Source organism: Salmo salar, chromosome 29 (genome assembly GCF_965601325.2).
Source record: "Salmo salar chromosome 29, fSalSal1, whole genome shotgun sequence".
Classification (NCBI taxonomy): domain Eukaryota; kingdom Metazoa; phylum Chordata; class Actinopteri; order Salmoniformes; family Salmonidae; genus Salmo; species Salmo salar.
In genome coordinates this window covers 25,103,595-25,175,683 of record NC_138319.1, presented here as the reverse complement: position 1 = coordinate 25,175,683, position 72,089 = coordinate 25,103,595, and the positions used below count along the sequence as shown (strand labels likewise).

Below are 72,089 nucleotides of genomic sequence, written 5' to 3'. Positions count from 1 at the left end.
CATTCTAATTGGTAGGAAAAGATACACTGCGCATTTCTTGTTGACCATGACAGGTTGGGAATTCATAGTGACAGAAACATGTGAGTTATGTGTGCAGACAAGGATCTGGAAGCGCAAACCTCAAAGCCACTTTGTCATGTCAGCGTTTGTGAGTGAACAGTGTTCACACATACAGTGGCTTGCGAAAGTATTCACCCCCTTGGCATTTTTCTTATTTTGTTGCTTTACAACCTGGAATTAAAATCGATTTTTGGGGTGTTTGTATCATTTGATTTACACAACATGCCTACCACTTTGAAGAAGCAAAATATTTTATATTGTGAAACAAACAAGAAATAAGACAGCAAAACCTGAAAACTTGAGCGTGCATGACTATATATATATATATATATATATATATATATATATTCTTAATCCATTCCTTACTTAGATTTATGTGTATTTTGGGTATATGTTGTGAAACTGTTAAATATCACTTGTTAGATATTACTGCACTGTCAGAGCTAGAACCCTAACCCAATGTCAATACTTTGTAGAGCCACCTTTTGTAGCAATTACAGCTGCAAGTCTCTTGGGATATGTCTCAATAAGCTTGGCACATCTAACCACTGGGATTTTTGCCCATTCTTCAAGGCAAAACTGCTCCAGCTCCTTCAAGTTGGATGGGTTCCGCTGGTGTACAGCAATCTTTAAGTCATACCACAGATTCTCAATTGGATTGAGGTCTGGGCTTTGACTAGGCCATTCCAAGACATTTAAATGTTTCCCCTTGAACCACTAGAGTGTTGCTTCATATATGCTTAGTGTCATTGTCCTGCTGGAAGGTGAACCTCAGTCCCAGTCTCAAATCTCTTGAAGACTGAAACAGGTTTCCCTAAAGAATTTCCCTGTATTTAGCGCCATCAATAATTTCTTCAATTCTGACCAGTTTCCTAGTCCCTGCCAATGAAAAGCATCCCCACAGAATGGTGTTGCCACCACCATGATTCACTGTGGGGATGGTGTCCTCGGGGTGATGAGAGGGGTTGGGTTTGCGCCAGACATAGCATTTCCTTGATTGCCATAAAACTCAATTTTAGTCTCATCTGACCAGAGTACCTTCTTCCATATGCTTGGGGAGTCTCCCACATGCCTTTTGGCGAACACCAAACGTGTTTGCTTATTTTTTCTTAAGCAATGTCTTTTTTCTGGCCACTCTTCCGTAAAGCCCAGCTCTGTGGAGTGTACGGCTTAAAGTGTTCCTAAGGACAGATACTCCAATCTCTGCTGTGGAGCTTTGCAGATCTTTCAGGGTTATCCTTGTTCTCTTTGTTGCCTCTCTGATTAATCCCCTCCTTGCCTGGTCCGTGAGTTTTGGTGGGCAGCCCTCTCTTGGCAGGTTTGTTGTGGTGCCATATTCTTTCAATTTTTTAATAATGGATTTAATGATGCTTCGTGGGATGTTCAAAGTTTCGGATATTTTTTTTATAACCTAACACTGATCTATACTTCTCCATAACTTTGTCCCTGACCTGTTTGGAGAGCTCCTTGGTCTTCATGGTGCTGCTTGGTTGGTGGTGCCCCTTGCTTAGGGGTGTTGCAGACTCTGGGGCCTTTCAGAACAGGTGAGATCATGTGACAGATCATGTGACACTTAGATTGCACACAGGTGGACTTTTTTAACTAATTATGTGACTTCTGAAGGTAATTGGTTGCACCAGATCTTATTTATGGGCTTCATAGCAAAGGGGGTGAATACATATGCATGCACCACTTTTCCGTTGTAAATTTCTTTACATTTTTTGAAAGTATTTTTTTTATTTCACTTCACCAATTTGGACTATTTTGTGTATGTCCATTACATGAAATCCAAATAAAAATCAATTGAAATTGAATTCCATGTTTGTCACGTCCTGACCAGTAAAAGGGGTTATTTGTTATTGTAGTTTGGTCAGGGCGTGGCAGGGGGTGTTTGTTTTGTGTGTTTCGGGGTTTTTGATTTATGCTCTATATTTTCTATTTCTATGTTTATTCTAGTTTTCTATTTCTATGTTGTGTTTTTCAATGACCTCCAATTAGAGGCAGCTGGTTGTCGTTGTCTCTAATTGGAGGCCATATTTAAGTGTGTTCGGTTTTCACTTGTGTTTGTGGGTGGTTGTTTCCAGTATAGTCTTATTGGACAGTTTTTGTCGTTTGTTTTGTTTAAGTGTCTTCTCTGTAGTAAAGTAAAGAAGATGATCAATATACCCGCTGCATTTTGGTCCACTCCTTACGACGCCCGTGACAGAACCACCCACCAAAAGAGGACCAAGCAGTGGAAGAAGGAGCAGCAGGATAAATATTTGGAGTCGTGGACATGGAAGGAAATATTAGATGGAAAGGGACCCTGGAGGCAGGCTGGGGAGTATCGGCGACCGAAGGAGGAATTGGAGGCAGCAAAGGCAGAACAACGGAGGTATGAGGCATTATATCCTCCATTTCAGGAGGTGAGGAGGCAGCCCCAAAAACATTTTTTTGGGGGGGGGGGCACACGGGGAGTTTGGGTAAGTCAGGCAATAGACCTGAGCCAACTCCTCGTGCTTATTATGGGGAGGGTTTGGCGTGGAGAGCACTGTGCTATGCTCACAGTCTCGCCAATCCGCACGCACAGTCCGGTGTGGTCGATACCAGCCCCCCGCAAGTGCTGTGCTAGAGTGGGCATCCAGCCAGGAAGTAGTATGCCTGCTCAGCATATCTGGCCACCAGTGCGTCTCCTAGGCCCAGGCTACCCTGCACCTGCTCTATGCACGGCAACCATCATTCCTCAGCACAGCCCAGTTCGCCCTGTGCCAGCAGTCCGCCCGTGCAGGGCTACAGTGACAACTCAGCCAGGACGGGTTGTGCAGGCTGTGCGCTCCAGACCTCCAGTGCATCTTCAAGACCCAGTGTATCCTGTTCCTGCTCCTCGCACTAGCTTGTGGTGCGTGTTACTGTTCTGGCGGCTCCAAAGCCAGCCCCACGCATCAGGCCTCTAGTGCGCCTGCCCAGTCCAGTACGTCCTGTTCCTGCTCCTTCCACTAGACCTGAGGTGCGTGTCAATAGTCTGGCGCCTCCAAAGCCAGCTCCACGCATCAGGCCTTCAGTGCGCAGTCCCAGTCCAGAGCTTCCGGCGACAGTTCTCCGTCCAGAGCTTCCGGCGACAGTTCCCCGTCCAGTGCTTCCAGCGATGTCCTACAGTCCGGAACCGACAGAGACGGCCTACAGTCCGGAACCGACAGAGACGGCCTACGGTCTGGAACCGGCAGAGACGGCCTACGGTCCGGAACCTGCAGAGACGGCCTACAGTCCGGAACCGACAGAGACGGCCTACAGTCCAGAACCGGCAGAGACAGCCTACAGTCCGGAACCTGCAGAGACGGCCTACAGTCCGGAGCCTGCAGAGACGGCCTACAGTCCGGAGCCTGCAGAGACGGCCTACAGTCCGGAGCCTGCAGAGACGGCCCACAGTCCGGAGCCTGCAGAGACGGCCCACAGCCCGAGGTCTACAGCGACACACCTCATCCCAGAGCCTTCAGCAGTGGTCTACTGCCCTGAGCTTTCAGCGGGGGTGGGCAGGTTAGAATGGGGACTAAGGCCAGAGCCAGAGCCACCTCCATAGTTGGAGGATTGGGGGGGGGGGTGTAGCACGGGAGCCATTGTTGATGGTGGCCACCCTCCCTTCCCTCCCTTTAAGTTTGGGGTTAATTTTTGTGGGGTTTTTGTTTTGAGGTGCATTCGGGGTCTGCACCTTTGGGGGGGGGGGTACTGTCACGTCCTGACCAGTAAAAGGGGTTATTTGTTATTGTAGTTTGGTCAGGGCGTGGCAGGGGGTGTTTGTTTTGTGTGTTTCGGGGTTTTTGATTTATTTTCTATATTTTCTATTTCTATGTTTATTATAGTTTTCTATTTCTATGTTGTGTTTTTCAATGACCTCCAATTAGAGGCAGCTGGTTGTCATTGACTCTAATTGGAGGCCATATTTAAGTGTGTTCGATTTTCACTTGTGTTTGTGGGTGGTTGTTTCCAGTATAGTCTACACCTTATTGGACTGTTTTCGTCATTTGTTTTGTTTAAGTGTCTTCCCTGTAATAAAGTAAAGAAGATGATCAATATACCCGCTGCATTTTGGTCCACTCCTTACGACGCCCGTGACAAGGTTGTAATGCAACAAAATAGGATAACCGCCAAGTGGGATGAATACTTTGCAAGGCACTGTATAGGGTACGTACAGCCATTAAAATGGGCAAATTGTCATTCACAATGGATATTCTCATGCACTGGACACAGACAAGGGATGAGAGGGGCTTTAATTATCAAAGAATGATTGAGTTGCTGTGGTAAGATATTTCAACATCACTGCCTTGACTGTGCTATATGTTACAGTCATAAGAGTTGTCTCCGAGATAACCACTCTTTGTGACCTACTAGTGTCACGTCCTGACCAGCAGAGGGAGTAATTGCATTAGTTTTGGTCAGGACGTGGCAGAGGGTTTGTGTTTTGTATGTTTTCTACGTTCTGTCTAGTTTTGTTTTTCTATGTTTAGGTTTGGGTGGTGGACTCTCAATTGGAGGCAGGTGTTGCTAGTTGCCTCTGATTGAGAGTCCTATATATAGGTGTGTGTTTGGTTGTTTGGTATTTTGCACTGTTAGTTATAGCCTGTGAAACTGTCATTCGTTGTTCTTTCTTGTTTTTTGTGTATGCTGCTTTCTATCTAATTAAAAGATGAGCATCCACATTCCTGCTGCGTATTGGTCCTCCCTTCAACAAAACGACAACTGTGACAGAACTACCCACCATACCAGGACCAAGCAGCGGAGGATATCTGGCGAGGACTAGGGAACACGGCTGGTAAGGGAACCCGAGAGGCAGCCCCAATACTTTTTTTGGGGGGGCACAAGGGCAGTTTGGCGGGGCGAGGATGGAGCCCCAGGCCAGCTCCCCGCACTAGCCCTGAGGTGCGTCAGCCCAGTCTGACTCAGCCTGTTCCCGCTCCCCGCACTAGCCCTAAGGTGCGTGTGCCCAGACTGGCACATCCAGTACCAGCCCCACGCATCAGGCATCTAGTGCGTCAGCCCAGCCTCGCCAGTCTGGTGCCACCAGAGCCGCTCGCCAGTCAGGAGTCGCCAGAGCTGCCCGCCAGTCAGGAGTCGCCAGAGCTGCCCGCCAGTCAGGAGTCGCCAGAGTGGCCCGCCAGTCAGGAGTCGCCAGAGTGGCCCGTCTTCCCGGAGATGCCAGAGTGGCCCGTCTGCCCGGAGATGCCAGAGTGGCCCGTCTGCCCGGAGATGCCAGAGTGGCCCGTCTGCCCGGATCAGCCAGAGTGGCCCGTCTGCCCGGATCAGCCAGAGTGGCCCGTCTGCCCGGATCAGCCAGAGTGGCCCGTCTGCCCGGAGCTGCCAGAGTGGCCCGTCTGCCCGGAGCTGCCAGAGTGGCCCGCCGTTCCTGATCTGCTAGAGTGGCCCGCCAGCCGGGCGCAGCCATCGCCGCCCGCCAGCCGGGCGCAGCCAGGGGCGCCACCTAAGTGGGCGACGCCGAAGGTGGAGCGAGGTCCACGTCCCGCACCTGAGCCGCCTCCTATATAGGTGGGTTGGGGAGGGGGGGTGTAGCACAGTGCCCGTCGTTGACGGCAGCCACCCTTCCTTCCCTCCATTTAGTTTAGGGGGATATTTTTTGTTGTTTGGGGGTTTTTGTCTTTTCTTTTAGGTGCATTTGGGGTCTGCACCTTTAGGGGGGGGGGGGGTACTGTCACGTCCTGACCAGCAAAGGGAGTAATTGTAGTAGTTTTGGTCAGGACGTGGCAGAGGGTTTGTGTTTTGTATGTTTTCTACGTTCTGTCTAGTTTTGTTTTTCTATGTTTAGGTTTGGGTGGTGGACTCTCAATTGGAGGCAGGTGTTGCTAGTTGCCTCTGATTGTGAGTCCTATATATAGGTGTGTGTTTGGTTTGGGTTTTTGTGGGTAGTTGTATTTTGCACTGTTAGTTATAGCCTGCGAAACTGTCATTCGTTGTTCTTTCTTGTTTTTTGTGTATGCTGCTTTTTATCTAATTAAAAGATGAGCATCCACATTCCTGCTGCGTATTGGTCCTCCCTTCAACATAACGACAACTGTGACAATTAGAGCAAAGTTTCTGTTCAATCTCCTGAAACTAATACTCAGGGTAATTAAAATGAATTCGAATGTTGTAATTTACTGAAGGCCAGAATGAAACATGCCTTAGCCTGTTGGGGATAGGGGGCAGTATTTGCACGGCCGGATAAAAAACGTACCCGATTTAATCTGGTTACTACTCCTGCCCAGTAACTAGAACATGCATATAATTATTGGCTTTGGATAGAAAACAACCTAAAATTTCTAAAACTGTTTGAATGGTGTCTGTGAGTATAACAGAACTCATATGGCAGGCAAAAACCTGAGAAGATTTCATGCAGGAAGTGGCCCGTCTGACAAGGTGTCGTTCTTCTTGTCTCTGTTTATTGAAGAGTGAGGATCTTAGCTGTACCGTGACACTTCCTACGGCTGCCATAGGCTCTCAGAAGGCGGCAAAATGCTGAATCGTGGCTTTGCAGGCTCTGGCTGAAACAAAGTAGCGCGTTTGGGTAGTGGCTGGTTACAGTACTGTGAGAGTCAGGCTCGTGCCCGCGTCGCCCGAAAGCTTTGTTTTCTTTCCTCTGTTTAGCTAAATGGAGATTCCTGGTCAGAATATTATCGCTTTTTTACAAGAAAAATTGCATAAAAATGGATTTTAAACAGCGGTTGACATGCTTCGAAGTACGGTAATGGAATATTTCGATTTTTTTTGTCACGAATTGCGCCAATGCGCACGACCCTGATTTACCATTTCGGATAGTTTCTGGAACGCACGAACAAAACGCTGCTATTCGGATATAACGATGGATTATTTTGGACCAAACCAACATTTGTTATTGAAGTAGCAGTCCTGGGAGTGCATTCTGACGAAGACAACAAAATGACTAAAATGTAAATGTAAATGTAAAAGGTAATCAAACTTTTATAATAGTAAATCTGATATTGGTGAGTGCTAAACTTGCCGGGTGTCTAAATAGCTAGCCCGTGATGGCTGGGCTATGTACTTAGAATATTGCAAAATCTGCTTTCACCAAAAAGCTATTTTAAAATCGGACATATCGAGTGCATAGAGGAGTTCTGTATCTATAATTCTTAAAATAATTGTTTTGCTTTTTGTGAACGTTTATCGTGAGTAATTTAGTAAATTGTTAGTGAATTCGCCGGAAGTTTGCGGGGGGTATGCTAGTTCTGAACGTCACATGCTAATGTAAAAAGCTGGTTTTTGATATAAATATGAACTTGATTGAACAAAACATGCATGTATTGTATAACATAATGTCCTAGGGTTGTCACCTGATGAAGATCATCAAAGGTTAGTGCCGCATTTAGCTGTCTTCTGGGTTTTTGTGACATTATATGCTAGCTTGAAAAATGGATGTCTGATTATTTCTGGCTTGGTACTCTGCTGACGTAATCTAATGTTTTGCTTTCGTTGTAAAGCCTTTTTGAAATCGGACAGTGTGGTTAGATTAACGAGAGTCTTGTCTTTAAATAGCTGTAAAATAGTCATATGTTTGAGAAATTGAAGTAATAGCATTTCTAAGGTATTTGAAAATCGCGCCACTGGATTAGACTGGCTGTTGCGTAGGTGGGACGAATTCGTCCCGCCTAGCCCAGAGAGGTTAATCAATAGAGGGCTTGCTAATCTAATATGTATGATATTATTCACAGTTGATTAAAGTTCCCACACAGTTTGTCAGGTGTGAGTTGTATTGGGTTGACAGTGTCTCCCGTATAACTGTACAATGATCTTATTGGAGCCAATTTTCTACAACAGAAAAAATTATCCTGCAGCAACAGGAAATGTAAATTATTATGTGGATTATAATTAATAGACATTTTTTGTAGAGGTTGATACATTTTTTGTTTGGGCAAAAAAGGTTGGACATTTTAAAATGGAAATTACCAACTTTAGAAGCCTTTTTAAACCTTGAATACACTTCACGTTTGCATTTCCTGCCGTGCAGGAACAGTTTCGGCAATAAAAGAGTGATAAAATTAAGATCCTACATCCTACATCTGTACTGTTCTATACACTGCCTCATTTCAATGCAGCAATTCACAACGTTTCCGTGAGAAATTTTAAAGCATTGATTAACATATTGATTTATTTCTTAATTAAAATGCTTGTTAACCCATAACGGTACAGCAGTCCATTATTTCGCACCCCGAGAGAATTAGTATTTTCTTATAGTTGAAATTAACACAAATCAGTATGCTCTAATTAATTTGAAGGGTTTGTGTGCTTCCTGATGGCAGTTATTGTACAGATTGGTATTCAAGGGTTCCTGGTCGCTAATGGCAACATAATCTGTCACGATTAGACATCTGGGTCATAAAGCTTATAAAAAGTCAATGGCGAGAGAGTGGAAAAGAAACCCATCTGGTTATTATAACAATTGTATTTTTGTAAATGTCATATTCTGTTTGATATGAAATGGTGAGCATACTAAAACGTTGTTGAGAAGATGTATAGCCACTAAAGCATAAGCTACAAGATTTATGTACGAGTACTTAAGTTATGATGACTATATGATGTGATTGCAAATATGCCATGGCACCTGTCTTCACTATTCATGAGAATTAATGTATGTTCATGACGGATAGCTTCTTATTCTACATGTCACACAGAGGCGCATCGGAGTTGTGCGAATTGGAGGGACACACTCATACACATGCAATACGAATGCACAAACTGTCTTTGCTACTATTGGGGGGGGGGGGGGGGGGGGGGGTGTATGCAATGGATATTCCTCATGTACATCATAGTACATCACTTTCACACACTGTGGAACAGAATGCATCTGAAGAGATTACAGCTGTCTGTATCCTCCTGACTGGTGTTTTTTTTAATGAAACAAAATATGCTTCTGTGTATCTCTGAAAAAATCTGGGTAAAAGATTGAAAGGAATGTGAGTCTTTTTCAGTACATTCAGTTACTGATTGCTTTTCTAAAGTCTACCAACCTTGCCAGCAGACATGCCAGCTAAGATAGTTAGACAAGCTAGCTACTCTAACTTGATTGATAGCCTGAAAAGGCTTCTTGGTAGCTAGTAATGAGGTTGGGAGATTGGGAATCTATCTGGGCTAGCTACAGCCAACTTCATACAATTGCTAGGTGGCTAGTATTATTATAGAGAAATAACAACAGCAAAACACTTTTTTTAAAGGATAAATCTGAGGGTGCACGAGCCCCTGTGCCCGCTATGTGCATGATGCCTCTGGATATTTGATATCTTAAACTAAGAACTCATACAACCAGTACTAACCACTCTCTCTCTCTCTCTCCCTCTCCCTCTCTCTCTCTCTCTCTCTCTCTGCATCCCTCCTTCCCTCTCTCTAAGAAGTCTTCCTTCCACACTAAGTAAACTTCTTTCTTAACTGGATGCCATTGGATGGGTTTCAAATTGATGGATTATTTTTAGTCTGAAAGCCAAAATGCACAAGGGATTGGACAAACCCCATTTTAAAAGCTTTGCCTGAAGGTAATGCATTCAAGGGGGAGATAATGTCACTATATTATGTGGGAGGGATTTAGGCTGAGGCTTTTAGCTTGCTCTTATTTATAACTATGTAATGTCTAGCTCGAACTTGAACTTGAGGTTATAGGAAGTTATAACTAAAACAGTGACCCTACCCGCATAACCTAGTAAACTACAGTTTTGCTCAAGGCTTTGGATTTGTATTCCAGGTGCAGTAATGATTTGCTTGCCTCATGCAGAGCCCTGGGTATGTTCCAATGACGCTTTCTTACAGTCTCCTACAGATTCTGGCCTTTTGAGGAATTTTTACATAATATGACTCAAAACAGAAGGACATTAAAGCACAAAGACAATAAGGGGGACTATCCCCTTAACCCTTGGCTTTGTTTCTGATCAAATAGGTGTGATTACAATACACTGAACATAAAATAAAACCTACAAAATGTACTTTATTAGAGTATTTTTTATATCGTTTGTAAATGTTTCTTTGTTCATGTGTATAGCATAACATAATTGATCATTATCGCTGGGAAAAAGATCAGATATATGTAGATTTTCCAAGATGAACAATCTCCAGACTTACTTGCAGAAATTTAGGTTTTCGTCATGACATTATGTCATGGTGCTGGTAATATCTGCTGTTTAAAAAAATTATGTTTGACCATGACAAGCAATATCATAATAATGAGTTAATGAAAAATAATTTTGTTTTATGATAGGCACTATATCATGCTCATGACAGTGTTATGATGGTGACCTAAAGTCAAGTTTTAGTAATTGATTCAGATATTTATTTGGTTAGTTGAGGATCAATCCAAACAAACCTGGAAGTGAAATGAAGTGTTATAGATGAACATACAGTAGCTCTGAGAGAGTTCACTGTTTGTCACTTCCCTTTTAATGTCACCAACAATTCCTTCTTAATATCACCAACCACTTCCTTCTTAATGTCACCAACCACTTCCTTCTTTATGTCACCAACCACTTCCCTCTTAATATCACCAACCACTTCCTTCTTAATGTCACTAACCACTTCCTTCATAATGCCACCAACCACTTCCTTCTTAATGTCACCAGCCACTTCCCTCTCAATGTCACCAAGCACTTCCCTCTCAATGTCACCAACCATTTTCCTTCTTAATGTCACCAACCACTTCCCTCTCAATGTCACAACCACTTCCCTCTCAATGTCACCAACCACTTCCCTCTCAATGTCACCAACCACTTCCCTCTTAATATCACCAACCACTTCCTTTTTAATGTCACCAACCACTTCCTTCATAATGTCATCAACCACTTCCCTCTCAATGTCACCAACCACTTCCCTCTTAATATCACCAACCACTTCCCTCTTAATATCACCAACCACTTCCTTTTTAATGTCACCAACCACTTCCTTCATAATGTCATCAACCACTTCCCTCTCAATGTCACCAACCACTTCCCTCTTAATATCACCAACCACCTCTTAAGGATTGAACCCTTTTTTTTTTTAAATGTTCACCTAAAATGACATACCCAAATCTATCTGCCTGTAGCTCAGGACCTGAAGCAAGGATATGCATATTTTTGATGCCATTTCAAAGGAAACACTTTGACGTTTGTGGAAATGTGAAATGAATGTAGGAGAATATAACACAATAGATCTGGTAAAAGATAATACAAAGAAAAAATCATGCGTTTTTTTGTATTTCTTTTTTTCCATCATCTTTGAAATTAAAGATAAAGTCAGATAATTATCTGACTTAGGACTCTAGGCGCAATTTAGATTTTGGCCACTAGATGGCAGCAGTGTATGGGCAAAGCTTTAGACTGATCCAATGAACCATTGCATTTCTGTTGAAGATGTTGTATCAAGTCTGCCCAAATGTACCTAATTGGTCAATATGTACATAACTGTGCACTCTCCTCAAATAATAGCATGGTATGTTTTCACTGTAATAGCTACTGTAAATTGGACAGTGCAGTTAGACTAATAAGAATTTAAGCTTTCTGCCCATATAAGATATGTCTATGTCCTGGGAAATATTCTTGTTACTTACAACATCATGCTAATCACATTAGCGCACATTAGCTCAACCGTCCCGAGGGGGACACACCGATCTGTAGAGATCTTTAAGAGGCTAATATCATCAACCACTTCCCTCTCAATGTCACCAACCACTTCCCTCTTAATGTCAACAACCACTGCCCTCTCAATGTCACCAACCACTTCCCTTTTAATGTCACCAACCACTTCCCTTTTAATGTCATCAACCACCTCTTCCATCTCTCATACCTAAAGAGCCTCCAGGTGACAGGCAAACAAATGTAGGCCTACATGGCTACCAGATACCAAGGCTGCCCTTGGTGTTAAATATCAAAGAGGTGATGGGGGAAAGCTCTTCTTGGGATAAGTAGGAATGTAAATGAGATTGGAGAAAGAGCAAGTGACAGATTTGTGTCCTTGTCTCTGAAAGGCTTTTTCCCTCAAGATGTTTTCTACGTTGTGGCATGATGAATGTGCACGTGGCAAGACAGCACTGTGTTGTTGTGCTTTCTAAAGGGCAAAGGTCACGTATGGAATAAAGGGGAATTTTATAACCGAGGGGAAGTGTTCGTTTGGATACAGAGGATTTGATGAAACACCATTCAAGCACTGTTGAAGTGAGGAGAAGTGAATGTTAATATGCTAGTGCTCTATTTGGGTTCTTTGCAACAACCTTGGGACTGAGTGCACAGCAAATACCTAATCATAGCATGCTCCATTTACTGTAATTCTCATAGGCTTTAGCATGACTTGTAACTTGTTGGGTCTGTGCATATAAGCTCAGTGGAGGTGTCCTTAATCAAACTTGTTTTGAGGGCAGCTGTGCCTCGAGGGTAGAACGAATGTGATTGGTTGGATGAAAGCTTGATAGTCACTGACTGGCCGAGTGTACAACACCTGGTGAGAGTGAAAGAAGTTAAAGGCTTGCTAGTGGAGGGTGTAACACGTGGGTTGTCATATACAAGGTTGTTGGTTTGAGTCGCACCTCAACCCTTAAACTTGAAATGTTTTACATTTTACTCCTTTATCTGAGGCTCTTATCCAGAGCAACTTACAGGAGCAATTAGGGTTAAGTGCTTTGCTCAAGGGCACATTAACCGATCCGATTTCTAACCTAAACTTAACCCAACCCCAAACCGTAATCATACCAATTGGAATGACTTGCCTTAACTTAACCGTCTTTTCCCTCTAGGCAAAGCTATAAGGAAAACTCCAATCTGTGCATATAAAGACACAACCTTGTCCAATCCAATTATGTTGAATTCATTCTTCTCCCCACAGAGTCTCAGACTGTGTTTACAATCTACAACAGTGCTTGAGGCTTTTAGCCAGCAGATCATTTAAAAACAATCTCTGCTGCCTTTCAGGCAAATAACCCAAATGCCTTCATCAAATGACCCAAGTAACTTTAGGAGGAACCCCACTGTTACTGTTTACACAGACCTAGGCATTTAAATTCTGTAATGAGTGTCTAACATCAGCTCTGAGAGACACAGACTCTCTTAGTAAGCCTCGCATGTCCAGAGATCTCTAAAACCTGATCAATGCACAGCCATGTAATCAAACAGGCTTGTGCTGTGATTGATGCCCTTATAATATATACAATTGAACTGTACAGCTGAGCAATAATGATAATGTAATTTCCGAAGCCTTAAACCAAAGTTTTGTCTGGTTGTCAGAAAGTAGAAATAGAAATTTGATCACTTCGACTTTCGAAGTTCTGACTTGAAGCATTCCGGCATGAAGCATTTTATTCAGCTTGAAACTGGGTTGTTGAACTATGTGTTTTGATGAGGCCACCCTCAAACACTTAAATACATCTCTTAAATAGCCCGAATACACTCTGAAAAGATACGTCAACTTGGCAATGTGTGTGTGTACTCGTGAAGTTGCTTCTTCAAACATCACTGACAGATTAAATAAGTACTTAAGTAGTCTTTATATATATTGGGCTTCTTCTTCTTCAGTGCCATGATTGCAAACAGAGCAATTTCCCTACATAGTAAATGGAATCAATGGAATACATGTTAAAATGTGAAAATAATTTGGCCACTTTCCAGATCTGTTGAGAATACTATGTCCCGTCTGTGTACACTACTTCCAATTAGCCTATCTGAGGGATACATCTATTTGACATGTGTCATGTACATGTACCATGGCATCAACCCCAGTCCAATAGGACAATGTCATAGGCCATTTAGGACAAACTACATTTTAGGTTAGCGTTACTCCTAGCATGCTGATGCGAGGCTTTTGAGGATTACTATTGTAACGTAGGCAGGGAAAGTCTTCAATCACTGACCTTGCGTCTCACAGCCAAACATAATCCACCCATTGGGAAGCATACATCTGAGATTCAATATATATATACTGCTCAAAAAAATAAAGGGAACACTTAAACAACACAATGTAACTCCAAGTCAATCACACTTCTGTGAAATCAAACTGTCCACTTAGGAAGCAACACTGATTGACAATAAATTTCACATGCTGTTGTGCAAATGGAATAGACAACAGGTGAAAATTATAGGCAATTAGCAAGACACCCCCAATAAAGGAGTGGTTCTGCAGGTGTTAACCACAGACCACTTCTCAGTTCCTATGCTTCCTGGCTGATGTTTTGGTCACTTTTGAATGCTGGCGTTGCTTTCACTCTAGTGGTAGCATGAGACGGAGTCTACAACCCACACAAGTGGCTCAGGTAGTGCAGCTCGTCCAGGATGGCACATCAATGCGAGCTGTGGCAAGAAGGTTTGCTGTGTCTGTCAGCGTAGTGTCCAGAGCATGGAGGCGCTACCAGGAGTCAGGCCAGTACATCAGGAGACGTGGAGGAGGCCGTAGGAGGGCAACAACACAGCAGCAGGACCGCTACCTCCACCTTTGTGCAAGGAGGAGCACTGCCAGAGCCCTGCAAAATGACCTCCAGCAGGCCACAAATGTGCATGTGTCTGCTTAAACGGTCAGAAACAGACTCCATGAGGGTGGTATGAGGGCCCGACGTCCACAGGTGGGGGTTGTGCTTACAGCCCAACACCGTGCAGGACGTTTGGCATTTGCCAGAGAACACCAAGATTGGCAAATTCGCCACTGGCGCCCTGTGCTCTTCACAGATGAAAGAAGGTTCACACTGAGCACGTGACAGACGTGACAGAGTCTGGAGACGCCGTGGAGAACATTCTGCTGCCTGCAACATCCTCCAGCATGACCGGTTTGGCGGTGGGTCAGTCATGGTGTGGGGTGGCATTTCTTTGGGGGACCGCACAGCCCTCCATGTGCTCACCAGAGGTAGCCTGACTGCCATTAGGTACCGAGATGAGATCCTCAGACCCCTTGTGAGACCATATGCTGGTGTGGTTGGCCCTGGGTTCCTCCTAATGCAAGACAATGCTAGACCTCATGTGGCTGGGGTGTGTCAGCAGTTCCTGCAAGAGGAAGGCATTGATGCTATGGACTGGCCCGCCCGCTCCCCAGACCTGAATCCAATTGAGCACATCTGGGACATCATGTCTCGCTCCATCCACCAACGCCACGTTGCACCACAGACTGTCCAGGAGTTGGCGGATGCTTTAGTCCAGGTCTGGGAGGAGATCCCTCAGGAGACCATCCGCCACCTCATCAGGAGCATGCCCAGGCATTGTAGGGAGGTCATACAGGCACGTGGAGGCCACACACACTACTGAGCCTCATTTTGACTTGTTTTAAGGACATTACATCAAAGTTGGATCAGCCTGTAGTATGGTTTTCCACTTTAGTTTTGAGTGTGACTCCAAATCCAGACCTCCATGGGTTGATAAATTAGATTTCCATTGATTATTTTTGTGTGATTTTGTTGTCAGCACATTCAACTATGTAAAGATAAAAGTATTTAATAAGATTATTTCATTCATTCAGATCTAGGATGTGTTATTTTAGTGTTCTCTTTATTTTTTTGAGCAGTGTATATATACAAAATGTGGTGTTTCTACTAAGGGGGGTTTCTACTAAGCTAACATATGGAATTGTTTTAAGATGGTCACCCCTGTAAGTACAAAAAAATACATACAAAAATTGTGTGATGAATTTGGCCTTACTGCTATAAGTGTCACGTCCTGACCATAGTAAGTTGTTATTTTCTATGGTAGAGTAGGTCAGGGTGTGACAGGGGGTGTTTGTCTATGTTTTGTATTTCTATGTTCAGTTTCTAGTTTTGTATTTCTATGTTGGTTTTGTTTGGTATGATCTCCAATTAGAGGCAGCTGGTCGTCGTTGTCTCTAATTGGAGGTCATATTTAAGCTGATGTTTGTCCCACCTGTTTTTGTGGGTGATTATCTTTTGAGTAGTGTTTGTTTCTCTCTGCGTCACGGTTTGTTGGTTTTGTTATTCTAGTTATTTGTGTATCGCTACGTTTCACGGAATAAATAAATATGTGGAACTACAACCATGCTGCACTTTGGTCTGATCCTTTTGACAGCCGTGACAATAAGCCCATAGAAACCCATTGAATATCACATTTATACATGGATAAACAGATTTTTAAAATCTATCAAAAGGAATTATGTTTTGAAGTCTGTTCTATATCTGAGATATAAGTTATTTATAATTTTTTTTACACATATTTAACCAATATTTCTGGGGGCACAAAACTATTTCCATACTGCCATTTATTCTTTTTGAAACCGGTTATATTAGTTTGTAGCCCAAACTGTACGGATCTTACAGACGTTTTCGTGAGAAGACCGGTTTTCGGGACGTCTCCTGGTCTGACAAACACCGCTGTAGCTCTGCCACCTTCCACCGCAGATGCGAAAGGTCAACATCGGTGGATACGGTGGATTGAGACGCAGACACATATATCTCTAGTTTAAACAGACAGACTCTAGGGAGTTGATCTCTCTTGATACTCATCTAATGTCCTTCCAACGTCACTCACCAAGCATCTTTCCACTACTGCACAGAACCTCTTAGAGAGGACCACAGGGAAACTCAATGGAACTTGGTCATAAAGGACAATTTAGACCCCAATGAAAAACTGAACAGACATTTCTACATACTGGAATAAATTCAGTAAAGTAATTGGAGGCAGAAACCCATAGCTGTACACTGAAAACACATTACAGTTTTTTACAATTACTTTGGCACTAATTTCAGAACCTTGATGTCATTTTCAAAACTCTAGACACAAAACTCACAATCGATGATCACAATGCACATTTTTCAAAACTCTAACACTTTTTATAATTGCTTAGATACAATACACATAAATCTAAGATCATTTGTTTATTTAACTAAAATCACCTGTTCAAAATGGCACAACTTAACATCAAAGTATTACCATTTCAAAATTAAATTGACACATTACATCTGAGATGACTGTCTATTCATTTCATTACAATGAAATTAATAGACTGCTCAAAATGATAAGTAACTGTATTACTCTTAATGCATAGTTGTATGGAAACTGACAAACAATATTCCATGTTTAGATCATGAAAGTCTCAGGATAACAAATCCATTGACTTTACTGTGGAACATGAATCAATTGGACTACATTGTCTATGGATGTAATATTTCATCATCATTCTTGTGGTCCCATGTAACACTTTTCCAGACCATGTATTCAGATTTGACATTACTGTACACTCACCGGCCACTTTATTAGGTACACCTATCTAGTACTGGATAGGACACCCTTTTGCCTCCACAACAGCCTGAATTATTCACGGTGTTGTACGTTAAGAGATGCCCTTCTGCACACCACTGTTTTAAACGGCTGTTATTTGAGCATTTGTGGCCTTTCTGTTAGCTTGAATGAGTCTGGACATTCTCCTCTGACCTCTTTCATTAACAAGGTGTTTTTGCCCACAGAACTGCCACTCACTGAATGTGTTTTGTTTATCGCACCATTCTCTGTGAACTCTAGAGACTGTAGTGCGTAAAAATCCCAGGAGGGCAGCTGTTTCTGAGATGCTGGGACCACCATGAGTGGCACCAACAATCATACCACAGTCAAAGTTGCTTAGATTACGCATCTTGCCCGTTCTAATGTTTGGTCGAACAACTAAAGCTCTCTACTCTATATACTCTATATATTGTGTTGCAGGCAGCCATATGATTCCCTGTTCGAAGGAGCAGACTATTTGCGATAACCCTCAGGTGTACCTAAAAAGTGACCACGTGAGTGTATGTATGCAGGCCCTTGTAATTGCTTTTCCAGTACTGCCAACTCGTTACTGATGATTGATTTCACATTATGGTACGAGAATATAGTGAAATGAGTGGTATCCACCTACAACAACATAGCGATAACATGGAGCCAGCAGGTGATCCAGGTCACAAAGGTCAAGCAGTGGGAGGAGGAAGACGAGGAAGATGTGGTGGTCAATGGAATGGCAGGGGACAAGCACCCCTTCTGAGAGGTGGTCATGAGCCTCGTTTGAGAGGTGTGGGGGAACGTGGTAGAGGACAAGGCCACGGACCAAGACAGCGGCAGCAACAGCAAAGAGTGTCCAATGAAATCCGAGCAATAGTGGTAGACCATGTGGAAAATCATGGCATGACAATGACTGAGGCAGCTACAATGATTCAACCAAACCTCAGAAGATCAACCGTGGCCTCAATCATCAGAACTTTCCACAATGAGAACCTGTAAGTCTTCAGCATGCACTAAACATTAGGCTACTCTCAATTGTCACAGGGTAGATGATGTGACTAAATGTGTTCTTACTGTAATTATCCCTGCAGAATTGAGACTAGGCAAAATAGTGGAGGCAGAGGCAAAATTCTGACTGACCAACAAGAGCGGGCTGTGGTCAATTTGGTTCAGGCCAGAAATGATATTCGCCTTACAGAAATTTGGCAGCACATCTTGGACAATGACGACATGTTCAACAATGTGGAAGCCATAAGTTTGCCGACTATTGCACGCATGCTGAAAAGGCACCAGGTGTCTCTAAAACAGCTATACCGTGTGTCTTTGAAAGATATGCAGACAGAGTGAAGCAACTGAGGACTGAGTATCTTCAGGTATGCTCAGTTTCAAGATGCCTGTTGTGAAAAATTCCCCAAAAGTTCTACATAATTGTAATCAGTAATTCTCTTTCCAAAATGTATTTTTAGAGGGTAATGGAGCTGGATGCTGACGAAAAGCAACACAAATTCCTCTTTTTGGATGAGGCAGGCTTCAACCTGGCCAAGACAAGGAGGAGAGGTCAGAATTTCATTGGCCAGTGGGCAACCATCCAAGTACCTGGACAACGTGGGGCCAACATCACCATGTGTGCAGCTATATCAGAAGATGGTGTGGTGGGACAGACCTCATATTGGATCATATAATGCAGCTCTCCTTGTAACCTTCCTTGATGAGCTAAATCAGGTCTGTAGAGCTGATGGCGTGACCAATGTCATTGTGTGGGATAATGTCAGGTTCAACCATGCTCAAATGGTGCATGCATGGTTTCAGGCCCATCCACAATTTACCACCCTGTACTTACTCCATACTCTCCTTTCCTAAAACCCGATTGAGGAATTTTTCTCCACATGGAGGTGGAAGGTATATGATAGGCACCCTCACGAACAAGCCACCCTTCTCCAGGCCATGGATGACGCATGCAATGACATCACGGCAGACCAGTGTCAGGCCTGGATTCGCCATGCCCGAAGATTCTTCCCAAGATGTTTGGCTAATGAAAACATCCATTGTGATGTGGATGAGAACCTGTTGCCAAATCCACAAGACAGGGTTCCTGGAAATATAGAAGTACAGTAATCAATCCTTTGTTTTGCTTTTTACAGTAAGCCAGGTGAGGAACACTGCAGTTTATATTTTACTGTATTTTTTGTATTTTTTTGTAGCGAATCATTTTTGCTTTGATTAAAAAATATATATATATGTTGTGATTATACTTTCAGATTTCATTCAATTTATTGAACTAGGCAAGTCAGTTAAGAACAAATTATTATTTACAATGATGGCCTAGGAACAGTGAGTTAACTGCCTTGTTCAGAACGACAGATTTGTACCTTGTCAGCTCAGGGATTCGATATAGCAACCTATCAGTTACTAGTCCAACACTAACCACTAGGCTACCTGCCACACCAATGATTCCACTGTGTCTGTAGAATTCTCTCTGCTAGTCCTTTTACAGTGATGTATGTATGTGTAGTACCATAATGAAACATGTATCACATATTTTGTACTACAATATTTAATGATTGTACGAACAACTACACAGTGAAAATATAGGTATCTTGTGTGTGGGTGATCCATATTAATGTTCCTATGTTATTTCATGATAAATGAGTTATTTAAACCAATGATTCTGCAAGTGCAAGGTTTCTTTAAAGAAATGAATGCATCATTTAATGTTTTGAACATTGGACAGCCTGTGTTACAAGTGATGACCGTTTTGAGTTTTGTGTCTAGAGTTTTGAAAAATGTCCACAAGGTTCTGAAATTAGTGCCAAAGTGATTGTAAAAAACTGTAAGACAAATCTCAAAACCACACTACCACAGCATATGTTGGTGCAGGCCTCTTATTAAATTCCCCTCACGGCCGCGCACAACACATATCCCTTTACTTCATGATGTACCGTATGCAATTATACCCTGAAAATAATGATATGCAAATAAATCAAGTCAATAACACTGAAATCCCTGACAGTCAACAAGGGAAGTGTTAGTCGTGTGTGTGTGTGTATGGTGTGTGTGTGTGTGTGTGTGTGTGTGTGTGTGTGTGTGTGTGTGTGTGTGTGTGTGTGTGTGTGTGTGTGTGTGTGTGTGTGTGTGTGTGTGTGTGTTTGTGTGTGTGTCTTTGTGTGTGTGTGTGTGTGTGTGTGTGTATGTGTGTACGTGTATGTACTCCTACAGTCTCATGCCTGAGGCACATGATCTTGGTGTTTATCTTGGTGTTTATCAATATCCAGGCAAAAACGGTGAGTTTTAAAGGAGCAGTCTACAGTTGCTACATTTCTTTTTAAACTTGCATATTCATGTTATACTGCGTCGTCTCTACTATGGATAAATGAGATGACATGCTATTCTCAAATTGATTACTTAACGTTTAATTGATTACGTGATTGAATTAAACCACGCAACAATTAAACCATTAATAACCTGGGGCACCACAGAAGCATTAGTTTATATAGAGCGGCTGTCTCCCGAATCCACTCTCAAAGATCTAAACAAAAACAGCTTGGTTATAACACGATATATTCAGAGAGAAGAGAATGGGGGTTTGGAAGGAAGACTAAGGAAAATGGGTCTCTATCGGACCTGGGAAGCTATTCTCACATAAATACATATGCCACTAATGATCGCTCATTCGGAAAAGCAATGCATTGTATTTCCGTGAAGCTGGCTTCGATAGTTGAGCTGGTGATGTGAGGCTCTGGTTTGCCCAGTCGAGGTCTCCATTGTCCTTTGTAGATTCTTCCGGGTCGTCGTGTGAGAGGTTCACATGGTCTGAGAGGTTCATCTCACTCTGGAGATGCTTCCTCGTCCGTCAGTGTTCTCGTACTAGATTAGCGCATATGTTCATCTGCAGTCTGATATTTGCTAGTTTAGTATGCACTTCTTCTTTAGGTGATCAATAGTTCAGAGTTCATACCATTTCACGTGCGGAGCAAGCTCTCATGTTTCCTGGCCTGTATAGCTGAAATTAGCCCTTTTCATTGTGGAGGTCAAGTCCTCCCTTTATTTGGAACTGAGTTCACTTTTTGTCACGGAGGCTTTTATTCAAGAGTGGAAAAGGGGTTGAATCATCATTTCCAACCAATGTCTATTCACTTGGGCGTGGCTACTGACTTAGTTAAACTGTACATGGAAGGCCAATTCTCTCATTTTAAAGGTTAACATCACAACATTTCGCAAATAGATTAATCCTTATGTAACAGTATAGCTTCCGTCCCTCTCTTCACCCCAACCTGGGACCCTCTGCACACATCAACAACTGACACCCACGAAGCATCGTTACCCATCGCGCCACAAAAGCCGCGGCCCTTGCAGATCAAGGGGAACAACTACTTCAAGTCTCAGAGCGAGTGACGTCACCCGATTGAAACGCTATTAGCGCACACCACTGCTAACTAACTAGCCATTTCACATCGGTTACACTTACTCATTCATTTTATACAATAAGTAGATGCAAGCCTCATAACTGAGGAACCTGTATAAACAGAGTTAGCGTAATGTGGCTGTATTGTCTTGAGGTCACAAACATGAAACAAAATCATAGCTGGCTTCGCCACCAACTGTTTACACATTCTCCAAATATTGTTCAATTCTCAAATTCTGGGATGTAGTAGAATTTGGTTGGAGAGTTCCTTTGTTCTAATGTGACCCTCTCTCTCCCATAAGGCATGGTCAAGGAGACAAGAGTCTCTGCAAGGAATTTACGACGTGGTTGTAAAGTCATAAAACTGCCCCCCCCTCCCTTCCTTACAGGAGAGGGGGGGTTGTTCACATCTCTGCTAGCCAATTCACTGAAAGGGCTAGCGTCATGACAACTGTATACCCATTGGTTCCTGAATAATAGAACTTAGAAACGCCTCAGGTGCTTAGTTCAACTGTCGTACCCCATCAGAACCCAAAATACAAGCTTGTTTTACTCCAATATTTGTAAGCAATGTGAATGTAAACAAACACTGTAGCACTCCTGCACCAATACAACCCCACCTGTTCACTGCGCTTCTCTGACACTGGCATCACCATCCCTCGCACCAGGCTCTGCATCATGGGAGACCGGATTTTAGCAGTGCAGCACCCCAACTCTGGAACTCCCTCCCTCTCCATGTCAGAACCTCACAATCCATACACATATCCACACTAAAGACACACCTCTTCACACAGGCTTACCCAGATGTTCTGTTGTCTTAGCCTTTATCCTCTGTCTAGTTCACTACCCTGGTTAGTCTGTCATCATGTTTAGTGTTCTCCATGGATAGTCTGTTTGTAACCATGTGCGCTGAGAGTCGGGAAGCAAGTTCAGGGAGTGAGTGTTTTAATAAACGGAACATAATACAAAACAAGAAACACTAACAGCACACAGACATGAAACAGAAACAATTACGCCTGGGGAAGGAACCAAAGGGAGTGACATATATAGGGAAGGTAATCAGGGAAGTGATGGAGTCCAGGTGAGTCTGACGACATGCAGGTGCGCGTAACGATGGTGACAGGTGTGCGTCATAACGAGCAGCCTGGTGACCTAGAGGCCGGAGAGGGAGCACACGTGACAGTACCTCCTCCCTGACGCGCAACTCCAGCCGCAGGACAACGACCAAAATGATGATCCAGGGGATCAGGAGCGGACCGGTCACCTCTGCTGAGGCGCGGGAAACCTATCAGTCCGGCTGAGACGCAGGAGCATGGCAACCTAGAGCGCTGGAGAGAGCATACGTGACAGTACCCTCCCCCCGGCGCATTCGGCTCCAGCCACAGGACGCCAACCAAAGCGATGATCCCGGGGATCAGGAGTGGAACGTCACCCCTGCTGATGCGCGGGAACCTGTCGCCGGCTGGGGTGCGGGAACCTGACAGACCGGCTGAGGCAGGGGAGCGTGGTGATCCGGCTGAGGCATGACAACCTGATGAGCCGGTGGAAGCAGGGAAGCCTGGCGATCCGGTGAAGGAATGAAAGCCCGATGAGCCATCTGTAGCAGGGGAGCCTGGCGATCCGGTGAAGGAATGAAAGCCCGATGAGCCATCTGTAGCAGGGGAGCCTGGCGATCCGGTGAAGGAATGAAAGCCCGATGAGCCAGCTGTAGCAGGGGAGCCTGGCGATCCGGTAAAGGAATGAACGTCCGACGAGCCAGCTGTAGCAGGGGAGCCTGGCGATCCGGTGAAGGAATGAAAGTCCGACGAGCCAGCTGTAGCAGGGGAGCCTGGCGATCCGGTGAAGGAATGAAAGTCCGACGAGCCAGCTGTAGCAGGGGAGCCTGGCGATCCGGTAAAGGAATGAAAGTCCGACGAGCCAGCTGTAACAGGGGAGCCTGGCGATCCGGTGAAGGAATGAAAGTCCGACGAGCCAGCTGTAGCAGGGGAGCCTGGCGATCCGGTGAAGGAATGAAAGTCCGACGAGCCAGCTGTAGTAGGGGAGCCTGGCGATCCGACTGAGGCATGAGAGCCTGACGAACCAGCGGAGGCAGGGGAGCCTGGTGACCTAGAGACCGGAGAGGGAGCAGACGTGACACTGTTATCATGTTTAGTGTTCTCCCTGGTTAGTCTGTTATCATGTTTAGTGTTCTCCCTGGTTAGTCTGTTATCATGTTTAGTGTTCTCCCTGGTTAGTCTGTCATCATGTTTAGTGTTCTCCCTGGTTAGTCTGTCATCATGTTTAGTGTTCTCCCTGGTTAGTCTGTTATCATGTTTAGTGTTCTCCCTGGTTAGTCTGTTATCATGTTTAGTGTTCTCCATGGTTAGTCTGTCATCATGTTCAGTGTTCTCCATGGTTAGTCTGTTATCATGTTTAGTGTTCTCCATGGTTAGTCTGTCATCATGTTCAGTGTTCTCCATGGTTAGTCTGTCATCATGTTTAGTGTTCTCCCTGGTTAGTCTGTCATCATGTTCAGTGTTCTCCCTGGTTAGTCTGTTATCATGTTTAGTGTTCTCCCTGGTTAGTCTGTTATCATGTTTAGTGTTCTCCCTGGTTAGTCTGTTATCATGTTTAGTGTTCTCCCTGGTTAGTCTGTTATCATGTTTAGTGTTCTCCCTGGTAAGTCTGTTATCATGTTTAGTGTTCTCCATGGTTAGTCTGTCATCATGTTTAGTGTTCTCCCTGGTTAGTCTGTCATCATGTTTAGTGTTCTCCCTGGTTAGTCTGTTATCATGTTTAGTGTTCTCCCTGGTTAGTCTGTCATCATGTTTAGTGTTCTCCCTGGTTAGTCTGTCATCATGTTTAGTGTTCTCCCTGGTTAGTCTGTTATCATGTTTAGTGTTCTCCCTGGTTAGTCTGTTATCATGTTTAGTGTTCTCCCTGGTTAGTCTGTTATCATGTTTAGTGTTCTCCCTGGTTAGTCTGTCATCATGTTCAGTGTTCTCCCTGGTTAGTCTGTCATCATGTTTAGTGTTCTCCCTGGTTTTTTTATTTTTATTTTTTATTTCACCTTTATTTAACCTGGTAGGCTAGTTGAGAACAAGTTCTCATTTGCAACTGCGACCTGGCTAGTCTGTCATCATGTTTAGTGCTCTCCCTGGTTAGTCTGTCATCATGTTTAGTGTTCTCCAGTGTTAGTTTGTCATCATGTACAGTGTTCTCCCTGGTTAGTCTGTCATCATGTTTAGTGTTCTCCAGTGTTAGTTTGTCATCATGTTCAGTGTTCTCGATGGTTAGTCTGTCATCATGTTTAGTGTTCTCCGGTGTTAGTCTGTCATCATGTTCAGTGTTCTCCCTGGTTAGTCTGTCATCATGTTCAGTGTTCTCCCTGGTTAGTCTGTCATCATGTTTAGTGTTCTCCCTGGTTAGTCTGTCATCATGTTTAGTGTTCTCCCTGGTTAGTCTGTCATCATGTTTAGTGTTCTCCCTGGTTAGTCTGTCATCATGTTCCAGTGTTCTCCCTGGTTAGTCTGTCATCATGTTTAGTGTTCTCCCTGGTTAGTCTGTTATCATGTTCAGTGTTCTCCCTGGTTAGTCTGTCATCATGTTCCAGTGTTCTCCCTGGTTAGTCTGTTATCATGTTTAGTGTTCTCCAGGGTTAGTCTAACCTTATGTTTAGTGTTCTCCATGGTTAATCTGTCGGCATGTTTAGTGTTCTCCAGGGTTAGTCTAACCTTATGTTCAGTGTTCTCCCTGGTTAGTCTGTTATCATGTTTAGTGTTCTCCAGAGTTAGTCTGTCATCATGTTTAGTGTTCTCCAGGGTTAGTCTAACCTTATGTTTAGTGTTCTCCATGGTTAATCTGTCGGCATGTTTATCATACTTTTATATACAGTGCATATACTGTAGTACTTTTTCCACATTTTGTTACGTTACAGCCTTATTCTAAAATGGATTAAGTCGTTTTTCCCCTCATCAATCTACCTCATAATGACAAAGAGAAAACGTTTTTTAGACATTTTTGCAAAAGTATTAAATATAAAAATATCACATTTGAAGAAGTTTTCAGACCCTTTACTCAGTACTTTGTTGAAGCACCTTTAGCAGGGATTACAGCCTCGAATCTTCTTGGGTATGACGCTACAAGCTTGGCACACCTGTATTTGGGGACTTTCTCCCATTCTTCTCTGCAGATCCTCTCAAGCTCTGTCAGGTGTATGGGGAGCATGGCTGCACAGCAATTTTCAGGTCTCTCCAGAGAAGTTTGATTGGGTTCATGTCCGGGCTCTGGCTGGGCCACTCAAGGAAATTCAGAGACTTGTTGCTCTGGAGAATGTTTTCATCAAGGATCTCTCTGTACTTTGCTATGTTCATCTTTGCCTCGATCCTGACTAGTCTCCCAGTCCCTGCCGCTGAAAAACATCCCTACAGCATGATGCTGCCACCACCATGTTTCACCGTAGAGATGGTGCCAGCTTTCCTCCAGACGTGACGTTTGACATTCAGGCCAAAGAGTTCAATCTTGTTTTCATCAGATCAGAGAATCTTGTTTCTCATGGTCTGAGAGTCCTTCGGGTGCCTTTTGGAAAACTCCAAGCGGGCTGTCATGTTGTCTTTTACTGAGGAGTGGCTTCCGTCTGGCCACTCCACCATAAAGGCCTGATTGGTGGAGGGCTGCAGAGATGGTTGTCCCGTTCTTGGTCACCTCCCTGACCAAGACCCTTCTCCCCCTATTGCTCAGGTTGGTCCGGGCAGCAAGCTCTAGGGATCCTTGGTGGTTCCAAACTTCTTCCATTTAAGAATGATGGAGCCACTGTGTTCTTAGGGACCTTCAATGCTGCAGAAATTGTTTGGTACCCTTCCCCAAATCTGTGCCTCGACACAATCCTGTCTCGAAGCTCTACGGACAATTCCTTCGACCTCATGGCTAGGTTTTTGCTCTGACATGCACTGTCAACTGAGGGTCCTTATATAGACAGGTGTGTGCCTTTCCAAATCATGTCCAATCAATTGAATTTACCACAAGTGGACTCCAATCAAATCTCAAGGATGATCAATGGAACAGGATGCACCTGAGCTCAATTTCGAGTCTCATAGCAAAGGGTCTGAATACTTACGCAAATAAGGTACTTCTGTTTTCACTTAGGCATTATGGGGTATTGTGTGAAGATTGATGAGGAAAATTATTTATTTAATCAATTTTAGAATAAGGCGTAACAAAATGTGGAAAAGGGGAAGGCGTCTGAATACTTTCCAAATGCACTGTACTTACTAATTTAATATGTGATTTTATTGCTTTTTGTCCTGATGATTTTCTTGTGTAATTAAAGTGACCTTTGGTGTTGTGAAAAGCTTTAAAAATAAAATGTATTATTATTATTATTATTAGTCTCGAAACATGGTTAAAGCTTTAGTTTTGATGTCATGGATGGTCCTTGCATCCATTGCTCTGTCTATGAATTTGAGAGTGATAACATTTTCTCCAGCCCAGTTATTGTTTCAACTGTGGATTGGCCCTTAACCTGAGTCGGAATTTGTGAGGGGAGCTTGCGTCTGACGCTGATGCATCATACTGGGAGCATAAATCGATCACTTCAATTATAGTACATCTAAGGATAAATCATTGTTCACTAACACTACAATAAGGCATTTATAAACTGTTCGTTCACCATTTATTTATCATTACCCCCACATTTGTAAATGTTAGAACGCTAGTTATTCACACCTGTACCGTGCCTTCAGAAATAATTCACACCTCTTGATTTATTCCAAATTTATTTGTGTTACAAAGTGGGATTAAAATGTATATAATTGTATTTATTTTGTCAACGATCTCCACAACAACAAAAAACAAACAAAAATAAAACACTAATATATCTTGATTAGATCAATATTCAACCCCCTGAGTCAATACATGTTAGAATCAACTTTTGCAGCGATTACAGTTGTAAGTCTTTCTGGGTAAGTCTTTAAGAGCTTTCCACACCTGGATTGTGCAACATTTGTCCATTGCTCTTTTCAAAATTCTTCAAGCTCTGCCATATTGATTGTTGATCAATGCTAGACAATCATTTTCAGGTCTTGCCATAGAGTTTTGACTGAAATCTGCTTGAAAATCGAACTTGGCCACTCAGGAACATTCACTGTCTTCTTGTTAAGCAATTCCAGTTTATATTTGGCCTTGTGTTTTTGGTCATAGTCCTGCTGAAAGGTGAATTAATTTCCCAGTGTCTGGTCTAAAGCAGACTGAACCTGGTTTTCTAGGATTTTTCCTGTGCTTAGCTCCATTCCATTTTGTTTTTAGCCTGAAAAACTCTCAAGTCCTTAATGATTATAATCATACTGCTTTTTATATTTTTACCCATCTACCAATAGGTGCCCTTCTTTGAGAGGCATTGGAAAACCTCCCTGGTCTTTGTGATTGAATCTGTGTTTGAAGTTCACCGCTCGACTGAGGGACCATATAGATAATTGTATGTGTGTGGTACATCGATGAGGCAGTCATTCAAAAATCATGTTAAACACTACTATTGCACACTTATTATGTGACTTGTTAAGCACATTTTTACTCCTGAACTTATTTAGGCTTGCCATAGCAAAGGGGTTGAATACTTGTTGAGTCAAGACATTTCAGATTTTCATTTTGTATTAATTTGTAAACATTTCTGAAAACATAATTCCATTTTGACATTATGGGGTATTTTGTGAAAAAAAAATCTATATTTAATTGATCCAATTCAGGCTGCAACACAACAAAATTTGGAAAAAGTCAAGGGATGTGAATACTTTCTGAATGTACTGTATATATATTTCCTTAAACATCCTGTGTTGTGTGCTTATTCTTTACCAGGTACTGCAGGCATGTCTACCAATGGCATGCCAATATTTTTGTGAGAAATTATACTGGTTACACAAAACATTTATGAAGTATTTATAAAGTATATATAGCACTAATTTTAGGGACTGCAAAAATACTTTACTAATGATAAGTAAATTGTTTAGTGATGTGGGAGTAACGATTAATAAATGGTGAGCACACACTTTATAAATGCCTTATAAATGGTTTATTTCGGACCTTTTAAATAAAGTGTTACTAACGTGACACTAGGCAAGACCCAAATGCAGATACAAGAGGCAGATGGTTGGAGTTTAAGATGTTTAATAAATCCAAAGGGAGTAGGCAAGAGAAAGGTCGTGGACAGGCAAAAGGTCATAACCAGATCAGAGTCCAGGAGGTACAGAGTGGCAGGCAGGCTCGAGGTCAGGGCAGGCAGAATAGTCAGGCAGATGGGTACAGAGTCCAGAACAGGCAAGGGTCAAAACCGGGAGGACTACAAAAAGGTGAAAAGGCAAAGCAGGAAAACGGGGAAAACGCTGGTAGGCTTGGACATACAAGCCGAACTGGCACAGAGAGACAGGAAACACAGGGATAAATACACTGGGGCAAGACCTGAAAATGATTGTCTAGCATTGATCAACAATCAATATGGCAGAGCTTGAAGAATTTTGAAAAGAGCAATGGACAAATGTTGCACAATCCAGGTGTGGAAAGCTCACAAAATGAAACACAGTAAAGCAAAAATGTTACATTTGGCTCTATACTCCAGCATTTTGGATTTAAGATAAAATGTTTTATATGAGGCGACAGTATAGAATGTCACCTTGGTCCATAAAGTGCTTTCATTTCTAAACGGTAAAACATAAATGTATGAAAATACCCTAAAATAAAAGATAACATTCTGTTCTGTCGCCTCATATGAAACATTTACTGGGGTATAGAGACATTTTAAATATTTTAGCGGAGAATAGAGACATTAAATATTTTAGCTTCACTGTCCAAATACATTCGGAGGGGACTGTAAATATTGCTATAGGCTACTTAATAGGGATAGGAGTCCCGCTACCGGGACAACTTCCGGTGAAACTATAGGGCGCGCAATTCAAATAAATAATCATAAATATTATGGATTTTAAACATTTATGTACATATAAGTATCTTAAATCAGCTGAAAGCTTAAATTCTTGTTAATCTAACTGCACTGTCCGATTTACAGTAGCTATTACAGCGAAAACATGCCATGCGATTGCTTGAGGACGGCACCCCACATCAAAATATTTTTCCACCGGCACAGGTTTCATACATTCACTTATAACGATAAAATATTCACTTACTTTTTGATTATCTTCCTCTGATTTGTCATCCTCAGGGTCTCAGCTATAACATGTAGTGTCATTTTGTTAGATAAAATCCTTCTTTATATCCCAAAAAGTCTGTTTAGTTGGCGCCATCGATTTGAGTAATCCACCCATTCAACTTGCAGAGAAAGGAATCCGAAAATATTCCCCTAAACTTTGTTTCAACAAGTCAAAATATGTTTTTTTATTTAGAAGAATGTTCAATTGGAAACCAATTTTAGCAGGTGCGTAGTGTCTTCATGGCGCGCGCAAACACGAATTTCCAAGAACGTGTCCTTCTGCTAAAAATGATATTTCTTCTTCGTTTTTGAAGTTACAAGCCTGAAACCTTGAAAATAGACTGCTGACACCCTGTGGAAGCCATAGGAACTGCATCCAGTGAGATAATTTTCAATATGACCTTACTATTGCATTTCTAAGAGGATGGTCTCTCCAAAACAAAAATGTCTGGTTGGTTTTTCTTTGGATTTTCTCCTACCATATCTATTGTGTTATATTCTCCTACATTATTTTAACATTTCTACAAATTCAAAGTGTTTTCTTTCCAATGGTACCAATTATATGCATATCCTGGCTTCAGGGCCTGAGCTACAGGCAGTCTACTTTGGGCATGTCATTCAGACAGGAAGTGGAGAAAAAAGGGGCCTAGCCCTAAGAAGTTTTCAATGCAAATCATTACCTAACACTATATATTATTGTTATGGCACGTTTAAGTCTTATTTGAACGTCTCACTCTGTCATGCATTTATTTATTTAACCTTTATTTAAGCATGCTGTCTCTTTCGCATATGAGCCCTGCATGAACACATGAATAAATAATAATTACACTATACATCTATACTGAATACAGTGTACACATCAATTACACAATACATATCAACTGTATACAGTATACACATCAATTGCACAATACATGAAAAACAAACAAAAACACGAAAAGCAAAAAACAATCATATGAAACAAACACATTCTTCAGTAAGGCCCTCTAACATCCATGTGAATTTGCATAATTACATATTATGCAAATAATATTAATGTGGCAGCCTGAGCCTTGTATGCATACATTCATGTAAAGATATTCATGAGCTTTTGGGGACAGCTGTTTTTCTAAGCCCCACAATGTGTCTGTATTAAAACAATGAACGTTCTGCTGAGTTTGAGTTTTTAGCCGAGCCTAGTGTAATTGCTCTGCTACCAACAGCATTTCTGCTGATGTAAGGGAATTTATGAACATCATAATAACCAGCTTTATTGGTGTGGGAGGAGGGAAGATATGACAGACTAATCGCTACTCACACTGAACACACACACACACACACACACACACACACACACACACACACACACACACACACACACACACACACACACACACACACACACACACACACACACACACACACACACACACACATACTCTCTTCAAAACTAAGTCAGCTGTTGTTATGTCAGATATCAATGCTATGATCTGTAATGACAAGTCATAATAGCTGCCATTTCAAACTTCTGATGGCATCATCCCAATGGGCACAGACGTAATTTCAACATCTAGTTTTGATTTACATTAGGTTAAAGGTATGGTGAAAAAATATGAAATGCCCTGACGTTGATGACTTTTTGCAAATCCAATCAGTTTTCCACGTTGATTCAACGTCATCACTTATAAAAAATACAAATAAATGATGAACAATGTTGATTCAATCAGTTTTTGCCCAGTGGGATGTCGGCTATGTGGTGAGTACAGCCAACCAGTGATGTCCTATTTTTGTTGAGCAGTGCCTGTATGTATTACTGGGGATTTTGCATTAATTAATTTGTCATCACAACGACTTGACAACTAAGCAAAGAAAATATGGATAAAATGTAATCAATTATTCAAACAAAGAAATCAATAATTTCCCTTTCCGGATATGGACCCATGTCTGAATTTCCAGCTACTGTACACTCCTGATTTATGAACTCTTTATGCTAGATTGTGTACATTACTCTAGTTTGACTCTATGGAAATCCATTGGCCTCAATTTCCATTTTCCCCCTCAGTGTTCAGGGTAACAGTATGTCGGTAGGGTGTGATTATGCCCTAATTCTAATTAGATGAGCTCCAACCCTGGGGTGACATCCACCCAGGCACTCCCTTCAGTAATGAGTCTCTCTGGACTGGAGCATCCACACCTCTAATAGGAATAGAGGAATATTAAGGCAGGCTTGAAAAAGGTGGGCAGGGAGGGTAGGGGAAACAAAATAATGGAACAACTTTGGTAACACTTTACTTAAAGCTGACAGGAAAAATGTCTTATTTTAAAGCATATAATATGTTATGTCTCTGTACAGCCTGGTCGGCAGCTTTAGACTGCTACCATATACTCAACGTTTCTCCAAGGTATGCCAGGAGGTAGCGTAGCAAATGCTCAACTGACTACAAATGGCTGTTCTTTAGTCAGGTATCAAGTGATGAGGGACACTTTTAACACTTATACTGAAACAGCCAACCTCCAATGTTGAGTAACTCCCCACATTGTTCTGTCCACTGAGTTTTACAGGATAGACAAAGTGCAGTTTGACACTTTGCTCACTGGCCAAGGTTACATCCCTCTTGACTCACGTCACGCCTCGGCTTCCCTCTGCACTTTCCATCCACCATGTGATTTCAGATAGACTTTTCTATGTAATAAGCTGCCAAGGAGAGACTTCATCAGGGATAGCGATTCCTGTTTTTCACGGTACATATCACACTGATGGTGGAACTCCTTCGTCAAAAACCATGCTCAAATCAAAATCAAATCAAATCAAATTTTATTAGTCACATGCACCGAATACAACAGTGAAATGCTTACTTACGAGCCCCTAAACAATAATGCAGTTTAAAAGAAATACAGATAAGAATAAGAAATAAAAGTAACAAGTAATTAAAGAGCAGCAGTAAAATAACTATAGCGAGACTATATACAGGGGGGCACCGGTAAATTGAGGTAATATGTACATGTAGGTAGAGTTATTAAAGTGACTATGTATAGATGATAACAACAGAGAGCAGCAGCGGTGTAAAAGAGGGGGGGAGCAATGCATATAGCCTAGGTAGCCATCTGATTAGGTGTTCAGGAGTCTTATGGCTTGGGGGTAGAAGCTGTTTAGAAGCCTCTTGGACCTAGAATTGGCACTCCGGTACCGCTTGCCGTGCAGTAGCAGAGAGAACAATCTATGACTAGGGTGGCTGGAGTCTTTGACAATTTTTAAGGCCTTCCTCTGACACCGCCTGGTATAGAGTTCCTGCATGGCAGGAAGCTTGGCCCCAGTGATGTACTGGGCCGTTCGCACTACCCTCTGTAGTGCCTTGCTGTCGGAGGCCGAGCAGTTGCCATACCAGGCAGTGATGCAACCAGTCAGGATGCTCTCGATGGTGCAGCTGTTGAATCTTTTGTGGATCTAAGGACCCATGCCAAATATTTTCAGTCTCCTGAGGGGGAATAGGTTTTATCGTGCCCTCTTCATGACTGTCTTGCTGTGCTTGGACCACGTTAGTTTGTTGGTGATGTGGACACCAAGGAACTTGAAGCTTTCAACCTGCTCCACTACAACCCCGTTGATGAGAATGGGGGCATGCTCAGTCCTCTTTTTCCTGTAGTCCACAATCATCTCCTTTCTCTTGATCACGTTGAGGGAGAGGTTGTTGTCCTGGCACCACACGGCAAGGTCTCTGACCTCCTCCCTATAAGCTGTCTCGTCGTTGTCGGTGATCAGGCCTACCACTGTTGTGTCATCGGCAAACTTAATGATGTTGTTGGAGTTGTGCCTGGCCGTGCAGTCATGAGTGAACAGGGAGTACAGGAGGGGAATGAGCACGCACCCCTAAGGAGTCCCTGTGTTGAGGATCAGCGTGGCGGATGTGTTGTTACCTAACCTTACCACCTGGGGGCGGCCCGTCAGGAAGTCCAGGATCCAGTTGCAGAGGGAGGTGTTTAGTCCCAGGGTCGTTAGCTTATTGATGAGATTTGAAGGCACTATGGTGTTGAACGCTGAGCTGTAGACGATGAAGAGCATTCTCACATAGGTGTTCCTTTTGTCCAGGTGGGAAAAGGCAATGTGGAGTGCAATAGAGATTGCATCATCTGTGCATCTGTTAGGGCGGAATACAAATTGTAGTGGGTCTAGGGTTTCTGGGTTAATGGTGTTGATGTGAGCCATGACCAGCCTTTCCAAGCACTTCATGGCTACAGATGTGAGTGCTACGGGTCGGTAGTCGTTTAGGCAGGTTACCTTAGTATTCTTGGGCACATGTTGGTATTACAGACTCGGACAGGGAGAGGTTGAAAAAGTTAGTGAAGACACTTGCCAGTTGGTCAGCGCATGCTCGCAGTACACATCCTGGTAATCCGTCTGGCCCTGCGGCCTTGTGAGTGTTGACCTGTTTAAAGGTCTTACTCACATCGGCTGCGGAGAGCGTGATCACACAGTCTTCCAGAATAGCTGGTGCTCTCATGCATGTTTCAATATTATTTGCCTTGAAGCAAGCATAGAAGTGGTTTAACTCGTCTGGTAGGCTCGGGTCACTGGGCAGCTCTCGGCTGTGCTTCCCTTTGTAATCAATAATGGTTTGCAAGCCCTGCCACATCTGACGAGCGTCAGAGCCAATGTAGTACAATTCGATCTTAGTCCTGTACTGACTGTTTGATGGTTCGTCGGAGGGCATAGAGGGATTTCTTATAAACTTCCGGGTTAAAGTCCCGCTCCTTGAAAGCGGCAGCTCTTGCCTTTATCTCAGTGTGGATGTTGCTTGTAATCCATGGCTTCTGGTTGGGGTATGTACGTACGGTCACTGTGGGGACGACGTCATCGACGCACTTATTGAAGCCAATGACTGATGTGGTGTACTCCTCAATGCCATCGGAGGAATCCCGGAACATATTCCAGTCCATGCTAGCAAAATAGTCCTGTAGCTTAGCATCTGCTTCATCTGACCACTTTTTTATTGATCTAGTCACTGGTGCTTCCTGCTTTAATTTTTGCTTGTAAGCAGGAATCAGGAGGATATAATTATGGTCAGATTTGCCAAATGGAGGGCGAGGGAGAGCTTTGTATGCGTCTCTGTGTGTGGAGTAATGGTGGTCCAGAGTTTATTTCCCTCTGGTTGCAATACTAGATGATCATTATGAAAGATACTGTATTTGATCTGTAATACTTCAGTGGGAGATTATTGCTTTGCGATAAATAGTAATGACACTGCTTATCAGTGTTCAACAGGGTCACAAGGTTATTTTTCAGGCAAGCTGTTGAGAGTACAATTTACACGTGACACCCACAGATTTACTCTGGATCAAACGACTGTGTGTCCCGGGAGGGGTGTGCCAAGTTCACTCAGAGAACTCCTAGTTCCATTGTAATGCCTTCTGAGCATTCATTAAAGAACAAGAGGACATATTTATGGTTTGCGGAGGCCTTGCAGGAAGTTGGCCTCTTACTTTTGCTAATATTGAGCTTTTAACATGGATTGAACGCTGATCAGGAAAAATACGATACCACGACATGAGCTTATATCATAAAGAATACCACTGCTATTAATATCACATGGAACAAGAATATCAGTTGTTTTTTTACACCATCAAATCCATTATTATGTATGCCATTGGCCATAGAGATTGGATACAGTAACTGAATAACAATTGCAACTTTGCCTGACTCTGTGGCAACCCCAAACAAGACAATCAGTATAATTGTTTTTATTATTTAACCTTTATTTAACTAGGCAAGTCAGTTAAGAACAAATTCTTATTTACAATGACGGCCTACCCCGGCCAAACCCAGACAATGCTGGGACAATTGTGCGCCGCCCTATGGGACTCCCAATCACGGCCGGATGTGATACAGCCTGGATTCGAACCAGGGACTGTAGTGACGCCTCTTGCACTGAGATGCAGTGCCTTAGACCACTGCACCACTCGGGAGGCAATGGGCTGTATACAACTACAAAGTCTACATAATACACTTTCCAGAAATGGACACAATAAACAAATGAATGAAATGTTTCCTGGTACTAAAGACAGTAATTTACTGTATGTCTGTATTGGAAAGCATCGCATTAGCTATCAATCAGAAACAACAAGCCATGAGGTGCCAAGTACCTTTATTCACATTAGCCTCATACAGCAGTTTTATTTTTAACGAGCCCAGTTCCCTATGGAAATAACTTCCAGATACACAGAAATGTATAAATAAATACTTCAATATCATTATTTACCATAGATATTTTGTGACTGACAAAAATAATTGTATAAATACTTTTGGACCTAATAAACGAAATATCTCTTCTTTCACGTTACACTATTTCACGTCAATGAAGAACAGCATACAATCTACATCTTTATATGCCTGTTCTGATAATCTTTAATACAAATATAAACACATTTTTAAATATGTTATATCGTAATATATAGTATCTTTATCTATATATTCTATATACAATTTCAAAGCATGACATTCTATGGATATTGGACAAATGTAACTTGGGCTGCTCCAGAGGTAGCGTGGGTTGCCTTCCCACATGATTCATGCAGCCTGGGATGGGGTCTAAAGTTAATCTTAAGAGTGTACAGCGAAACTAAGAGAGTAGGTGCAAGAAAACAGTCTTTAGTTCATGGCTTCAACCAAAGTGTTCCAGTTTAGATTTTTTCTTGTTTAATTCTATTAAATAGTCTGCAATGTTGCTACAATGACAATATTGAAAATTCACTGTATGTGTGCTATAAGAGGTCTTTGTCTAATTCAATGACTTTCATCCTTCACATTAATTCTAATTAGCCTATACCGATTGTACAATATACTGTAGTTGACAAATTCAATTGCACGTCAACGTCTAAGGGGTTCTTGTGTGGTAGGTTAGAGTGCTATGGTGGTAAACTAAGGACATCAATCACGAGGCATGGACTGAACCCACGCCGGGGTCAACAGCAGGTTCTGTAGGTGTGGGTTCTAGCATTAGGACATGGTACCAAAGACTGGGTTATGGCGGCAGATGCTGGGGCCAAACTCATCGTAGTCCTTTTTTGAGTGACAAACCTGGAGAAACTCAGGCTGTGAAGGAAAAAAACAGAATACAAAAGCAAGGAGCAACAGTATCTCAGTACTTTAGGCAGATGAAAAAGGTTGGATAACACCAGACACAGCATTATTACAGATGTACAATCTTAATTTGAGCCAGTTTGCTACAGCAGGAAAATAATCCTGCAGCAACAGGACATTTGAATTATTATGTAGATGTAATTAATGGACATTTTTTGTAGGAGTTGATCCATTTTTCGTTAGGGCAAAGTCAGACATAAAGTGGAAATAATGAACTTTAGAAGCCTTTTTAAACCTAGAATACACTATTGTGCAGGAAAATGTTCAGCAACAAAAGAGTAATCAAATGAAGATCCTACATCTGTAGGCTGAGTACTGTCTACATATTGATTCTATATACACATTAATACAGTAGACATTTGTGATAGTGAATGATAATAATAATAATAACAGAACTTGTTAACCTTCGCAGTATAACCATGTAGAAGATGTAGTGTGTATCTGTGTGTATGCGTGGGTGCGTGCTCTGTGTGTGAGTGTGTACATGTGCACTGTGTGCGGTCTTTACCGTAGAGGCAAGCATGGATCCTCCAAACCACACAGCATAGCGCTGCATGTGGTGTGTAACCACCAGGACCTCCATGGGCTTGGGCTGAAAACAACAGGAAAGTAGACAGATTACCATCCATCCTGAGCCCAGTTTCTACCCTGCATCACAATAGCCTGGACAATGTCAGATCTGTATTGCCAACTCCTATGATCTTTGTCGTGCCAAACATGACCATAGGAGGCAGGAAAGCATGAACAGACACACCTTTATCCTTCCTCCACTGAGCTCCTCACTCAATTTGAGACGGGCGTCTACCGACCGCTTCAGGTCTCTCTGCAGCCGCCGGCCAAAGTCTCTGAACATGGTGGAACCGCCGGACAGGACAATATTCTGTAATGTGTCAGTACACAACACAACTACAGGGTGTCAGGTTCCTAGCCCATCAAAACAATAACAACACTTTCATTCATCAAGAAGTAGTCAATCTGGCTAAACACACAATCAAGAGACAGAAAAAATTAATAATTGGTGGGCGCTTATATTTGTCCTTTTTTTACACATACAAGTATGTAATTTATACGCATGTGTGAACTGGAAATTTACTTTTTTAATATCCCACTTTCCCTGAGACACCCATGGAGTGTGGGGTCACAGCCAGGGTCAGTCATTATGAATGATGCTCCTGGCGCAATTAGGGTTAAATGCCTTTCTCATGGGCACATCGACAGATGTTCAATATTTTTGTGCATGCTTTCTGTGTCTAGTTAGGTTTCAATGTCATCACAGAATTAGGGCTTTATCACAAATAATTAACTGAGTGGTTCGAGCCCTGAATGCTGATTGGCTGACAGTTGTGGTATATCAGATCGTATACCACAGGTATGACAAAACATTTATTTTTACTGCTCTAATTAGGTTGGTAACCAGTTTATAATAGCAATAAAGGCACCTCAGCTTTGCGTCGTGCCTAAGAACAGCCCTTAGCCGTGGTATATTGGCCATATACCACACCCCCTCTGGCCTAATTGCTTAAATAACAACCCTTGAAAGGTGCTGATATCAAATGTGTGAAGGCTACACTGGTCAGGTCTCAAACCCTAATGAGAGCGAGCGAGAAAGAGAGAGAGGAAAAGGCTCAGGGAAAATCGGGACACTCATTTGACCTTAATTAAATATTGACGTTCAGCGATAATAGGGGATCAACCAGCGATCCTCCGTCATTACAGGTCGAGGGGGTCAATCGTTTGTTAACAAACTTTAGAGGTTTTGGGAGGAAATGTATCCCGTTGTTTGGATTGGGCTGAGCTGGAATAACTTCTGGGGCAATAAAATAAATATTGTTCTACATCTATTTTTCATCCCTCTCTCCCTCCCTCTTTCATCCCTCTTTCCATCCATGTTTTGCCTTTCTGAAATGAATCCATTTATTACTCGTGTCAGAGGAGGAGATGAGAGCCCAGCAGCAGAGCGTTTTACTGCAGATGACCACCTTTCAATTTGTGAAGAAGATGGTTTAAGCTTATAGTCCACCTCAGGTGTTGTGACTCATGGGGATAGTTAGGATGCTCAATGAATTGTTAAATGTATTCAATTGCCCAGAAGATTGCAATATTTTATTTCAGGCAGTTGGTTCACTGGGCTATTACAAGTTCAATGACTTGTCTCAATGTTTTTTCATAAATACCCCAGTTTGATGTTTTAATTTGATATGCAGATCAGTGGCATGGGGATCATAGACATTTATAACACATGAGAGCAAGATAATTTGCACTCATTCTGTGTTTAGAAAAAATATATGTTTTGTTGGCATGATCCAAGCTAAATGAAGAGTAGAAAGTGAACTGAAATGGCCATTGAATAAGTCAGCTGCCGTGTTCAAGCCCATGTTCCCTCATTGCCTCCACCAAGGCCAACATGCATCTACCAGTATGATAACAAGGTGTACACTGACGCCTGGTGGACAAAATATGAACAACTATTCAGAATCAAAACTGTCACTACTAAATGTATTGCAGAGCAAGTCTGACATATTTAAAATAATCTTCAAATCATATTCTTTCTTAAATGAATTGTTAAACTGGAAACACATGCTTTCCCCTATCACACAATCAATTGCAGAATGTAGTGTTGAAGCCATACCTTATATAGAGGTCTTCTGACATCTATTGGACAGTTCATTATAACCTCGTCAACTATATCTGAGATTGGCTGCGTGAAGTCTGGGTTGGCAAACTGTAAAACACAGGAGCAGATTTAGTGGGTATTACATGTAAATGCTTAAAGCAAGGTCCAATGCAGCTGTTTTTATCTCAATATCAAATCATTTCTGGGTAACAATTAAGAATATTACTGTTATTGTTTTTAATTAAAATGTTCCAAAGAAACAAAAATAGCTTGTTAGCAAAGAGCAATTTCTCAAGAAAGAATTTAGCTATGACTGTCCGGGAGTGGGAAAACTGAAAACTAGCTGTTATTGTCAGATAGGATTGGAACTCTTTATTATTTTAAGTCTATTAACTAATTTACCGCCTGGTGGTCACCAGGCTGGCCAAAACGCCATCCCACCAAAACAGGCTGAAATATTAGGCTTTCTTTTCAAACAGCTCTTACACTAAAAAGGCATTATCATTCCAACCTCAGTGTGTAAATATGTATAAAACACATGGAAACCATGATTTTGACTGCACTGGGCCTTTAAATGACAATAATCTTAAATTTTTCAACTTTATTCTGCACAACAATTATTTATATATTTTTTTACTGATATCTTACATGACAACAATTGGTGCTTTCTTGAAGATACTCATTTCAAATTAGTAATTAATCCAATTGGATCCTTATTGGGTAAGAACACTGGCTGATAACTGTTGTCATGTTAGTTCTTATAAATAGTGTAGCATAAAATAAACGCTACCCATTATTCAGAATATCAATGAATACCTCTGGATGAAAGAATATTTCTGGACCTAAAAAGCGTTCATATCCAACATCTATGTGGAATTCAGATTTGCTGATGGCATTGATGCCTTTGTACTGCTTGATCCATTTTCCAGGGTCCGTGTCATATTTGGCAAATTCCTTCACAATGTCTGGACAGATGTAGCAGTACCTCTCCTGGGAAAACAAAACAACAAACAACAAATAAACAAGTGTGAGCTTACATTGTCCATTTATGTACATAATGTAGCATCGGTCCAACAACCATTACACCAATCAAAACCTCTTAAAGAGGTCGCTAGGTGTTGCTAGATAGCATCACTACTATTCTCCTCCTCACCTTGACTGCCTTGGCTGTCTCCATGGACTGTTCCGGGGGAATGCCCACCTCCCTCTCTCTGAGGAGCTGCTGGATGAACAAGGTGATGTCTCGACCTGCTATGGGGATGTGTTTTATACAGCTCCCAATGACGTAGCCTTCAGCCTAGCACAGGACACATAAGTTACAATGACTCAAACAGTCAAGAATCCTAAATATCAAGTCAACAACAGGTTAACATGATATGATCCTGATCATGTCTCAAAGTTACTCTATACCTGCAGCATAACTATGAATTTGCACAACATGAAACACTTAAAGCTGCAATATGTAACTTTTTGGGCGACCCGACCAAATTCACATAGATCTGTCATTATCATTGAAAACCGGTCTAAGAAGCGATAGTTCTGTTCTATGTGCACTATTTCTATACTTCCTGTTTGTAAGTTTCGTTTTTTTGCATCTTTTACTTTCGGTTTTGTGCACCAGCTTCAAACAGCTGAAAATACAATATTTTTGGTTATGGAGAAGATATTTCCCAGTGGTTTAGATGGTACAATGATTCTCTACACTATACTTGCTTGTTTTGTCACAAGGCGACTTATTCGAATTTTAGCAACCAGGAAATGGCGGAGCGATTTCTGCATAGTGCATCTTTAGTAATAACAGGTATACCAGTGACTATTCTTTTAAATAAAGTCTATGGAATTGGGGTGGGGGCATTTAGAAAAGAGCTGACAGTGAAGAAGGCATCTGAACAAGTCTATGAACGTGCTGGGAATTTTACGTTAACAAGTACCAATATATCTCAATATGGGTACAGCACTTGTTTTTCACTGTATGGTATTCTATTTTATGGTATCCAATTCTATTTTATATATAGCCATAAAGAAAAAGTCCACATACGGGATCCCAGCAATAATTACATTTTTACACAGCATTTTACTCATCATAAACAACAGACACAGAACTTCATGCCATATCACTTTTACAGAGAGGGAGTTATATTTAGGAGAGTCATGTGCACTTAGGTGGTGCGTCTCAATAAGCTAAAGTGGCTACTTCTCCTTGTTTCCTCTCTGCCAGCAACCCTGATTTAAAAAGACAGGATAGCTAAAAGCAATATGGCGAAGCCCCACAAGGGAATTTGCTTTGACCTGGAGGAGGGAAAAGCCACCTTGGACTGTTGAGAAACAGTATGGGAGTCTTAGGCTGCGTTTACACAGGCAGCCCAATTCTGATATTTGTTCCACTAATTGGTCTTTTGGGGGTGGGGGGTGGGGGGGGGGGGGGGGGGGGTTCAACCCATGTTACAGGGCTGTTTCTATCAGGGAAGGGATAGGATGGTTATAAAACATCCCCTTACATGCCTTTCCTCATTGGATCCTCCCATTAACCCACGATGCCTTGGATCATGTTGTATATTGGCATTCCTTTGAATTTGGACAGACACACAATCAAAACAGGTCAATAAAGGAGTTAAGTTGGGCTTGCTAACTCCTTCCACTCACAAGAAAGACATTTCTGTTTTGTTCCCACAATAAAAGCTAAGCAACCAAGATGGCCTAGCTTTTCTTGAGGAATGCCAACACATTTTGAGGGTTATAATGCCTTCATAAGGTTGGCATAGCACTTCTGTCATGGAAGATTATGGCAACCCCCAATGTTGATGGACGGTTTCATAACAGTTTAATGTGACAAAAGACAACATTAAGCTTTCACAACAAGTGTGATTATAAGCCTCTATGACCTATTAGGCCTGCGACCTATTATGTCATATTGTCTTTTAACAACAAAAAAACGTCTATATGCTTTTGTTACCACAGGTATGGCGTGGGTGACTCCATCTCCGCTGTCAATCACGATTCCTGTCAGTGTTCGCTCGCCTACTTGTCTAGACGTCCATGATGCCGCCAGGGCCAGAACTGCCTGAAATGAACCAGTACAATCACTGAGAGACAGATTTCAATGTGATTAGACCTAGGGCTGTGGCGGTCATGAAATATTGTAAACATGTTTAGAATCTCCAGGCCTCCACGCATACATGCTGCTGATGTATGCCTTTGGAACATCTACATTGAAAAAAAGTCTAATAAAGCCATTTAATATACACCATCACAATAAATCCATTATTTATTTTAGGCAGGTCTAAAGAAACATTATGATATGAAGAAAATGTATTTCAGAAGAACAGAATATGAGTTGGCCTACTGTATGTTATCTGGCTATGCACCCTGCCATAGGCTGTAGACTAGTTCATTTAGCAGACAATATTACGCTGATAAGTCTCGTGCCATTATTTTATATGATTTTATAGTAAGAAGAATATAATTGAACTTGGCTGAATAAAATGGAAAGGATATTTTTCCCATTCCGGAGCAATGTTGAGAGTAAAAGTGATCATTTGAAACAGGTCCTATATGCTAATATAGATTTTGAGTTAATTGGCTAATTTAGTTGTGAATGATACAAATCTTAGATTGCCTTAAAAATCAAAACATAGTTAGGCTGCATGATGTGACTATACGCAATAAAAAGTCGCAAAAAAAGCTGACACTCTGTTCCTTGCCTCAGGTTGCACACCCTGTTCTCTCATCAAGTCGTCATATTTTCAACCATCAGACTATTCTCAATTTAATCTTGCCTTTACTAATATAGAAGAAAATTGATTTAGAATGGCCCAATATCAAATGGGTAGGAACAACAGGAGGCTGCTGAGGGGAGGACGGCTCATATTAATGTACGGAAACAGCGCAAATGAAATGGCATCAAACAACTGTAACCATGTGTTTGATGTATTTGATACCATTCCACTTATTCCGCTCCAGCCATTACCACAACCCCGTCCTCCCCAATTAAGGTACCACCAACCTTGTGTTATAGGAACAGGGAGCAGGGGAAAAAAGACATCTTCCTTATGCACTCGAATAGCGAATGGAGGCTGCTTTCCCAGTTTAAATCATGCTGAGGCTAGTCCGGTTTTATAGCAGAGCAGCTGAGAAATAGACCTAAATATAGTAGCAGCTGGGATCCTACTCTTTTTAGTGGCAACCATCAAAAACTCTGCTTTCACACGGGATTGCATATAGAAATGTCTGGGCTTATAAGAACACTTATTTCACGTCACGCATCAACCACTGTTTGAGGAGCATGCAGCCTCTCACAGCACGACAGGTGATATTCCACCAAAACTGTGTATGCTATGGGCTCTCCAACCATGTTCCTGCAGCTACCCAGTGCTTCATTTGGGAAACCAAATTAAATCTGTTTGGGAATAGCGATAGTAACATGTTTTCATAGCGCAACACATTTAATTAACTTAAACTGTTGACAGCCCCTATCTCTGCGTGCTCGAAAAAGGAATGAAGGAGAGGAGGAGATGGACAAATTCACTATAATTGTAAGCTAACTCTGTAAGCCGCCCTGCACAATCAATGACCCAACAGCATCACCTAAGCCTATATATTCTCTCCCAGACTCATGGATTGATGTTTGGAGCGTATCATAAGGTAACCAGTCCAATCAGTATGAATAGTACATTCCAGATTCATAGGTGATTGCTAGAATTTGTTTAATTTTGAAGTATAGGCTAGAACAATGATGTACCAAAAACATCCTAAATCTATTTGACCAAGAAGGAGAGTGATGGAGTGCTGCATCAGATGACCTGGCCTCCACAATCACCCGACCTCAACCCATTTGAGATGGTTTGGGATGAGTTAGACTGCAGAGAGAAGGAAAAGCAGCCAACAAGTGCTCAGCATATGTGGGAACTCCTTCAAAACTGTTGGAAAAGCATTGCAGGTGAAGCTGGTTGAGAGAATGCCAAGAATGTGCAAAGCTGCCATCAAGGCAAAGGGTGGCTACTTTGAAGAATCTCAAATAAAATATATTTGGATTTGTTTAATACATTTTTGGTTACAACATGATTCCATGTGTTATTTCATAGTTTTGATGTCTTCACTATTATTCTACAATGTAGAAAACAGTAAAAAATTAAGAAAAACCCTTGAATAAGTAGGTGTGTCCAAACTTTTGACTGGTACTGTATATTGCTATCTAGGCTTACATGGAGTGAATGGATGATCATATCAAATTCATTGTTATAATAATAAGACATGCTCAATACTTATACTATATACTACTGGTATCTAACCATACATGAACGGGGTCATTGGGGTATTACACCTCATTAACACCACCGCAGATCAATAGTGTGAATGGGACATTATTTCTGTTGTACCTGCACTGCGATGTACAGGCCTGGGACATTAAAGGTCTCAAACATGATCTCAGCCAGATATTCTCTGTTCTCTGGCGTATTCAACGGAGGCTCTGTCTGGGGACACAAACATAAAAAACACTATACAGTCCAACTGAGGCAGTCTAAGAGCAACAACAGCAAAGCTACAAAATAATACAATTTAAATTAGGTCTTACAAAAACCATGCATCTATTGACTGTTTTCATTTTGAAAAACATTGACTAAATTCAGAATGGGCAATGGGTGCATTCATTGATATTTATAAATACTGAAATACCAGTTTCAAAAATAAAAAATAAATACCAATATCTCTATTTCATTCCCATATATGTTACAACAAACAAAATATGTGTTATGGAGTATACTGGGGTATATAATACCTTTACAATAAACTGTCTCTCACCATAAGGAAGCTATGGTCTTCAGGCTCTGCCCGCAGATACTTGAAGATGATCTGCTCCATGAACTTTTCCATCAAATCCCAGTCTTCCACCATCCCATGTCTGATGGGCCACTTTGGAGAAAAAAGGCCACATGGTTACAACTCAAAACCACCCCTGTGGGCGAAAACTGGTCGAATCAACGTTGTTTCCATGTCATTTCAACCTTCAACCTAATGACGTTGAATCAACGTAGAAAACTGATAGGGTTAGCAAAAAGTAATCAGCGTAAGGGCACTTTGTCTTTTTTTCACCCAACTTTTAACCTAAATCCAATGACATGGTGAAATCTTTTGTTGAATTCACATTGAACTTGACGTTGAACTGACATCTGTGCCCAGTGGGACAGATCCTATGAGTAGGATCAATCACCTTGGTTGCATAGTTGGGCTTATCAATGCCTTCATCTCCTATAAAGAAATCCAAGTCATCCACTCCCTTCACAAGTCGCCTCTGTGCCTGGTCTCCTACACCGGCTGACTCCCGTATAGCGATGCCTGAAATGGAAAAACATAAGGGTAACGAACAGGTGTTACATTCTTCTCTAGGCCTCCCGTCCATCAAGTCGATATACATGGACAGATGACGTACCAAGGCTCATATGTTCACACAGCTATCAAGCATATTTTAGAACTCTGTGTTCAACAAAGAACAGATCAAAACAGTCTGAAAGTCATTTGTTGTCCGTTCCCTTGAGAAATGAATTGATGGTAATGAGTGAAATGACAGCTGGAGTGCAGTAACTTGCTCAAGGTTACACAGCCGTGTGATGAGATGGGAGGCTACACTGCCTTTAATTAGTGCTTTCCCAAGGCAGAGCTTGATTCAAATCCAAAAACCAAAACCTTAAACTCCAAAACTGATGTAAATAAAGCCATCTTCAAGTTAGAAGTGGATAGTGTTTAAAACATCTGCAACATAAGCTATACAGTATACTTACAGGATGGCATGATAAACTGTGGCTCTGTGTTTCCAGCATATCCAATCTTGGTGTATCTGCATTCAAAGAAAAACAGCACAAAGTCATCATAACACAGCAAAGATTACAATGTTTGCCCCTAAGCATTGTGCAAATATACAACTGAATAATTTATTTATTTTCTGTACCATGGACTAAGCAGAATGCATTTGTCAATATATTCTCTACCGATCAATTTGCAATTAACCTTTCAGAAACAACCGAAAGCTTAGTAATTAGTTCCCTATAATACATTTACAGCATCAGGTTCTATCTCGACCCCAGCCTTTCTGATTAAGTAAAACTTCCTGTTTAACCACACTAATTCATCATGGAGGAAAAATGTATCTCCTCTAAAATGTATATTGTTAGCCAAAACATGCAGCTGTTTAATTCATTGAGATCTTGGAAAATGTACTGCCCACATGCTGAGTTATTCATCAAGTTAATCACACCTGTGAGTTAACAGGCCTTCGGATTCAGAAAACAGTAGGCTCCTCTACGGCTAAAATAGTCTAAGTTTTAGAGGACACTACAGCAGTGGCCAATGGCACTTTATTTACATTTATTTACATCTTAGCTATAGACCTAAAATACATTACAAAGTATTTATTATTACATATTATACATTATGACATTTTTATAGTATTATTTAATCTTATTCTCAAGTTAACTTTGCAGGCAGGTGCTTTCCACTTGGGTGGCAAAGGTTGTCTTGATTGGTGGCATAACATAGCCTAACGTTAGTAAATGTCCTTTTCGAGGCAGATCACATACTGTATCTTCAGAGCAAGCTTAGCTGTTTCAAGTAAACAAACTCACCCTGTCCCACAATCTATCACGCAAGGAGGTAGAGGAGTTGCCATGCTCGTGTTGACGATTGTCCTATCGATACTAGAACACCATAGATTATTTGCAACAACTGTATCAGCTAGTTTAAACACAATGTATGATTGAAGGTTGGCTACACGGCTGATTGCACTGCCCCGTGCTCGCTTATTTCCCTGTACCGTTATTTATATTACAGAGTATCTATTATATTGACCAGATACTCAAGTGGCCGCTCTAACAATGAAAATAAATGTCTTCAAAAATGGAAGGCAAATGGGAGGGGGCACGATTAGGTGGGACCATTCTAGCCAATGAGAGGGCAGATACGCGCAACAACAGGCACAACTCCAATATAAAGTGTTTTTTCTCAAAGTTGCCAGGATGTCAAGTGTCCTACTTAAATCAGTACACTCGCAAAAACATAGGCATTACGAAACTTCTAGTCGATCAAATAAGCCATACGTAGAAAATAAACCATTCACATTTTTGTTAACCAAATTTGACACTCTCTCGTTGACCTCCATGCAAAAATTCCTTGCTTTGGTGAGCGAAAAAACACAAAAACGCCACCTGCTGGAGAAGACCGATTTTGGGCCCAGTTATCCCTCTCGCTCTGCCTCTTTCTCTCTGTTTCTATTTCTAGTAGTTTGACAGCGAGAGTGCTTCCCGAGTCAAAGGGAAAATTGAAAAAATAAAAACAAGCTGGCTGGCTCCGTTCTCCACTTGAGCTTAGTAGGGAATGGGAACTTGCACACCTGACCGTGAGTCAGTTTCTCATTCGAAAATGCTCTGTCATGTAGTGATTTCTAATACAGGATCAGCTGTTAGGCTACAGAAAAAAATGCTTTATTGAAACCTGTGAAAGTATTCTTGAAAATAATGTTTCGCTAAATGATATGGCTAAGGTGTATGCAATTAAATAACCTTGTAATTTTGTGAAGAAGCTGCAAAAAACTAAATGCCATGGCACCAATGTATTTCAATACTCACACCGCAAGGTGGCATCTGAATCCCACTGTTTCCTCTCTGGCCACGAGTTGTTAGGCAACCTTGTTTGTATTATTCACGCGCCTAATAAAAAGGAGGTGACGAATATTCTGTCACACAAGCTAATAGCCTTTATTCTTGATAACGTTGGGATTAAGAGCAATTATACTCAACTATTTTTCATTATGTATTTCATTATGTCTACCAGAGAGGCACGATAACTATCCTGTAACAAATTCAATAGCTCATCTATGCCAGATATTACGGTACATTTTCAACAAGCAAGGAAGACTATTTGAAAATGCGCGTTATTTCCTGACAGCAAGCAAGAGAAGATGACTACATAAATGACAGAGAACGGTGCACAAATATGTCTCGAACTAATCTATAAGTGTAAAAAAGTATCCGACGAAAGGTTTGTAAGAAACTAATTTGATGTCATGACGATATATGGACTTTGCCACCATCGTCACGTGCGCATTTCCCACCAACAGCGCACAATTCGGTCAAGTCTTTCCCAAATGTACACTAGCTATTTTTTACACCAGCATACACCTATACCTGTTTATTTTAAGTGTTTGTATTCAACATTGCTACGCGCAATCAAACTATACTGACACTCCATACCGGTTAACGAGTATGTAGATAACTGTTTACAATGTATTCCGTCCAACACGATCTAGTAACGTTAAACACAGACACATCCCAGTTACTTAGCTACATGAATTTATTGCAAATATTATAGTGATTTGCGGTTTCGCGGTGCCCCTCAATGTCCCTTTTATGGGAAAAGCTAACTTCCTGCAATTCTACACATTTTCCATGGGGCAGAGAGAAAAATGTGCAGTTTTATAACTATCTCATATTATTCTACACTTTGGGAGGGGCTCCTCCAGGGGTTGGGCCCCCAGTGTTTGTGGGTCCTGCATTGCAGGGTTGTGTCCTACACTAGTGTTCTGATCTTGGTTGAAGATACTCTGTTATTTTCAGTAGTGGTGGGTAAAATCACTGTGGAAGCCATGACAATAAGATTACATATTTATGTGTTATTTGATTTGATACATTTTTATTTTTATTGAAGCCTGGCTGAATACATGCCACTGGTTATTTCCAACCTGTTTTCCCGCCGTTGGCCAGAGACTGTTATTGATTGGTATGATGTCATTGGGAAGACCATTTTGCCTAAAATCCAATTATGTTTATTATTGTGTTTTGTGTGTATTGCTAAATATGACTACTGAAGGTGAACTTGAACTTCAAGTAAGCAGCTAGAAGTACTTTGTTATCAAAGTAAAATCAGAATTGGCATATGGATCATGAAGCTTTCGTTTTTTTTAACCAAGTGAGTTTGTATTTTCCTTTAGTTGTTTGCTAGATTGGAGGGGAGATGATCATTGAGGGACATTGAACCTGACATCTTTCCTGGACCAATTCAAGATAGTTTGGCCCTATAGACTAATTTAACTGCTGTTTAGACAGCAAGACAGAACAATGTCAGTCCATATAAAGAAATAACCACAGTAGTCACGTCTTCTCTCCAGGTACTGGAGCAACGAACCGCCCTTGCTGTCTCTGCCTAGCCGGTTCCCCTCTCTCCACTGGGATTCTCTGCCTCTAACCCTATTACAGGGGCCGAGTCACTGGCTTACTGGTGCTCTTCCATGCCGTCCCTAGGAGTGGTGCGTCACTTGAGTGGGTTGAGTCACTGACGTGGTCTTCCTGTCTGGGTTGGCGCCCCCCCCTTGGGTTGTGCCGTGGCGGAGATCTTTGTGGGCTATACTCGGCCTTGTCTCAGGATGGTAAGTTGGTGGTTGAAGATATCCCTCTAGTGGTGTGGGGGCTGTGCTTTGGCAAAGTGGGTGGGGTTATATCCTGCCTGTTTGGCCCTGTCCGGGGGTATCATCGGATGGGGCCACAGTGTCTCCTGACCACTCCTGTCTCAGCCTTCAGTATTTATGCTGCAGTAGTTTATGTGTCGGGGGACTAGGGTCAGTCTGTTATATCTGGAGTATTTCTCCAGTGTCCTGTGTGAATTTAAGTATGCTTTCTCTAATTCTCTCTTTCTCTCTCTCTTTCTTTCTTTTTCTCTCTCGGGGGACCTGAGCCTTAGGACCATGCCTCAGGACTACCTGGCATGATGACTCCTTGCTGTCCACCTGGCCGTGCTGCTGCTCCAGTTTCAACTGTTCTGCCTGCGGCTATGGAACCCTGACCTGTTCACTGGACGTGCTACCTGTCCCAGACCTGCTGTTTTCAACTCTCTAGAGACAGCAGGAGCGGTAGAGATACTCTCAATGATCGGCTATGAAAAGCCAACTGACATTTACTCCTGAGGTGCTGACCTGTTGCACCCTCGACAACCACTGTGATTATTATTATTTGACCATGCTGGTCATTTATGAACATTTGAACATCTTGGCCATGTTCTGTTATAATCTCCACCCGGCACAGCCAGAAGAGGACTGGCCACCCCTCATAGCCTGGTTCCTCTCTAGGTTTCTTCCTAGGTTTTGGCCTTTCTAGGGAGTTTTTCCTAGCCACCGTGCTTCTACACCTGCATTGCTTGCTGTTTGGGGTTTTAGGCTGCGTTTCTGTACAGCACTTTGAGATATCAGCTGATGTAAGAAGGGCTATATAAATACATTTGATTTGATTCTCTCCAGGTGACGTTGTGGAGTTCCATGGCACGAGGGCAATGGGAAGACGCAGACTCTGTTCAATCTGGTGACCCACTGCATCCTCCCAACCGACCGGGGCGGCCCGGAAGTGAAGGTCATGTACGTGGACACCAACTACCACTTTGACATGCTGAGTCTGGTGAAAGTACTGGAGCAGCGCCTGGGGGAGGACACCAAAGGGGAGGATGGTGATGCGTGGTAGTGCCTGAGGAGAGGGTGCGAGCCTGCCTGGGCCGACTCTTCGTGGTCCTCTGCTCCAGCTCAGTCCAGCTGCTTCTCACACTGCACTATCTGGAAAATACCTTCTGCAGCCGGCCCGCCCTGTGCCTATTGGTCATCGACAGCATCTCAGCCTTCTATTGGGTGGACCGGAGCAGCGGAGAGGAGAGCGTGGCCAAGCAGGAAGCCATACTCAGGAAGTGTTCAGAGCCCCTGGCCCGGCTGCTAAGGGACTACCTCATTGTGGTGTTCGCCACCACGCACGCCAACATCAGGAACTACGGGCACTCGGATCAGGCTGACACAGCAGCCATGACACCTGGGCCCTCTGAGCCATCCTCATCGTATTCCTCCTGGAGACGGTGGTCCTCCTCCCATGCCTCAGACTGTGACAAGGCCTACATCAGCAGGGATTGGCAGAGGCTAGTGACACACAAGGAGACGTGACCAAGGACAGAAACCAGGTGTTTTCAACTGCATACACCACCACAAAGACGAGGCGCTAAACACTCCTCGTTCTGTGTAATGTAAAGGGGGTTCAGTTTTTATAAGGAATGTTGTTGAACTCATTTAATTGAATTCTATTCCAATTCCGGATGTGTTCAACTGATAGAATAATAATTTTGAACTATAGCAACTTTTAGTGATTTTATTTCTAACAGTTGTTGGATTATTTTAAATCCACCAAATGTGGATGGTTATTATGTTATTTGTTTTGTTAAGAGGGGAAAGAGAGTAAGATAGGGCAACTGTTACACACAGAGGTCGCAAATGTTTTGAAAAGAAATCACACCAGTTAAGTTCTGAGAACTTGCTTTTGATAGGTAGCATTCCTCTGGTCTGGTCCGGAGTGTCCGTGGTACGCCAAAGGGAACTCTAAGGTTATTATGCTATAAATCCTGCTGCTATAGCAAAACATGTATCTTTGTTTACTATACACACCCTCCATCCCTCACCATAAAAGTCTTCATTTTACATAAATATTTACATTGTTCATTGAGCAGTAATGCCTTTCTTCATTGAAGCACTGAATATTTAGTTATATAATGCAAGCGGTTAAATATGCTTTACTCTGTAGCGATAGCTGTAGGTTAAATATTCTCATGAAAGCCTAAAGGCCTGCAATATTTCATGGTGTGTTATATCAGTAAACCTGAAATTACTCTTCACATGAGATCTTCTTTAAGTCTTTTAGGGATGAGCATATTTGACAGAGGCAGAGTTTTGACAGGCAGTTCAAGGGTAGAGTGGATGGAGCAGAGTATCTACAGCTCAGTCATCCAGTTTCAGGTTTAGTCTGGGGTACAGTAAGTGTTAACCAAACTCACCCTGTTTAGGACTTCCTTAATCACTTAGCGTGATTGATAGTTTTATATTTTTCATGGGCTGTTGGTCTCCACTTTTGATGCACAACATCAATTCCCAGGTTCAGGCCTAGCTTGTAATATGGGGAGTGCTGTCAATCTAGCAAGCACTGCTATTTAAATGGGGTCTTCGTGTTCAAGCAGGACAACTCTCCCCCTACTCAATTTATCCCCTGACTTTGGACACCCAACCAGCATCCCACAGCGATACCATAGATAAACAACAAATTACACAGTCATTGTCAGTCAATCATCCCGTGGAACCCAGGCTGCTAGTAGCTCATTGACGGAGACCAGCTGTACTGTACATAATAGCAGGGTTTTGTTCCCTCCCTGTGGATCCTTGTATTGTTTCACGGCTCTCTGTTCTATAAGGCAAGCCTTACAGAGTAATTAGACACTGAATGGTTTGTTATTACTCAAAGAAGAGTTGATAAAAGTACCCACCCACCCCTCCTCCAACCAGCAGCAGCTGTTCACTCCAGTACTTCATTGTCCTATGTCATGTGACCAAGGTTATTATAGTTTTGTGATTTAATATATGTTTTTATTTCTATTTTTAGATTTTATTTGACATTCAATTTAGTTTCAGTTAGTTTTCAGACTTGATTTACTAGTTTTTATTTATACTGAACAAAAATATAAACGCAACATGTAAAGTGTTGGTCCCATGTTTCATGAGCTGAAATAAAAGATCCCAGAATTTTTCTATATGTACAAAAAGCTTATTTCTCTCCAATTTTGTGCACACATTTGTTTACATCCCTGTTAGTGAGTATTTCTCCTTTGCCAAGACAATCCATCCATCTGACAGGTGTACACAGGTGCACCTTGTGCTGGAGACAGTAAAAGGCCACTCTAAAATGTGCAGTTTTGTCACAACACAATGCCACAGATGTCTCAAATTTTGAGGAAGCATGCAATTAGCATGCTGACTGCAGGAATGTCCACCAGAGCTCTTGACAGATAATTCAATGTTCATTTCCCTACCATAATTTCCCTACCATTTCTCCCTCCAACGTTGTTTTACAAAATTTGGCAGTACGTCCAACCGGCCTCACAACCACAGACCACACGTAACCACACCAGCCCAGGACCTTCACATCCAACTTCTTTACCTGCGGGATGGTCTGAGACCAGCCACCCGAACAGCTGATGAAACTGAGTAATTCTGTTTGTAATAAAGCCCTTTTGTGTGGATAAACTCATTCTGATTGGCTGGGCCTGGCTCCCCAGTGGGTGGGCATGGCTCCCAAGTGGGTGGGCCTATGCCCTTTTTTGGGATGTCACTTCTTGCCTCTGGGGGAAAGTAATACATAAGGTGATGGGTCGGGACATGGGTTTGGTTAGGTTTAACTATAAACCGATCCTAATGTGACTTGGATTTAAAAGGAAAGGCTCCTAGACTGGATAAGTGCCATGTTTATACCAATCCAATGCTTTTTTAACTTTAATAGTAGATATAAGAAAAATCAAGTACCTTTACCTTTATCTAACCGAAAGATAGAGGAGAAAACAACAAATGAAGTCATGGCCCATTTGAGGTTGTGTTTATGCAGTGGAGGCAGGTGGGAGAAGCTATAGGAGTAATGGTTAGAATGGAATTAATGGGACGGAGTCATGTGATTTCCATATGTTTGATACATTTAATATCGTTCCATTACTTCCATCACAGCCATTACAATGAACACATCCTCCTATAGCAGGGGCAGAAGCCAGATCCAGTGCCACAGGGCACAGCTTTGAATAAACAGCTATCCTTGCCTGCCAGAACTGAAGAGGTGACTCTGTAAACAAGACACCCTTTACCTCTTCCAGATATTTCCACAGCTCACAAGGGCAGGGCTCTACAGTGCACCCATTTTACTCTCATATGTGGCTAAATATTTTGCTGTGCTACCTGGAATTTTAATTTAGGAGCACCAGGGTGCCTCGAAAAATTAAGGATTCTAGCTTTAATACCTCAAATATTTGTCATTGTGCTTTTAAATGTATTTGTGTGCGCCTACATTTTTCAACTGACCTTTTTTGTAAAAAAAGGTCAGCGTAGAGCCCTGCACGGGGAACTTAATGCCCTGCCAGGTTGACACTCCGCCTGAACAGTGACCTCAGACACAATCTTCGATGTGAGGAAGCTATATTTCTGAAGCACTGGGGTCGAGATCCTCGCTGGATTCATCGTGCTGGCATTGTCCTGGGGTAATGCTGCTCCATGGTTGTACTCTCTGATTTGCTGAATTACAAAATACTCTGCTTCCCTCATCAGTGGCTCCATCTCTGTTGAGTGAAGTGAGTCCATCGGGCAAGCTGCTGCAGGGTTTGGCTACCAGAGGAGTTAGTATGCATGTGAAGCACTCACCCAGTGACTTCAGTTGGACCTGTGCCGACTGTTTTGCAACAGTAGTTGACTGCAAGTGTGCCTCAAGGTTGAGAAGGCACGGTACCACATTAGACAGCGACTGGCTGTCAGTTTCAAGTTGATCGGTGTGGATTGCAAAGGGCTCCAGCAACTTCACAAGCTGCTCTAGCTTGGCCAAGTGATGCTCCGCACTCACCCTCTGTTTTCACTGTTAGGTAGTGTGATAGCTAGTGATAGGGATGCACAAACAAGGCCTATTTGAGCATTTACCTGCCAAATTTACATAAGTATTCAGACCCTTTACTCAGTACTTTGTTGAAGCACCTTTGGCAGTGATTACAGCCTTGAGTCTTCTTGGGTATGACACCACAAGCTTGGCACACCTGTACTTGGGGAGTTTCTCCCATTCTTCTCTGCAGATCCTCTCAAGCTTTGTTAGGTTGGATGGGGAGCATCGCTGAACAGCTATTTTCAGGTCTCTCCAGAGATGTTTGATCGGGTTCAAGTCCGGGCTCTAGCTGGGCCACTCAAGGACATTCAGAGACTTGTCCCGAAGCCACTCCTGTTTTGTCTTGGCTGTGTGCTTAGGGTTGTTGTCCTGTTGGAAGGTGAACCTTCGCCCCAGTCTAAGGTCCTGAGCGCTCTGGAGCAGGTTTTCATCAAGGATCTCTCTGTGCTATGCTCCTTTCATCTTTCCCTCGATCCTGACTAGTCTCCCAGTCCCTGCCGCTGAAAAACATCACCACAGCATGATGCTGCCACCACCATGCTTCACCGTAGAGATGGTGACAGGTTTCCTCCAGACGTGACGCTTGGCACTCAGGCCAAAGAGTTCAACTTTGGTTTCATCAGATCAGAGAATCTTGTTTCTCATGGTCTGAGAGTCCTTTAGGTGCCTTTTGGCAAACTCCAAGCGGGCTGTCATGTGCCTTTTGCTAAGGAGTGGATTCCGTCTGGCCACTCCACGATAAAGGCCTGATTGGTAGAATGTTGCAGAGATGGTTGTCCTTCTGGAAGGTTCTCCCATCTCCACAGAGGAAATCTGAAGCTCTGTCAGAGTGACTATCAGGTTCTTGGTCACTTCCCTGACCAGTTTGGCCAGGTGGACAGCTCTAGGAAGAGTCTTGGTGGTTCCAAAGTTTTTCCATTTAAGAATGATGGAGGCCACTGTGTTCTTGGGGACCGTCAATGCTGCAGACATTTCTTGGTACCCTTCCCCATATCTGTGCCTTGACACAATCCTGTCTCAGAGCTCTACAGACAATACCTTCGACCTCATGGCTTGGTTGTTGCTCTGACATGCACTGTCAACTGTGGGACCTTATATAGACATGTGTGCCTTTCCAAATAATGTCCAATCAATTGAATTTACCACAGGTGGACTCCAATCAAGTTGTAGAAACATCTCAAGGATGATCAATGTAAACAGGATGCACCGGAGCTCAATTTCGAGTCTCATAGCAAAAGGTCTGAATACTTATGGAAATAAGGTATTTCTAAAAACATGTTTCCGCTTTGTCATTATGGGCTATTGTGTGTAGATTTATTTAATCCATTTTAGAATAAGGCTGTAGCGTAACAAAAGGTGGAAAAAGTAAAGGGGTCTGAATACTTTCTGAATGCCCTGTATACACTGGCCTTCAACTTGAATGTCCCCCAGCATGAATGATACAATTGTGCATCTTCATATTATCAGTCATGTTTGAAATGTTCAATAATAACCCATACTCTCCTTCATAATCCATATTCACACGGTGTTGCTCTTGGCTATAAAGGCATCACCTTAATTCTAGTTTTCCTGGTATACCAGTAACAATACTAGTTCACAAAATCCCACTTAGAGGCCAGATAGCTCAATCCCTTTTCAGCAAATGTGTGTAAATGTTGTCAGCACAAGCTATCAATCTATTTTTATGTAATGCACATTACATGATGCCACACAGGCTCAATATCAAATTAATTATGCCACATAGGATCAATATCAAACGGATTATGCCACACAGGCTCAATATCAAATGGACCCAACCCCAAATTATCCATTTGTTTACCTACTGATTGCAACTGGGTCCCCATGCCCACATTAAACTGGCCGACTCAAGGACCATGACAGCACAGCAGTCTTTAACTTTGGTTCAGAAAATCAAATGAATGCCAAGCGGTGCACAAAAGGGAGAAAGTTCCTCTTAATTGATTTGTTTATTGCTGTTGATTTTATGTGCGTTCTTCAGCAGTTAACAAAAGGCTTGATGCCTGGGGAGGGCTTATGGCTCTGAATGATATCCTTAGTAGTCCAAGCCTGGTGTTAAGAAAAAGAAGTGTTCAACAACATATCCCTAATTAGAAGACAAGAGACCAATGGTTCTTGGTTCATTATTTGGCTATGTGTTTAGTTGAATGTGTGTGTATGTTTTATTTAGGCTTTGAGAAATAGGGAAATAAGGTAAAACATAATGGAAGTTGCCAACTAACCTAACTCCATTAAATCCAGAGTGATGGTCTTTAGTCTCCTATGTGCCATGCATTCGTCTTTCCATCACTGCTGACTGGTTTAAAAAGAATAACAGATTGCAGAATCATAAGGGGTGGCAGGCAACCTAGTGGTTAGAGCATTGGGCCAGTAACTGAAAGGTTGTTGGATCAAATCCCCGATCTGATAAATCTGTCACTCTATCCCTGAGCAAGGCAGTTAACCCACTGTTTCCTGGGCGCTGAAAACGTAGATGTTGATTACGGCAGCCCCCCACACCTCTGATTCAGAGGGGGTGGGTTAAATGCAAAAGACAGATTACAGTTGGCTACATTCAGTTGTACAACTGACAGCAATATTCCATTCAGCAGACACTTTTATCCACAGCATCTTACATACATTTTACGTATGGGTGGTCCTAGGATTTGAACCCACTACCGTTGGGTTACAAGCATCATGCGCTACCAACTTACAGTTGAAGTCGGAAGTTTACATACACCTTAGCCAAATACATTTAAACTCAGTTTTTCACAATCCCTGACATTTAATCCTAGTAAAAATTCCCTGTCTTAGGTCAATTAAGATAACCACATTATTTTAAGAATGTGAAATGTCAGAATAATAGTAGAGAGAATTATTTATTTCAGCTTTTATTTCTTTCATCACATTCCCAGTGGGTCAGAAGTTTACGTACACTCAATTAGTATTTGGTAGCATTGCCTTTAAATTGTTTAACTTGGGTCAAACGTTTCAGGTAGCCTTCCACAAGCTTCCCACAATAAGTGGGGTGAATTTTGGCCCATTCCTTCTGACAGAGCTGGTGTAACTGAGTCAGGTTTGTAGGCCTCCTTGCTCGCACACACTTTTTCTGTAGGATTGAGGTCAGGGCTTTGTGATGGCCTCTCCAATACCTTGACTTTGTTGTCCTTAAGCCATTTTGCCACAACTTTGGAAGTATGGTTGGGGTCATTGTCCATTTGGAAGACCCATTTGCAACCAAGCTTTAACTTCCTGACTGATGTCTTGAGATGTTGCTTCAATATATCCACATAATTTTCCTTCCTCATGATGCCATCTGTTTTGTGAAGTGCACTAGTCCCTCTTGCAGCAAAGCACCCCCACAACATGATGCTGCCACCCCCGTGCTTCACCGGTTTGGATGGTGTTCTTCGGCTTGCAAGCCTCCCCCTTTTTCTCCTCCAAACATAACGATGGTCATTATGGCCAAACATTCTATTTTTGTTTCATCAAACCAGAGGACATTTCTCCAAAAAGTACGATCTTTGTCCCCATGTGCAGTTGCAAACCGTAGTCTGGCTTTTTTATGGCGGTTTTGGGGCGGTGGCTTCTTCCTTGCTGAGCGGACTTTCAGGTTATGTCGATATAGGACTCTTTTACTGTGGATATAGATACTTTTGTACCTCCAGCATCTTCACAAGGTCTTTTGCTGTTGTTCTGGGATTGATTTGCACTTTTCGCACCAAAGTACATTCATCTCTAGGAGACAGAACACGTCTCCTTCCTGAGCGGTATGACGGCTGCGTGGTCCCATGGTGTTTATACTCGCCTACTATTGTTTGTACAGATGAATGTGGTACCTTCAGGGGTTTGGAAATTACTCCCAAGGATGAACCAGACTTGTGGAGGTCTACAATCTTTTTCTGAGGTCTTGGCTGATTTCTTTTGATTTTCCCATGATGTCAAGCAAAGAGGCACTGAGTTTGAAGGTAGCCCTTGAAATACATCCACAGGTACACCTCCAATTGACTCAAATTTACATTTACATTTACATTTACGTCATTTAGCAGACACTCTTATCCAGAGCGACTTACAAATTGGTGCATTCACCTTATGATATCCAGTGGAACAACCACTTTACAATAGTACATCTAATTGACAAATGATGTCAATTAGCCTATCAGAACCTTCTAAAGCCATGACATCACTTTCTGGAATTTTCCGAGCTGTTTAAATGCACAGTCAACTTAGTGTATGTAAACTTCTGACCCACTGGAATTGTGATACAGTGCATTATAAGTGAAATAATCTGTCTGTAAACAATTGTTGGAAAAATTCCTTGTGTCATGCATGAAGTAGATGACCTAACGGACTTGCCAAAACTATAGTTTGTTAAGAAGAAATTTGTGGAGTGGTTGAAAAAAGAGTTTTAATGACTCCAATCTAAGTGTATGTACACTTCCGACTTCGACTGTATACACTGTAGGTACAAAGGACCGAAGTTACCATGGTGTTAATGTTTAATGAATAAAACCTCACTGTAGTCATGTATCAACGCAGTGTAAAAGTTGGCATTTGTGAGGATGGATACACAAAGAATACAATCAGTATATTCTACTAGCCACTGCCTAAGCTAGGCTATCTGGCGGGTGTGAGCCAGTGGTAACCACAGGGTTGCTTCAGCAGGAGACCTCCAGCTGGTGTAATTTGTAAATGTATTGTCCAAGTCACAGGATGTTGGTGGCATGTTAATTGGGGAGGACGGGTTTGTGGTAATGGCTGGAACAGAATAAGTTGAATGGTAACAAATACATCAAACACATGGTTTGATGCCATTCCATTCTCTCCGTTCCAGCCATTATTATGAGCCGTTCTCCTCTCAGCAGCCTCCACTGTTCCAAGTCTCTCAAATGTTAAACCCCTGCAGAACGTGACACAAAGAAGGGCTAATTAAGACCAATAGATTGGCGCATGTTCAATTATGATTATTTTGTTCTTTTCAATTCTCAGGTTTCAAAGGGCTTGGGTTGTATAGGGAGAGGGGACTCCATTAGGATTGCATAATACGACAGGGAAGAGAGCGGTGCAGTCCCCTTCAAGGTATATACAATTGAGCTTGAAAGAAAAATGCCTGGCATTAGCAATTCAAAATGAATCCCATATTGTATCAAAATAAGACCTCCCTGAATTAATTAGAAATTATTTGGGATGGCAAAACATATCATTCGAATTAACCTTTAGCTTGAGCTGGGCTGTATAAATTGCTCTTTTTTAAAATTTAACTAAGCAAGTCAGTTAAGAACAAATTCTTATTTACAATGACGGCCTACCCCAGCCAAACCCGGACGACGCTGGGCCAATTGTGCGCCGCCCTATGGGACTCCCAACCACGACCAGATGTGATACAGTCTGGATCGAAACCAGGGACTGTAGTGACGCCTCTTGCACTGAGATGCAGTGCCTTAGACAGCTGCGCCACAAACCCAGCTAACAATTCTAGGGAGAGAGAATGTTTTTGTAACATTAACCGTAAAGTTACCCTAATGTTTGAGTGTCCAGTTTTCTGTTAGAATGTTCCCCTAACTATCTCTGTTAGCAAAAACCTTCTGAGAATCTTTTTGGCATGTTTTGGTGTTAAAGTTATGTCAAGCAGAACTTATCTAGAACATGGTTACAATGGTCTCAGAATATAACACATTAATTTGATTGATGGGTTTTATGGGACGTTGTAAGAACATTCACGTGTCCAGTTTTCTAAGGGTTAGGAGAATATTCCATCAACGTTCCACCAAATATACACAGAATATAACTCAGCAAAGGCAGCAGTGATCTCTTCGTCCAGAAACACCACATAAAATCTGAAAATCATCTCGAGGTTGTGCACAAAGGCACAAATATGGTAGCCAAAGTTCCAGAAATGCATGAAAGATGAGAAATCCATACACACACACACACACACACACACACACACACACACACACACACACACACACACACACACACACACACACACACACACACACACACACACACACACACACACACACACACACCCCACCCCCACACTTACATGCTTATGACTTCCCCTTTTGAGTTAACGGTGAGTTCTTTGGTGACTGGAGTCCAATCTGAGATCCACAAACTTTATTGCAGGTGGGGCATATGCAGTCTGTGTTGGCGAGGGCAGGCATGGTTGTATGTCTCCTATGCTGTTTTTGCTGTATCTTTGTGCTCCTCTCCTCCTCCCACCTCTGTACACAGCTCTGTCAGAGCAGCCGCCAGGTGGAATGGTTGACAGCAGCATCCTCTAGGTCTGTGGGTTTGATGTTGCACTTCTTCAGCAATGTTTTCAACTGGTCCTTGTAGTGCTTCATCTGACCTTGCAGACCTTCGGCCAAGATGTAGCTGTCCATACAGGATCTTCCGCGGCAAGCGCTCCTGAGACATTCATATGACATGCCCAAGTCAGCGCTGTTGGTTTTGGGTGACTATGGCCTCCATACTCTTGCAGTTTTAGTCTTAGCAAGTATTTATGTATGGGGCACACAGTTGCACCAGTTGACTCCCAGGATGGAATCACTTGAGCTGCTTGTTGTGGCGACTGTAAATGACCCAGGCTTCACAGCTGTAAAGAAGTGTGGTGATGCAGACGGCTTGATAGACGGTGACTTTGGTGTGGAGGTGGAGATCCCTGTTTTGGAAGACCCTGCGTCTGAATTTCCTGAAGGCAGCTGATGCTTGCTTGATCCTATTTTGAATTTTGAGATCGATGCTGCAGTCCTCAGAGAGAATGCTGCCCAGGTATTTGAAGGATGGAACTATTGCCAGTGATTTGTGTTCAATGGTGAAGACAGGCATGGTGGGTGGAGGGCTGGATTTCCATTGGAAGACCACCTCTGTCTTGGTGGTGTCGATAGACAGTCTCATCCTGCTATAGACCCTCACAGCCGCTACAAAGATGGACTGAAGGTCTTCCGGAGTGTGGGCCACAAGAGCACAGTCATCAGCATACTGTAGCTCAAGAACCCGCTCCGTCAAAACCATGGTGGTTGCTTAGAGCCTATGTTGAACAGGTTTCCATCCAGCCTGAAGTCCACCGCAACACCACTGCTGTCCTCAAGCTCCTTGTGGAGAAGCTGGGTGACACATAGGAGGAAGATGTTAAAGAATAACAGTACCAGCACACATCCCTGCCTCACACCGATGCTTACTCCAAAAGGCACTGACTCCTGCCCTCCAATGGCCACCCAAGCCATCATCCCATCATGGAACTGGCAAAGGATGTTGACAAATTTGTCTGGACAGCCAAATTTGAGTAGAATGCCCCGTAGTAGTTCCCTGCTCACTGTGTCGAAGGCCTTGGAGAGGTCGACAAAGGCCATGAAAAAGTCCTGATGTTGTTCACGGCACTTCTCCTGGAGTTGCTGTTCCGTGAATATCATGTCGACTGTACTACTGTTCTTTCTGAAGCCGCATTGTGACTCTGGTAACAGTTCCTCTGTGATGTTGTTCACCAGCCTGTGTAGCATCACCTTGGCCAGGACCTTGCCGGCAACAGCCAGAAGGGATATCCCCTGGCTGTTCCCGCAGATGGACTTGTCACCATTGTTCTTATAGATGGTAACAATGTTTGCATCTCGCCACTGTTGGGGGACCATCTCCTGGTCCCAAACCTCAGTAATGTACTGGTGGAGCGTTCTGGTGCAGAAGTCTTAAGTAGCTCTGCCGGGATGCTGTCAGTGCCAGGGGTCTTGTTGTTCTTGAAGGAACTGACAGCTGATAACACCTCTTAGAAAGTTGGCAAATGGTTAAGGTCTTGAATGGGTGGACAGACAGGCAGTTCTTCCAGGATGGAGTGCTCTGTAGGAGAATGCTGATTGAGTAGTGCTTCAAAGTTGTCAGCCCACCTAATCAGGATCTGCTTTTGGTCCTTCAAGAGAGTCAGACAATCAGCTGTTTTCATGGGGGTGATGGAGCAACTTCTAGAGACATAGATAGCTTTAGTTGAGTTGTAGAAATTGTGCATGTCATTTTTGTCTGCATAAATTTGTATTTCCTGTGCCTTAATCGTCCACCATCCCTTACTACAGTTTTCTCAAGCCGGATACAGTGCAGACTCCTCTTACTGGACTTCTGCAGGCGTTGGAGGGGACGTATTCTCACCTGGAGTTTTGCCAGTATAATACGGTGATCTGTCCAGCATTCTGCACCCCTCATGGCAGGTGTCAGCAGGACGTCATTAGTGTCAGAACGTCTCACTATGATGTAGTCAATCAGGTGCCAGTATTTGGAGTGTGGGTGCATCCATGATGTTTTATATTTGTTCTTCTGCTGGAACAAGGCGTTGGTGACAATGAGATTGTGCTCGGCACATAGAGTTAGCAGTCTCATTCTGTTCTCCTTGACCTGGCCAACACCATGCCTACCCAGCACTCCGCTCCATATCCTGTTGTTCTGTCCCACCCTAGCGTTGAAGTCACCCAGCAGAAAGATCTTGTCATTCCTGGGGATGCGGTGAAGGGCCTCATCTAGTGACTAGTAGAAGTAGTCCTTTGCCTCATTTTCAGATGGTAACCTTGGTGCGTATGCACTGAGAAGAGTAGCATAACGCATCTTGGCTAAGGGGATACGGAGAGACATGACTCTTTCACATGCTGACAGGTGTTTTGGTGAGGTTGGGTAGAAGGCTGTTCTTAATTGCCAGTCCCACACCGTGCTGATGTTGTCCACCCAGAGGGTAACCTTTCCAGGAAAAAGGTGTAACCTTCTCCCTCCTCTTTCAAGGAACCTTCATCCAGGAACCTGGTCTCACTCAGGGCAGCAATGTCAATGTTGTAGAGCCTTAGTTCTGCAGCAGTCAAAGCTGTTCTCTGATGGGGTCTATCGCTATTATCGTCAGTGTCCAAAAGATTCAGGGGAATTATTTTCTTTCGTTTTTTTCAACTGCTGAGTGGAACTCTTGATAGGTGCGGTAGCCTATCCTGGATGGAGTGAGTGGGCAATTTTTAGGCCACCTTTTCTAGGCCTCTCCCCAGCTGGGGTGAGCAGTGTGGCTCCTAAATAGGGCGGCTCAGTCACACAGGGGTCTGCCGAGAGCAGCTGCCACTCAAGTCCCAGCTCCTGCCGCTGGCGTGCAGGAGTCTGATTAATGGCTCCCAGTGCATTCACTCCTGCCCCTGTCACCAGACATCCCAACACCGTCAGACTTTAGTCTGGTTTCCGTGGATACCTGCTCAAAGGAAGTTATTTAAAGTGCCGCTGAGGATGCGCAATCCCCAACAGCACTACTTCACTGAAGGAAGGTGAAATTCCAGTGGCAAGGGGGAAACCCAGGATGACCAGTATCTTCCACAGCTGCAGGAGGCAGCCTGAAACCCCAGTCTGTCAGCGTCCACCTACCGTGCTCCGCCAGCACGCTGCTTTTCTCTCAGGGTGTGCTCCCCTTGCCATTGTCGTACCAGACTAACCCACAAGGCAGCAGGACAGTGGATGATGGCTGCCAGGACGTGTCCACACAGAGGTGAGCCTGTACAGACGCATCTCTGGGGCCCACTGCTGCTCTGACATCCCCTGCCAGTTAGCTTGGAGAATCAAGACAACCAGTTAATGTGTGCCACCGCGAGGAGGCCTAACCCGAGTCTTGGTCATGGAGAGGCTTTGTACCGGCAAGGGGAGACTTGTGCATGAAGCTGCTCCCCAACTCACCACAAGGGCCAGCCGGCGGCAGCGAGCTGTAAGTGAGAGTATGCAAGCACGGGCTTGCAACTATCCTCTACCTAGGCACTACTGCAGTAGACAGTGACAAAGCAAAAACAGTTTTTTAGAATTTTTGCAAATGTATTACAAATAAAAACAGAAATACAAGTTTGGAATCCCCAAGACTCTTCCAAGAGCTGGCCATCCGTCGAAACTGAGCAATCACGGGAAAAGGGCCTTGGTCAGGGAGGTAACCAGATGGTCACTCTGAAGGAGCTCCAGAGTTCCTCTGTGGAGATTTGAGAATCTTCCAGAAGGACAACCATCCCTGCAGCACTCCACCAATCAGGCCTTTATGGTAGAGTGGCCAGACGGAAGCCACTCCTCAGTAAAAGGCACGACAGCCCGCTTGGAGTTTGCCAAAAGGCACCTAAAGACTCTCAGACCATGAGAAACAAGATTCTCTGGTCTGATAAAACCAAGATTGAACTCTTTGGCCTGAAATGTGATATTTCAGCTTTTTATGCTTTATAATTTTGCTAAATTTAAAAAAATAAAAAGTTTTTGCTTTGACATTATGGGGTATTGTGTGTAGATTGATGAGGAAAAAAAACGATTTAATACATTTTAGATTATTACTGTAACATAACAACATTTGGAAAAAGTCAAGGGGTCTGAATACTTTCCGAATGCACTGTATATCAACTGATCATTACTGTGTAGCTTGTTGGCCAGTAAACAACTGTGATGATTACCATGGAAGTAATGGCTGAGTCTTACTTGATGGATGGCAAATTCTGCTCTCTGTCTAATCAATAAATTATGTTCTGTCTTGACTTGGGAATGAGTAATAGCTACCTGGTCTTAAAATAGTGTTTTCTGATAACGCTCTTACACAGTTAACAACATTTCCAAATCTGATATGTTTTTCATTGTGATTCAACCCAGATTCAAATTCAGTAGAATTCTTTTTTATAAAACCTTTGGTGTTATCCCAAAGAATCCTGGGGTCGTCTCCTGAATTTGTATTGATCATTATTAATTAATTTTGTTCAATTTAAAATTGTTCACAGAGTGCAGGATTTTGTAGTAATGAAACGTTTGTGACTTTTTTAGGAGATTCTAAAATTTTAAGTTGGCAGTAGTAAGCATGGTGGTCAGACAAGCTATATTTTCTTGATTAAGGAAAATAGAGGTGTAGATAACAGTATGAAATCGATTTGTGAGAATTGTTATTGCCTGTATGAGTACAAAGTGTACTCTTTTGTGTTAGGATTATGTGCTTGCCAGGTATCAATGAGTTTGTAATCAGAGGGTTTACAGTATGCCGGAGAGCCTTGGTTGCACATGGATTGTAGTCGGTCTTCTTATATTTGTCCAACATATCATTCATGCCTGTCCCAATAACGAAATGGATTCAGCTAATTCTAACATAGGATCATATGAATTTGGAGTGTACACATAAATAAAGGCAATTTTCTTTCCATTATGGTTATATTTAAGGAAACTGATTTTGCCTTCTTGGTCTTTGCCTTTACCCAAGATGGTAGTTCTGACTTTCTTATATATAATTATAAAAACACCTTTAATTTTGTTTGGGGCTGATGAAAAAGCAGCCAGTTCGTACAAATGGTTATCTATTCTATGTGTCTTTTTGAAGCAGGTGTGTTTCTTGGATCATTTGCCATATCAAGACATTCAAGAGGACAGTTTAGGACTTTCAGATTCCAAGACAGAATAGCTAGTGTTGCCATTGTTTAAAGAAAAATGATGTATTATTAATGATGTCATTGTTATCTTTAGTGTTAATAAGCCCATGGATGTGTAACAAAAAGCAGGACCTACAGGGAAACCCACCAATTGGTCGTTCCCCACCCAGAACTCCCCCCGGGAATCATTACCCCTTCCCTCCTCCCCACTTCCATAGCTCTCCCCTCCCTAGCCACCAACCCGCCTTCCCTCCCTAGGCACTTATGTAGATCTGAAACAACTTGAAATGTGTAAGCAATAGGGTGAATGCACTTTGAATAAATCTCAGCTCTGTTAAAAGTACACTCAATAGAATATTTGATTGATCATAGTGATTCAAAATTAGGTAACTATGCAGAAAGCCCTTCAATTGCTGAAATAATAAATATAATAAATTATGAGAATAGTCAGATTAACTAATACCTGACGTGGATGTGGTGGTGTAGTGGGAAGCTTGGTACACCTTGAACCAAGAGGTTCTGAGTTCAAATCCCAGCTGTGGACATGTTAAATAATAATTACTGTACAATGTAATCATGTAAGTTGAAAAAACTGTATGTTAAAAGCACTGTGGGAGTATCATTGCCAACAGGCAAAGAGCTATCAGTGGTTCACCAATCAGGGCCTTGATTGGCTCTGTGATGTGTAATGAACTTTTCTTTGGACAAATAAATGTTCTTCCAACATTCCCACAAAGCATGTCTAGAACAATAATATCTTATGTTCTAAGAACATGGCAACCAGGTTCTGTGTATGCTGGTGGGACGTTGATGGGATATTCTCCTAACCCACAGAATGCTGGACACATGTTCTTGCAACATTCCCATGAAAAGTGTCTAGATCAATAATATCTTATGTTCGGAGAACATGGCAACCATGTTCTGTATATGTTTGGTGGAACGTTGATGGAATATTCTCCTAACCCACAGAAAACAAACAACTGAACTATATGAGTCCTACCCCTCAACACACTTAACCGGGCTCTCACGGTAGAGAAGAAGCACACTTTCATTGACCCAAATGCACACACACAACTGAGGACATAAAAGGAGGATATAAGTGAGCTCTGAGGGACTCAGCGAATCAGTGAAGCACTGTCCTATTAGACAGTGGAACCTCTTTCAACCCATGAAGCTCATTTCCTCCTGCACCTGGACCAGTCTGGACTTCCTCCATCCCATCCTTGACCCTCAGAGAGCATCCCACTAATTAGTGAGAAAAATAAATCTAATGAAAAGGGCTGAGCAGAATCAATAGAAAATGTAACACTATAGTATCATTGGCGGATGTTGATGAATGTATGGGAAGTCTTATTTGTCATCTCAAGGAAGTTGACGCATGGTGATTTAATGTAATTTGTGATTCACTTTTACGAAAAAGAAATGGATGCCTTATCCCGTGCTATAAGTGTGTGTGTGTGTGTGTGTGTGTGTGTGTGTGTGTGTGTGTGTGTGTGTGTGTGTGTGTGTGTGTGTGTGTGTGTGTGTGTGTGTGTGTGTGTGTGTGTGTGTGTGTGTGTGATACCTAAATGTTTAATTATCAACTTATAATATGTTATGCCATGTACACCATTAATAACGATCAGAACTCCCACAGTTATCCTAATACTTTTCTGTTGTGTAAGGCAAAATGCAATTAATTATGTTATGCATTCCTACCAGCTAGTACAGTAGAGACTTTGTGTTGTATTTTATATGAATGTATTTTAGCAATAGACATTACCAATAATAATCTATTCCACAATGTGATAACTCTGAGAATAAGGACTGTTGTAGCAACAGATATAAAAGAATTACCTACTTGTATGCAACCATAATAACTTAACACAAAATAACAGTTATGTTGCCTCTGTGCACTGTTGAATAAAACCAGCAGATAAGAATCGAAATTGAGAGAATGCATGGCTAGGCAAAACAGAATCCCGTCCACTCTATTTAGGAACTCCAGATCTATGTTTTGAGAGTTCTTGGCTGATGACTGAGAAGTCTCTTTACCTGGATAGTGCTCCAATGTATCACTCCGCAGGGTCAGTGAGACTTTTTTCATAACATGTATTACGCGGTCTGACGCAAAATGCTACAATTGACATGTGTTTTTATTTATACATATGTATAAGCTTATTTTTTTTTAAACATGGTTTATTCCTGTTCGACCATTATTTGATCTAACACGTCTTACTTAATGTTTAATTGGACCTATTTCCGCGACGAACGTTGACAGGCAGTGCTTAGGTCTATCCTAAACATGGCCACCATGATGGAGTAAAGCTTCAACTTTAAATTTCACATTTTTTGAAGAAAACTTATACATTTTCTATATTTTGACAGGAATGTTTCAACGGAAGAAATTATATCAGTCATCTTATCCATATGACATCAATGGAGAAAGTTTCTTGTTGGATTTAATACTGGTTTAAGTTGTCTGGAAGCGAAAAAAAATAATTGCATCAATTCCGTAAGCGTTTTAATTTCTCTCGATAGTTTTAAAGCTTTTACAAACATTTTGTGGGATTTTTCAAGTTGTGGATCTATCTTAATTGCAATAATTTTGTTGTGAAGAATTGAAGAAGCGATTGGGATGTATTTTATAATTCTTATGCGTTTTCTGGCAGAAAGTAAATCTTGGTGGTCGATGGGAGAGTAGTAATGTTCACTGATTGACGTACTTTTTAAGAAGCCAATAAACTGAAGAATACATAAAAGGATATAACAGTTTGTATGGTTTTGAGGCGCCGAAAGTGCACTGGTCACTTCCCCCATATTTTTGAATTGGTGGATGAACGAGTCAGCGACACCCCTTACCCCACTTATACTAAACGAAAGTATGACATTTCTCATATTGCTTTAAAGGTCATGAAGGAAATACATCTACACTTCTAGGTTCTAAAAGGTAAGCTGTAATGTATTTCTCTATATTTTACTCATAGTTATGTGTTTTCAGACGTGCAGTGAGAACCAGCCCCCTTCAAGATTTCCGTGTGGCCAATCATGTTACCGTAGAGCGCTCTCTCTGTTATAATTTTGATTATAATATGGCCTTTGAAGAGCGCAGCTTCTCGCTAAAACTATTTCGTACTAGAATTCAACATAACGGCCGGCAACTCAGCATTTACATTTCAGTTTTAATGAGACTTTAACCCTATGGTTCGGCTACTCACTCAAGAAGATCAAGCAATAGTGTTTGGCAGGGTTGTGACCATCAAATGATGCAGTCAAAAAGTTGTGTTTTCAGAGTTTTGAACAACATACATTCAATCCCAATGCCCACTCTTGAACTGCGCCTATGGGTTTTGACCTAAGCATATTAGAGCCTGAACGTTTTAAACCAGAGGTCTTCAACTCCAGTCCAGGATATTTTTTCATTCCAGCCCTTTAGCAACACCTGGCATTGCATGTTATGGCCCAGACTCAAGATACAGGATTGTTTGACTATTTTAATCAGGTCAGGTATTGGTGATGGGCTGGAATAAACGCTTGCACACCCAGTAGGTCTCCACGGCCTAAATTGGAGAATCACACGCGTTATGGCTCTTGATAGGACATGAGGAGAGTCCAGTGTTTATTATAACCACGAATTGCAATATATTTTCTCAATAACTATGCCCAACTTTTTAAGTCATGTTTCTTTTGCATTCAACCTCAAGACAGCACTGCATGCAGATCCTGCCCTTGACAACCAAGGAATCCAGTTGTTATTATAGACAGAAGTGCTGCTGATTCTGTTCGATATGGTCGTCTCTCAAATCAACGAATAAATCCTAACTCCTTACCTAGCAATCGAGGCTGCTGAGGGAGGATGGCTCATAAATGGCTGGAACGGAGCAAATGGAATGCCATCAAACACACGAAAACCATGTTTGATGTAGTTGATACTATTCCGCTCCAGCCATTACCTCGAGCCTGTCCTCCCTAATTAAGGTGAGACCAACCTCCTGTGTTACCTGGTGATGTACAAGTAGATTCAAGTTTTAGATTCAAGTACAGTGAAATGCCTTTATTGCCAGCTCTAAACCTGACAATGCAGTAATCAATATCAATGTAGTACTAAAAACAACAAGCTGGAACAAAAACACGATAAGTAAGCTAGCTATATACAGGGTCAGTTCCAATACCATATTTACAATGTGCTGGCATTCTGGAGTGAAGGAGATGTGTATGTGGACACCTGCTCGTCAAACATCTCATTCCAAAATCATGGGCATTAATATGAAATTGCTGCTATAACAGCTTCCACTCTAATGGGAAGGCTTTCTGCCAGATCTTGGAACGTTGCTGCAAGGACTTGCTTCCATTCAGTCACAAGCATTAGTGAGGTCGGGCACTGATATTGGGCAATTAGCCCTGGCTCGCAGTCTGTGTTCCAATTCAGCCCAAAGGTGTCCGATGGGGTTGAGGTCAGGGTTCTTCCACATCAATCTCTACAAACCATTTTTGTATGGACCTCGCTTTGTGCACGGGGGCATTGTCATGCTGAAACAGGAAGCGTGATTCATCACTCTAGAGAACGCTCTTCCACTACTCCAGAGTACAATGGCAGCGAGCTTTACTCCACTCCAGCCGACGCTTGGCATTGCGCATGGTGAGCTTAGGCTTGTGTGCGGCTGCTCGGCCATGGAAACCCGTTTCATGAAGTTCCTGTGTCCTCGATGGCTGTGTCCTTGATTTTATACACCTGTCAGCAATGGGTGGGGCTGAAATGGCCAAATCCAGTAATTTGAAGGGGTGTCCACATACTTTTGTATATAAGCCAATTTGCAATTAGGATATGTTATCTGTAAAACCCCACAGCCTTGTTCTAAAAACAGCTTTTATGTATTCGAGTACTCAGAAAATCATGTGAGTACTCGAACAGTCAAATGTCAAATGCCCATCCTTATGAGGACATCCTGGTGACACAGGGATGCTAGTTTGGGGTTTCATTCCAATATGTTGTCACAAAGTTGCTAAAGACCCAAACTAGCGTTCCCACTATGTCAGATTAATCCTGTGATTATTGCGACTTTGGTATGATATAAGTTAAAATGTGAGTTAGACTTGTGAAGTCAAGCCGTAGAACCAAGAATAACAAGGTGATGTCTCATTTCATATTGATCCATTTTTGTCTCTGTGCCACAGCGTTATGTAAAAGGCTCTGCGTGGTCTTTTCGATGTCTGAAGTGGCCGTACAGCATTTACTACGATGCAGCCTCTGCAGATGTCCTGGCTTTCATACTTCTTGCGCTTAGCGGAGCAGAGCTTTTGTGAAGGAAGTTGTCAATGACGTGAGTTTTTTTATACAGGATGTACCGCCCCCACCTACTGTCAACCAATCATGTCAATGTGGAGCTATACGGAGCCCTCTGCATTGTTCCATTTGAGGCGCATGGCGATGCGGTATGGAGTTTAATTTGGCCTTTGCATGTCACCAGAGGTTCCGCAATATCGTCATACGACATCTCTGACCACATTTTCAGATCAAGCATAAATTGCATTTAAGACAGTGAAGAGCTAAGGAAAATGTTATCAGAAGCTATGTGCATTGTTAGTCAGGGAAGGACGATGAAGACGGAATGTTGCAGACAGGTAAAAGTGGAGGACAGTGTGCAGAAAGCGAGCGGAAGAGGATTGTCAGTAGTGGAGGACGTTGTCAAGGAACACACACCAGGAAGCTTTTATTGATTGGAGCAGAGGTGGGAGGAGT

At 42.4% G+C, this 72,089-nt stretch overlaps 2 protein-coding genes and 1 pseudogene across 3 annotated transcripts in view; 2 read left to right on the top strand and 1 right to left on the bottom strand.

Moving 5' to 3' along the window:
• Nucleotides 1–35,902: 35,902 nt before the first annotated feature.
• actr3b (actin related protein 3B) lies at nt 35,903–47,400 on the bottom strand. Its single transcript, XM_014181453.2, has 12 exons — nt 47,145–47,400; nt 46,305–46,360; nt 45,737–45,861; nt 45,328–45,438; nt 44,904–44,999; nt 42,482–42,589; nt 40,682–40,825; nt 40,345–40,518; nt 39,544–39,636; nt 37,669–37,794; nt 37,423–37,506; nt 35,903–36,866 (listed from the first exon to the last, which is right to left on the bottom strand). The coding sequence occupies exons 1-12, from the start codon at nt 47,186–47,188 to the stop codon at nt 36,771–36,773; spliced, it is 1,257 nt and encodes a 418-aa protein (XP_014036928.1). The 5' UTR covers nt 47,189–47,400; the 3' UTR covers nt 35,903–36,770.
• Nucleotides 47,401–49,370: 1,970 nt separating this feature from the next.
• LOC106590385 (DNA repair protein XRCC2-like) lies at nt 49,371–53,110 on the top strand (annotated as a pseudogene). The gene is made up of 2 exons (XR_014383059.1): nt 49,371–49,383; nt 50,804–53,110. The product of XR_014383059.1 is annotated as a DNA repair protein XRCC2-like (transcript).
• A 15,327-nt stretch (nt 53,111–68,437) lies between these two features.
• The window catches only part of LOC106590429 (histone-lysine N-methyltransferase 2C), a 206,257-nt gene continuing 202,605 nt past the window's right edge, over nt 68,438–72,089 (top strand). The window contains exon 1 of the mRNA XM_082970632.1: nt 68,438–69,299. The gene's annotated coding sequence lies outside the window, so the exon portion shown is untranslated. The remainder of the gene's footprint in view (nt 69,300–72,089) is intronic.

Excerpts from the sequence above, each read along its gene's own strand:
- actr3b (XM_014181453.2), bottom strand. The coding sequence starts at position 47,188 with ATGGCAACTCCTCTACCTCCTTGCGTGATAGATTGTGGGACAGG. Across the intron at positions 45,439-45,736 it reads AGCCCAACTATGCAACCAAG|TGGCCCATCAGACATGGGAT; the intron begins GTGATTGATCCT and ends TTTTCTCCAAAG. Across the intron at positions 36,867-37,422 it reads GATCCATGCTTGCCTCTACG|CCTGAGTTTCTCCAGGTTTG; the intron begins GTAAAGACCGCA and ends TTTCCTTCACAG.